Source organism: Chanodichthys erythropterus, chromosome 15 (genome assembly GCF_024489055.1).
Source record: "Chanodichthys erythropterus isolate Z2021 chromosome 15, ASM2448905v1, whole genome shotgun sequence".
In the NCBI taxonomy this organism is placed as follows: domain Eukaryota; kingdom Metazoa; phylum Chordata; class Actinopteri; order Cypriniformes; family Xenocyprididae; genus Chanodichthys; species Chanodichthys erythropterus.
In genome coordinates this window covers 28348902-28410990 of record NC_090235.1, presented here as the reverse complement: position 1 = coordinate 28410990, position 62089 = coordinate 28348902, and the positions used below count along the sequence as shown (strand labels likewise).

General features: G+C 36.7%; 1 protein-coding gene across 1 annotated transcript; it reads right to left on the bottom strand.

The window, feature by feature from the left end:
* Positions 1 to 14894: 14894 nt before the first annotated feature.
* fndc5b (fibronectin type III domain containing 5b) lies at positions 14895 to 37892 on the bottom strand. Its single transcript, XM_067412407.1, has 5 exons — positions 37814 to 37892; positions 26735 to 26850; positions 21894 to 22092; positions 16842 to 16931; positions 14895 to 15034 (listed from the first exon to the last, which is right to left on the bottom strand). The coding sequence occupies exons 1-5, from the start codon at positions 37890 to 37892 to the stop codon at positions 14895 to 14897; spliced, it is 624 nt and encodes a 207-aa protein (XP_067268508.1).
* Between the last annotated feature and the right edge of the window lie 24197 nt (positions 37893 to 62089).

Genomic DNA, 62089 nt, shown 5'->3' with positions numbered 1-62089 from the left:
GTACATCTTTCAAAATCATATTATTATATTATATTATATTATATTATATTATATTATATTATATTATATTATATTATATTATATTATATTATATTATATTATATTATATTATATTTTAATTCTTTTTTTTTTTTTTTTACCGTTTTTAGTCACCAGAAGAGGGCAGCATTGCCTTCTAAATTTCTCTTGTTTTTCATCTCCCTTTTAGTCCTTTGTGTGTTTTTTGTGCATTAGGTGGATTTCTTTCACATTTTCTATATTCATCCCAGATGGCACATAATTCGCTTGACACATGTGGAGCACCTGCAGCAGAGTCTGTTTGAAATGCCACAGGAGAGATGTGCCATCTTTAGTTTACTGAAACACAAAATCGGCATGAGAAATCCCTGTAATCCTAATGTATGACAGTTATTATGGCCGTAGATGGCAATATATTGGATAGAGGTTTTACAAAAACCTCAGACCTGTAAATCATATCCCAAGAAAATATTACTGAGAGCTCATTGTGTACCAATTCAATATATATTTTATATAATAATGCCATTTCCTCTAAATTCACATGCGATTTAGTTTGTCATCTTGGATAGTTTGACTAACATAACCTTTTTGCTCCTATATAATTGGAAAGATATTTATTTTCTTGTACCTTTTGCTTCAGCTTATAGAATCGAACCCAACCTGTTTACTTGCCTGTGGTTGTGTGTATATGATGCATACATGTGTGGAGTCAGGTGTACATGTGGGTTGAAGCGTGTGACGCAAAGTGCTCCAGAGAACCCTTGACGCACACGTACGCACACACTCCGACAAAAACGTGTCTAAAAAACGTGTGGGAGGCTCAGAGCTTCAGAAAGCCGGATCGCCTCTTGTTGTTCTCCCCTCACGCATGCTGTATTCTCTCCCCTGAGGACTTTCCCCTCAAACTTCATTTGCATTCGTACCCTCAAAATTGTGTGAAATGTTAATTTTGAGTCATATATAGTGCAATTCTCTCTCTCTCTCTCTCTCTTGTGTGTATGTGTGTGTATATATATAATATAATATAATGTGTGTGTGTGTGTGTGTGTGTGTGTGTGTGTGTGTGTGTGTGTGTGTGTGTGTGTGTGTGTGTGTGTATATATGTGTGAATTGTGGGTGAAATGCCATCGATTTTTACCAAGGTCTCTAGTTCAGAACGGATGAAGCTTACGCTTTACAGCCAGTAAAAATAGATTAAACCAAAAGGGCAAAAAGTCCAGACGCACAGGCATCTGTATTCACAGGGCCGCTGTCTGTGAATGGCTGATGGGATTTTGCTTACACTCTAAACACACCAAGGTTGAACAAGATGGATGGGTTTGATCACAGAGAGTCTGTTGAGAATGTGCGGCCCATTACTTTTTACTTTATTTTTTACCTATAGAAGCCATCTTCTATAATTCACTGCTCAGTTGCTCAGTAATTTCGATCTAACTGCCATCCTTTATGTACATTTGACCCAGATGAATTGCTCTGGTCTGAAAGGTTCGTCCTGAAAGTCTTTAATTTACACCGTATGGATATTTCTTTCCATTCAGCTGGTTTTCTGTACTGTAGCTGGGGTGCATAGCCAATTTATTTCAATTACCATAAAACATTTTTAAACTCTCAGTGAAGTGTTATTACTTCATTAGTCAGTGATGTCTTAAATAAAGCTTGTCAACTTTTTTTTTTTTTTTACTGAAGAAACAGTTTGGAGGAAGTCCATAATTAAACAATCAAGATTTGATTGTTAACTTGGGGATAATACAATGGATGCACCCTTCAAAATAAAGAGACGAAAAAGTCTTTGGGCACTTTGTGGTTGTGAAACGTTAATGTGTGCAGTATGTTCACAGTTAATGTGATAAACTACACCTGTGATTACTCTGACACCTGTGAGAACTTACTTTATACATTGGCTGTATCCGAAGTTGCATACTTCCCTACTATATAGTAGACAAAAAACAGTATGTGACAAAAGAAGTATTTCTGAATGCACGGTACTCGTGCTACGTCTCAATTCACCTACTTAAACTATGCCCTAAAAGTATGTACTGTTTTTGTGAAGAAAAAGTACATACTTTTGAGTGTGTAGCAAGAGAGAGTAAGCCAAAAACCTTTGAACCATAACCCACTCTCAATACTTTTACTTCAATGAAAGGTTAGATTTTTTTGCCAATAATTCTGACCATGACTGTATATACAAACCCGAAACATCATCAGATGATTGACTTTGAAAAGTAGACAAAGAGAACCCAATCAAACAAATGAGACAAAAACATCTACTTTGTCAATTATCTAATGAGAAAAATGATCCAGTGGTACATATCTGTGAGTGGCAAAAGTATGTGAACTCTTGCTTTCAGTGTCTAGTGTGGCAACTAAACGCTTCCAGTACAGAACAGCTTCAACTCTGGGATGTTGGGGGGTTTCCTCACATGAACTGCTTGCTTAAAATCTTTCCACAACATTTCAGTTGGATTAAGTTCTGGACTTTGATTGGCCTTTCCAAAACATTAACTTTTTATCTTCTTTAGCCATTCTTTGGTAGAATGACTTGTGTGCTTGGGCTCGTTGTCTTGCTGCCTGACCCACTTTCTCTTAAGCTTCAGTTCATGGAAAGAGGGGATAAGGTTCTTATGCTGGAATGCAATGCTTTTCTTTCTCCAAACATAACAATTCTCATTTAAACCAAAAAGTTCTATTTTTGCCTCATCCATCCACAAAACATTTTTTCCAGTAGCCATCTGGCTTGTCCACATGATCTTTAACAAAATGCAAAATGCTTTCTCCTTGCAACTCTGCCATGCATATGGTCGTTCAGTGTTCTTCTGATGGTGGGCTCATGAACATTTAACATCAGCCAACATGAGAGAGGATTTTAGTTGCTTAGAAGTTACCCTGGGGTCCTTTGTGACTATTACATGTCTTGCTATTGGAGTGATCTTTGTTGGTCGACCAGTCCTAGAGAGGTTAGCAATCGTCTTGAATTTCCTCCATTTGTACACAATCTGACTGTGGATTTGTGGAGTCCAAACTCTTTAGAGATGGTTTTATAACCTTTTCCAGTCTGACTCTTTTTCTGAGGTCCTCAGAAATCTCCTTTTTCCGTGCCATGATATACTTCCACAAACATGTGCTGTGAAGTTCAGACTTTGCTAGATCTTTTGCTAGAACAGGTGGAGCCTAATATTACCTTCAAATTAACAGCTAATTCTAGAGCTTCACATTCTTTTGCCACTCACAGATAATACTGGATAATTTTTCTACGATGGCGTCGATTTTACCATATCAATCCAACCACGTGCCCAATGATGAAACATTGGAAGAAATAGTTATTCAACCCAAGCCTCCGTTGCAAGGATGACTTTAGCAGGACTTTTCTCAGCGATACCAAAGACTATAGAATAACACAAGACGTGTCACTCGTATTGTTTTGAATGGGAGAAAGTGTAACGCGCAATATGGCGGAATAAGTCCCGCCTTCTAAAGCCAAGAGCCAATCGCCGACTGATAAAGTCATCGCGTCACTTCAGCGGCCGTTAGAATCCTCGGTTTCTATAGAAACAGTCAGACGCGCGCCTCCAAAGAGGCGCGCATTTAGGTCTGCGCATGCGCATTAGCTTGATCCAGCCTGAAAAAAATAGTTTTTTTGTCATGATTCGAGCGTTTAGAAACTAAATTTATGAGTCGGTTGTTGTTAGATTTCATTGGTGATTTCAAATATCAAATTTAATCGTAAGGTTGACGAACAGTTTTGGAGAATCTGATGTTTTCCCATTAAAAGAGATAGGAGCTGCATGATGCCCAGGATGCCCGAGAGGCGTTTCAAAGATGGCCGCCGAGTGAAATGACTTGTCTTAAAGGGACTTTGGCGATACTCATCATCAGAAGAAATAAGGAAAATTCTAAAGGGTTCTCAAACATTCAAGCAGCACTGTATGTATTCATTTAAAAAGATTTTGGAAAAGAAAATCATTGGTGCCGTAGTTACATTGTAATTACTCAAATAAGTACTGAGTACTATTAATTAACTACATGTACTTACTATGGAGTTACAGTTAGGGTTAGGGTTTGGTTTAGTGTTTAAAGTGTTACCAAATCATTTTGTCAAGAAAAAAAACTTTAATTAAAAATCTTTCTATGTAATAAAAAAACACTGCTAAAAATAAAACATTGATCTCAATTGATAATGGGGAAAAAAAAAATCCTTATTTTTCAGCACAGAATATATAAAATATTTACCGAACATATGACAAATAATAAATTATAAAGCATGGTGGGAGTTGACAGATGTACTGTAATGGGTCACTAGAGATGAAAAAAGAATCGGACACTTACTTGAAAATACATGATCCTTTATTTTTTGTGGTAGTACATAATTAGACATTTATCTATTTTATGCCCATATAAATTGTATAATTCTGTGTAGAATAGCAGAAACATGCTAGCCCTCATGAAGCATTGTTCAAGAACAACAGTTAACATAGACTCGATGGATTACATAAAACATTCCTTCTGTTTTGAAATCCATGCGTTATAGTAAATATGTGGAACGAATGTTATCGTCACGTTCGTTATGCACCACTTTAACTCAAGCTGTCGCGTCTACTGACTTCATCTTGCTCATTTTGGGTTCTTTAAGGCATGATCTCTCTGCTTTGCCTTCAGTAGACCTCCAGCATGCTTTACTGGAAACGCTAAGTTGCCACAACACAGAACTATGTACAAGAAATGGTCATTTGTAACACTCTTAATGTAGCATAGCTTAACCTCAACACTTTTTTTTTAACCTTACGTTATCGTATGTAACTGTATGCTGTGGACTGAGTGAAATGATGAAATCTGAGCGTGATTTCACACAAACTGTCAATACACATGTCCATACACAGGCCAATGCATTGATTCACAAAAGCTTAACATAAGCATAAACATACTGTATCACTTGTACCCAAGGCTATTTGTTCCTCATCGTGACAGCGCAAAATGACAGGCCGATAGAAATAGTAACTAATGTGGGGCCTATTTTTGTTTCTGATTTTAAACAGGGACTGAACTTTTTATGATGAACTATTTATTCTCAGTCTTCAAAGACGTTTGTGATGCTTCAAATGTAAATTAGAGATTGTTCACCCAAGAATGAAAATTAAGGCTTTCATTTTTATGCGAAACACACATTAAAATATTTTAATAAGCTAAATATTATACATGTCTTTATTTAGATTTTGAGGTAAAAGGTACAGTTCCCCTAATAAATATATATATATATATATATATATATATATATATATATATATATATATATATATATATATATATATATATATATATATATATATATATATATATAATATGTATTTGTGTGTGTTTTGCAGAAAAAAGGAAGCCATTTGAGAAAATTATGAGAGAAGTTTTATTTTTGGGGGGGAAATATCCCTTTAAGACATTTGCTACAACTTTTGCTCCCTTTGTACTCGGAATCTAATGGATGGTTTTAATAAACTTCCAAACTTCAAAAATATATTTATTTTATATTTGTCAGCTAGTAAATCCTGACCGGTATGATAATCTTAAACTTTCTATTCCACAATAAGAGAAAAATATGAAGCAATTTTTAGCATTTAGACCATACCAGCTACATGGTTGTTGAATATCTTTGGTTCTTAAAGGGATAGTTCACGCGAAAATGAAGATTCTTTCATTAATCAACTCTCTTATGCTGTTTCAAACCCATATGACTTTCTTTCTTGTGTTGAGAAAAAAAAGAAAAAAAAAAGTAGCAGAATATCCAAGCTTCTCTTTTCCATACAGTCTTTGGTCCCCATCCACTTTAATTGTATTGAAAGGGCAGTTTGGACATTCTGCTAAATATCTCTTTTTATATTCAATGTATATGGGTTTGGAACGAAGTGAGGATGAGTATTTGATGGCATAATTTGAACTATCCCTCTGAAAGTACAAGTCAAGCTTCTCAAATTAGTTGAGCTATTTGTGACACTGTTTGTGTGTTTTTAGTCATGAGACGGGCATCAGAAGCCGTCCAGCTTTTCTAACTGATGACACAAGCATGAGAGCACAAAATGTGATTACATTTCCTAAATCTCTCCAACTGTGCAGCCTGCAAAAGCTCTCCCGAGTGTCACTAACAGGAGAATTATTCTCTTCAATAAGTAGCAAATGAGCTGCCTCTCTTAAATCCAGACGTTTGCTCTCTTTCTATGGAGATTTCTCTTTGAAAGGACTTTGGAGGCAAAGAATAGGATAAGCTTGGATTGTGGGAGGGGAATACATTGCTCATTCTGAAATCATTTCAAACTGTTCATGTGAAATGTGGATCCTGATCATGTGACGCTCTATCATAAGAGTCGACTGCTGGCTTTCATATGTAAGCTGATTTGCACGATTATGGCTGTGTTCAGAAGAGCATACCATGCTGATTTTCTGTTTGCATGTGGAACCTATTGGGTGATTCTAATCAAAAGATGTACAGGTCATAATTCACCCCAAAATCATGTGAAATAGATATGAAATAAGAAATTTTTCATGACAATTAAGATTTTCTTCCCCCTTGAAACTCTGATTCTGATTCAGAATGCATCCAGATGTATTATGATACCCCCCCCCCCCCCCAAAAAAAAACTTTTAACGTAGTATTAATTAAATGTAGTGTAAAACATATACCATTACGCATGCTACCATTCACAAGTTCAGTTTGTAAGATGTTTTTAAATATTTTTGAAAGAAGTCTGTTAAAACTGTACAGACAAAATAAAGTTAAAGTTGTAATATTGTCAAATATTACAATTTACAATAACTTTTTTTATTTATTTTATTATATTTTAAAATGTAATATATTCCTGTGATGGCATAGCTGAATTTTCCAACCTGATCTCACGGCAATTACGTATTTTACGAGGAGGCTAAAAAAATGCTGGGTTGTTTCAACCCAAATTTGGGTCAAATATGGACAAACCCAACCGTTGGGTTAAAAAATGCATTTAAAAATGTAACCCAATGGTTGGGTTTGTCCATTTTTGACCCAAACTTGGGTTGAAACAACCCAGCATTTTTTAGTGTATGAATTCGTATGACCTCACTCGTACAAATTAGTTCATTTTTTGCTAAATCGTACGTATTTTACGAGTTGCCAAAATCCAATACCCTAACCCCACCCCTAAACCTACCCATCACTGGGGTTTAGATGAATAGTATGAATTCGTACGAATTAGCCACCACATAAACTACGTACGAATTGGTTGAGATAATGTTGGAATTTTCAGCATCAGTCTTCAGTGTCACATGATCCTTCAGAAATCATTCTAATATGCTGATTTGCAGTAAAAAAAAAAAATAAATAAAAAAAAAACTTTTATCAATGTTAAAAACAGTTGTGCTGCTTAATATTCTTGTAGAAACTGAAATTATTTGATGCATAGAAAGTTCAAAAGAAGAGATATAGATATCTTTTGTAACATTATAAATGTCATTTTTGATCAATTGAACGCATCCTTGCTGAATAAAAGTTGTATTTATTATTTTTTAATCTTACTGACTAAGACTTGCTGGTATTGAAAGGTAGCATACAATATTAATTAATTCATTAATTTTTGTGGTAAATGTGCTTCATAAGTTAAACATTACAATAAATATTATACATTTCTTATTTCTTTCTTTAGATTTCGGGGTAAAATACAACCTAGACATGTTCAACACCGTGTAAACACTGCCTGGAATACAGAATTGATCTTCCATTTCCAGTGTGATGAATGAACCAGCTGTGATTTTTAACATCTCATTCTTCACTATTTGAAAAAGACATTTTTCCATAAATTGGAAAGCAAGCAGTAAGTGCAGTAAGCAGTACACTAGAATTCCACTCTGAACACAGCCCATATCTGTTCATTGTGGCATTTCTGTCTATTCCACATGAAATTATCATTAAAATCTGAATAAAAGTGCTGCCAGTTAATACAAGACACAAGACACGTTGCCGGTCCTCTCTGGTTTAAGCCAGTCCTCACACCCAGCCTTCTGTTCATCTGCGTAAGCCGCTCAGACAGAATATTGATATGAGCCATTTTTCACCCAGCAGTCTGCCTGAGCTCTCTTCCCCATGGCCAAGGTTAATTAGCAGTCATTAAAGAAGAAATATAAGCCTTCCTCCTCTGGCGGGAATGAAAAACGAAGGTGCGGATGACTCGTAGATGGATGCGGAGTGAAAGGACAGTCCGTTAGCCTGTCGCCATGGTGACTGAGATGAGGAGGTAATGGTCACCAATGCGGGAATGTTTAATTGTTCTGAGATTTCTTCAGGTGGCTTTCAACACGCTTGATTAATTCTGCAATCCATCCCAACAATGAGAGCTTTTGTTTATGAATGGCGAGCCAAACTGACTTTAACTCTTTTGAGTTATAGAAGCATTAGCTTTGCTTTTACACTCTTCTATGCGTTTGAAAAATGAGATGGCTCGATTTCAATATCACTGCTCATTGTGCACTCATATAGGTTGGTTTTAAGATTAATGGGAGGTTTTGTTCTTCAGATCAAATACTAACAGTCAAATACACGTCCTTGGGAAATGCATACAGTCTGTAACCTCATTAAAGTCAAACTCTTGCTGTGTCATTGTATTGAACTAAGAACATGTAGAGTCCCAATGGCTGAGGGAATCAATGTTTTCTAGACCTCTAACCTGCATTCCCACAATTCTTCATTCCTGACATGTAAGGACTTATTCAGTTTGCCCGAGAGACTGGGCGATAAGGACAATACCCCACCAGACAAGACCATCAGACATATCTGGTCTTACATGGTTTGCTTAAACTATCAAAAAGAACATTTCTTCTACTTCTTAAAGAGAAGGAATTTAAAGTCAACATGAAATGTGACCCCTGTTGAGCTTGTCAACCAAATTACTGCAGAAAATGTTGGTTTACAAAGAGTTTATGATTTTGTCTCCAATAGCGAAGATGCAATGGAAAATGTGCATTGTGTTGATAATTAAATGATTTATTCTTAAAGGGTTAGTTCACCCAAAAATGCAATTGAAATCCGATAGCTCCGTGAGGCCTCCATAGGGAGCAATGGACACTTCCTCTCTCAAGATCCATAAAGGTACTAAAAACATATTTAAATCGGTTCATGTGAGTACAGTGGTTCAATATTAATATTATAAAGCGACGAGAATATTTTTGGAGCGCCAAAGAAACAAAATAACGACTTATTTAGTGATGGCCGATTTCAAAACACTGTTTCAGGAAGCATCAGAGCAGTGTGTCGAATCATGATTCAGATCGCGTGTCAAACTGCCAATGGCTGAAATCACACGACTTTGGCGCTCCGAACAGCAGATTCGACACACTGATTCATTTGTGCTCCGAATCTTCCTGAAGCATTGTTTTGAAATCGGCCATCACTAAATAAGTCGTTATTTAGTTTTTTTGGCACTCCAAAAATATTCTCGTCGCTTTATGATATTAATATTGAACCACTGTACTCGCATGAACCGATTTAAATATGTTTTTAGTACCTTTATGGATCTTGAGAGAGGAAGTGTCCATTGCTCCCTATGGAGGCCTCACGGAGCTATCGGATTTCAACTAAAATATCTTAATTTGTGTTCTGAAGATTAACGAAGGTCTTACGGGTGTGAAACGGCATGAGGGTGAGTAATAAATGAATTTTCATTTTTAGGTGAACTAACCCTTTAACTGGTGATAAATGATGAAAAAAATGCTGCAAAATATTACCAATGGACTCAATGATTTTGCAGAAGATAAATCAAATTTGGTAATGTTGGGGAGTGACCAATGTAAATGAATGAAAAAGGTTAGACTAAAAGTTGGTTAGCGAGGCAATCAGTTAAAAATATAAAAAATAAAAAGATAATTGCGACTTTTTTTATCTCACAATTCTGACTTTCTTCTCACAATTCTTACTTTATTTCTCAGAATTTCTAGTTTATATCTTGCAATTTTGACTTTATAACATGCAATTGCTACCTTATTACTCACAATTTCAAGTTTATATTGCACAATTCTGAGAAAAAAAGTCAAAATTGTGTTTATATCGCGATTCTGAGAAAAAGTTTATATCATGCAATTCTGAGAAAAAAGTCCGAATTGTGAGATATAAACTCGCAATTACCTCTTTTTTTTTTCTTTTTTTTTTATTCAGTGGCGGAAACAAGGTACCGTATTCATCATATATGAAATGTTTGAATGGAAAACATTTTGCATTCTAAAGCCCGCAAAACACCAAGCCGACGCTGACGAATTAGTGTCGACAAAAGCAGAATGTGGGGTTGGCTCACGTCGGCAGCGTCTGGGTCTAAAGTTGCCCTGACACACCAAACCGACATCCGACTGCCAAATAGCACGTCCGTTCTGCGCCTGCGTAAGAAGAAATTCCTTTCCGTACCAGCAGGTGGCATTTGCTGAACAGCCAATCAGAATGATCAGATGGGCCTACTGACCGACGAGCTCAGACGCCGATTCAACATGTCGAATCAGCCGCAAAAACTGACCAACGGCCGACCGTCAGCTTGGTGTGTTCCAGGCTTAAAATGTAGTTTATATGGAAAATCCAAGCCATTTTAAAATTAAAAAATAACTTAAAAAAATAAATGGTATTTTCATCAAAAGGCAAAATTCCTGACCAACCAAAAATATAAAAAAATAGTACCGCATATGACGTGGAAGAAAAAGATTGATATCGTAGTGATGTTTCTTTTCTTGTTGACTTTAAGTTTGAATGTTTTAAAGGGAAGGTAAACCAGAAAAGCCTGTGGAAAAAGGCACCCAACTCTACATCTTAGCGGCACATCAAAGTGGTAAAAAGCCATACTCATGACGAATATGCTAATGAATGTAATATGAGGACCAAAATAACCAGCACTGTACAGTAATGTGCTCATTAGAGACGACAAGCTGTTGATTTACTTGAGACAAACAAGCGATTAAATAGGTTTCCTAACACTATTATAATATGGAGCTCTTCATCAATCTGATGTGCAGTTCAGTCTGAGCAGTGTGATTGGGCCGCAAGTGGGTGAATCCAATGTGGTCCATCATCTTCCTGTGGATGTTTTCCTGAATGCCCTGAGAGCGAGAGTGCTGAGAAGAAAGATCCTACCGCACCAATTAAACCACATCAAATTATCTAGACTGTGCGTGATTGGCTGCTGGAGGGAGGATAATGGAGAAATGAAATGAAAATTGAACTAGAGGTGTGAAAAGAAGGAACCGAATACAAGAGATAGCGATAAGTATGGAGAGATAGTGAAGTGAAATATCGTAATCACCCCTGTCAGAGACCTGATCCTGGTTCAGAGCTGATAATGATGGTGAGCTTGGAAAAAACGCTCTTCCTTCTTTTTCACAACGCACCTTCCTGGTTTATTTAAGGTTTATGTGGGGTGGCAGGTTTCTCCTTATCTCTGTGAGTCTACATAGGAGCCAAAGACACTCCTGGTGGCACGAAGTCTCTGGTCTTCAAGCTCACAGCGGGGTTTGAGTCCTTCAGCTGAGGCAGCTGTGGATCGAAACTCAACAACTCGCTTCAAACGGCTGAAACTTCCAGCATTGCAGTTCTGGAACCATCTTGTCCATTTCATCCTCAAGTTTGTGTCAATGTCCCAAACAGACAAGCACCAAAGAGTTCATGTTGGTCGATGGGAATACTAAAAGGTCGTTTGATTGAGGATGAGAGGTGGGCTTCACAACTTTGTGATTTGATGGCTTACTTGTTTTGTCTCGGATCACTTTTGGGAAGACAAAACAAAATGAGAGTTAGAAGACCAAAAGATTTGCATTTCCTCATGGAAATACCACTAGTGCTTGCAAGGCAGCAAAAGAACAATGTTCAAGTTTTGGGTGAACTTATTGTTTTTTTTTGTTTTTTTTTTGTCAGTCTCCTGCACACAGGAATCAATACACACACTGTTCCAAAACCTATAGTAAACTGCCTGCAGAGGCAGCATTTAAAGGCATCAAAATAAAGGTTCCAAAAGGGCGAAAAAGTTTTCGCAGCGATGGACATTTGGTTCCCAATTTGGTGAGCAAAAACTAAAATAACGACTTTATTCAACAATCTCTTCCCTGTCATTATCCTTATGCAGTTGCCACAGTAAGCACAGTGAAGGCTTCCGTGTTTACGTCCGAATGCCGGCTCAGTATTGGCTAAAGCTGATCACGTGAGCAGCAATTAAGTTTGAACCACTGCAGTCATGTCAACTGTTTTAACGATTTCTTAAGTACCTTTCTGGACCTTGAAAGTGTTGATTATATTGCTGTCAATGGACAAGTCATATACATCTCGGATTTCATCAAAAATATGTCAATTTGTGTTCTGAAGATGATTGAAGGTCTTACGGTTGTGGAACGACATGAGGGTGAGTAATTAATGACAGAATTTTCCGTTTTGGGTGAACTAAGGTTCTTCATGGAATCATTGATGTTAGTCTGCTATTGACGCAAATGTATTTCCAAATGTAGTTCCAAAAGGTAGGCAGCATAATTTATATTAGCATTACATGTAACCTTTGTGAAAAAGGCAATTCCAGAATACATTGTGATGAGCAATCCTATAAATCCAAGATGGCAGACAAAGTAAGAGTATTGACGATCATCAACATACTTCTAATTTATTTAATATAGCTACAAATATTTTAATATGTTAAATTAACTATTTAATCCAATATTTTGTGTTATGTATATTTATGCTTCAAATTCTACTCAAATGTGATTCAGCATCCCAATTCGCCTATACTACGCCCTAAAAGAATGTAGACTTTTTGTAACAAACTTTACCGAGCTGCGGGTGAGCTGGATGATTACAGATTACATTGATAGCATTACTGAGTTCTTGGAACATTAGAATATCATTAGGGGAATGTTAGTATAACGTTAAAATAACGTTATAGGGATGTTAAAATAACATTAAGGGAACATTGAAATAACATTAGAATAACGTTAGAATTGCTTTAAAATAACGTTATAATAACATTAGGGGAACTTTATTCTAACATTATTTTAACATTCCTCTAATGTTATGCTAATGTAAGACAAATGTTATAAACATAAAAACAAGATGCTTTGTAATACTGCTTATAGTCCTCCATACTTCCATTTTTCATAGCACTTATAATATACTGGGTCGCGGGTGTGCTGGATGATTACTGATGTACAGCGGAGTAATGATATCAGAGTAAAGAGGTTAGGGGAATGTTCTAGGAATGTTAGAATAACATTCTACAAACCAAAACGTTCTATTTCCGTTAAGAACTTTCCTGGCTTACCAAAAACAAATTGTCAAAAAGAACATTCTGGGAATCAAAAACTAATGTTCTGGAAACCAAAAATTGTTAGCTGGACCCCAGCAAAAAAAGAAGAACATTCCCCTAACATTAGTATTTGGTTATTTTTTATTATTTAATTTTTTTGAGAATCAAATAATAAAGTTCTGGGAATGTTCTTTTTAGGTTTTCTTTTTGGAGCCCAAAAATAACGTTCTGCTGCAGTGTGGTCATCTTTCAATAAACTAAAAATAACTTTTATAGAATATTTATTATAACGTTGATGATAAACCTCCATAAATCTAATTTCCATACCGCTTATACTTTGCGGGTGAGCTGGATGATTACTGATGTACAGCATTAATGACATTGGAACATTAGAATATCGGTAGGGGAACGTTAGTATAACATTAGAATAACGTTATAGGAATGTTAGAATAACGGTAGGAGAATGTTAGAATAATGATAGGAGAATGTCAGAGGAATGTTAGAATACCGTTAGGGGAATGTTATAATAACATTAGGGGAAAGTTAGAATAACGTTAGAATAACTTTATAATAACGTTAGGGGAATGTTAGAATAATGTTAGCATTACACTATAGGAATGTTAGAATAACATTAGGGGAACGTTAAAATAACGTTAGTTTTTGGTTTGTAGAACTTTATTCTAACGTTCTATTTCCGTTTAGAAAACTTTCCTGGCTAACCAAAAACAAACTGTAAAAAAGAACATTCTGGTAACCAGAAACTAACACTGTGGCAACCAAAAATTGTTTAAAAAAAAAAAAAAAAAAAAAACAGCAAAAAAAAAAAAAAAGAACATTCCCCTAACTTTAGTATTTGATTCCTATTTTATTTGAGAATCAAATAATAACATTCTGGAAACATTGTTTTTAGGTTTTCTTTTTGCAACCAACATTCCCAGAATGTTGCAGGGTGGTTATCTTTAAATAAGCAAAAAATAACTTCTATAGAATGTTTATTATAACGTTGATTATAAGCCTCCATACATCCATTTTCCATATCGCTTAAACCTTATACCTGGCGTCACCAAGCTCACTGTAGTTTGAGGTTTAGTGAGTAGCAGTTACCAGTTTGACAAACCACGATGCCATTTCCGACGGTTAGTATTACAGTTTAATATAGGGGTTCGTTAAGGATTTTGAATATTAAAATAGGGGTCTCCTGGAAAAAAGGTTGGGAAGCACTGCTTTGGGATATAGGCTACTATCACATAATAAAAAGATAGCACACATTAGACTGAATGCACATTAAGCAGTCCAGAGTTTAATACTTTGGTTTAGTGTATTTGAACAAACCTGAACTATAGAATGAGGAATATCAATACAGTGCTGCCTTGCAAGTACTTTATATTTCCCCATGTTTTTAACCATAACATCTTATCAATAGTGAGTAGAATGGATTGTATTAGAAAAGCAAACAATGAAACATATCTTAAATACTACCAAACAACAAAAGATCAAACTTAATGTGATATTTTTGCACTTTTTTTCTTCAATCAAGCAAGCACACAAACAACCAACCAACATACCTGTCCTGAGGCTAAAGCCTATTATTGCCGACAGGGGAAGGAGGAATTAGACCTTGCTGCGTAGTAGTCCCCCCGTAGGGTGCTCTGGGGTACTGCACTCTGACGAGTTCTTGGCTTTGTCCTTGTTATTGTTGGGCTCGTTGTCTTTGATGATGTCATACTGCCGGCAGAACAGAGCTATCACACCTGTGCACAAATGAAATTCAGAGAGTTGCAGACAGGATGGGAGAGTTTTAGTGATGGATGGGACATTGTCAAAAGAAGGAAAGGAAAAAATGCAATGATGGATTGCACCATGATTCTGCCCCCAATAATAATAACATACCAATTATAGCTGGACTAGAACAGGATGATGAGCTGCGCTGCAGCCTTGAGTTAAGTTGTGCTAGTACTGTCCTGTCTGATGATTTATTCCCTAGTCTTCTCAAAGACTTGATGTGTGGATTATAAAAAGTTAAGGAAGGCCTCCAAGATCCAATTATAACATTAGAAACGCTCTCATCATTTCTCTACTCTGCAAGCAAAGAAAAAGCTTACGCTGTATGTCCTACACCTTCCCTACTCAGCTTACGGAAAAAATGGAACTGCCGCTGTGTTTGTTCCGTAAGTAGAATAGGGAAGGCGTAGGACATAAAGCATAAGCTTTTTGAAGAATTCAAAAGAGCGGTTTTGGCAGAACCACTTGGAAGTCGATCATTTGTTTATATAAAGCATATACATTTACATTTTTTTTTTTTTTTGAAAATGACCAATCGTTTCAATAGATAAGACCCTTATTCCTCGTCTGGTGCCGTTTAAAGCCCTTCGAAACCGTAATTTTGACCTTCAACCATCTGGAGACCATTGAAGTCCATTATTAGGAGAATAATCCTGGAAAGTTTTCAAAAACCTTAATTTCTTTTCGACCAAAGAAAGAAAGACATGAACATCTTGGATGACATGGGGGTGAGTAAATTATCAGGAAATTTTTATTTGAAAGTGGACTAATCCTTTAATGACTGGATATATATAAAATGTACACACATAATTTAAAGACGCAGTTTCCTCCTAAACTCCGCCATATCGCTTTAAAATATAGCATACTGTGCAGAATTTAAATCGGTCTGATTCATTTTCTAGTATGCACCGACTCACACATATGATCCGCTCTGTGCTATAGTGTCCCAGGACAGAAGCAGACTATGTGCGCGCTGCGACGGTTCACTTCACACTAATGTGAAACCAGACTTAATTTGCCCCCATAGAAAGCATACTTACACTGAATCGTTCCCTATCCCCTATATAGTGCACTATGTGCCCTTCACCAAGTGTGAACAAGTGACCGATTTTAGCCTCCGCTTCAGCGTCTATTTACAGTTTAGGGGGGTGGGACGCTTCAGATTCTAGAGAGCATTTGATTGGACAGAAAATCTGATGAGAAGCTGAAGTGCAGAGTGACAATCAAAATCATTGATCCACATTGGCGGAGATGAGAGACTGTAAGTTTTGAATGCTTATATCTTCTAAATGTGAATGTTGTCATTTCTTTGGGGCACACTAGCTTATAGATAACAGTAAGGCTATCATATTTAGATCAATTTTGATTTCATGGGGACATTAATGATTTTAAATGTTAATGACTTATTCATAGAAGTAATTATAAGTGTTATATAAAGATATAAATCAAATGGGAATCATAGAAACATTCCTCACTTTGAGCCAAAGAAAATCAGATAGAAAAAGTAAAAAAAGTGTGTGTGTGTGTGTGTGTGTGTATTATATATATATATATATATATATATATATATATATATATATATATATATATATATATATATATATATATATATATATATATATATATATATATATATATATATATATATATATATATATTATAATATAGACTCTTAAATGTGGAAATAGATTGCTCTGTGAATGTAGCCATTGTAGAATTTCTCTAGTCAACATGATTCTCACCTACAAACTGTTTGATCATTGATCACATTCTTACCTGCCCACATGACAAGAACCACCACAATGATAATGAGCTCTCCAGCCCTGAGCTGGGCAGCCTGGCCAACCTCCTCCATGGTCACTTCATCTGTGTGGATTCAAACAAACACAATTCTTTCACTCATGTATTTTCAAAGTCAAAAAACAAGCACAGTTCTGCAGTTATCGAAGCACAGTCACCATGACACAACACGCAAACCACAGTAGAATTATTTAAGGATTTTTTTTATCTAACAGATTATTTAATTAGTCTCAAGAGGATCTAAAGCAGAGCCTAAAGCCATCTTCTCTGGCTCAGATATATTCATTCTTTATATTTCATGTAAAAAATCACAATCAAAATCATAAAACTGGCTGCCTCCAGCCAAACCCAAGTCGAAGCTCATCAGGACCGATGACTGTGAGGATCACTTCAGGGTTGGGCTCTCCTCTCAATGGGAGAAGACCTCAGGGGTCACTTTCTTGGCTGAAAATTTAAAGCGTCTTCTAATTAAGGCCTTGTTAGTTAAAAGAAACTGTATGTAGCGCTCTGGTCTGTGTTCACTGATTAACCGCAGAGGGAAAAGCGAAGTTCTTCAATGTCCTGCTTATCTGAAGGAGCAGAAGCGTTGTGCTTCATAATGACTGGGAGAAGTTACTCTCTGTGCCTCTTCTTTCTTTGAAGAAAAAGTCGATACCCTTTAGGTGAAACTGAAATGTTATTGGATGTCTCAGGCGTTCGAGTGCAGGGGAAAGTTGAGGCATTTTTCAGCTCTCAATCGACATCAATACATGTCATGAGTCCAGTAAAAAAACAACATGAAGCCACCCTGAAGCGATGAAGAGGGGAGGCCTGCGGAGAGAAGGATTAACTGTCTGTTTTTATTAGCTGCTCTGGTATTTAGTGAAGTGTAATGGTGATCACTTGATTAATTAGAGTGTAACGTGAGCACTAATGCTTGATGATTAAACTTTAGTTTTTTGTAAACGCTCCTGCTATCTAACTGACACATGCGTCAGCTAAGAGTTAGCCATCTGAAAACTACTCTCTGCTGTGCCTAAGCACTTCTTTACCCCTGATCCATCACAAATGACATTAGTGCAGAGTTAACAGATTTGAAGATGGATCCTGAAAAAGAGAACTTTATACCTTAATGAATATGTCCTTTAAATACAATAATAGATTAATATACAGGTCAGTTTGTAATTTTTATATACAGTGAGTTCCAAAAGTTGGAGAACACTTGTGAAAATGCTGTGAAGAAAATACATTACCTATATTATCAGCATAACAATTTTGTTTAGTATTTTGCTAAAAAAAAAATGGAAGCAAGACAATCTGACTTAGAAGTAGTTAAATATTTAAAATTCATTTTATAACATAACCTTTCTTTGTTTTAAATTGTTTAAAATCCTAAAATGTTATTAGTCATTTTTGAATTTTTGACCCCACTATACATTACACTGTATATTATAATGCTTACATTATTTAATATTATTTAACATTATTTTAGTATTTCACTATTACGAGTGACATAAACCTATGAAATGTTGTTTAATAGTTGACTTTTTCTATCAAAAATACCAAAATCAATATCCAAAAATCAGGGCACATTCACTAATATATATATATATATATATATATATATATATATATATATATATATATATATATATATATATATATATATATATATATTTACACACACACATACACACACAGTGGGTACAGAAAGTATTCAGACCCCCTTAAATTTTTCACTCTTTGTTATATTGCAGCCATTTGCTAAAATCATTTAAGTTTTTTTTTTTTTTCCCTCATTAAAGTACACACAGCACCCCATATTGACAGAAAAACACAGAATTGTTGACATTTTTGCAGATTTATTAAAAAAGAAAAACTGAAATATCACATGGTCCTAAGTATTCAGACACTTTGCTGTGACACTCATATATTTAACTCAGGTGCTGTCCATTTCTTCTGATCATCCTTGAGATGGTTCTACACCTTCATTTGAGTCCAGCTGTGTTTGATTATACTGATTGGACTTGATTAGGAAAGCCACACACCTGTCTATATAAGACCTTACAGCTCACGGTGCATGTCAGAGCAAATGAGAATCATGAGGTCAAAGGAACTGCCTGAAGAGCTCGGAGACAGAATTGTGGCAAGGCACAGATGTGGCCAAGGTTACAAAAAAAATGTCTGCTGCACTTAAGGTTCCTAAGAGCACAGTGGCCTCCATAATCCTTAAATGGAAGACATTTGGGACGACCAGAACCCTTCCTAGAGCTGGCCGTATTGGGGGAGAAGAGCCTTGGTGAGAGAGGTAAAGAAGAACCCAAAGATCACTGTGGCTGAGCTCCAGAGATGCAGTCGTGAGATGTGAGATGGGAGAAAGTTGTAGAAAGTCAACCATCACTACAGCCCTCCACCAGTCGGGGCTTTATGGCAGAGTGGCCTGACAGAAGCCTCTCCTCAGTGCAAGACACATGAAAGCCCGCATGGAGTTTGCTAAAAGAACACCTGAAGGACTCCAAGATGGTGAGAAATAAGATTCTCTGGTCTGATGAGACCAAGATAGGACTTTTTGTGTGGAGAAAACCAGGCACTGCTCATAACCCGTCCAATACAGTCCCAACAGTGAAGCATGGTGGTGGCAGCATCATGCTGTGGGGGTGTTTTTCAGCTGCAGGGACAGGACGACTGGTTGCAATCAAGGGAAAGATGAATGCGGCCAAGTACAGGGATATCCTGGACGAAAACCTTCTCCAGAGTGCTCAGGACCTCAGACTGGGCCGAAGGATTACCTTCCAACAAGACAATGACCCTAAGCACAGCTAAAATAATGAAGGAGTGGCTTCACAACAACTCTGTGACTGTTCTTGAACGGCCCAGCCAGAGCCCTGACTTAAACCCAATTGAGCATCTCTGGAGAGACCTAAAAATGGCTGTCCACCAATGTTTACCATCCAACCTGACAGAAATGGAGAGGATCTGCATAGAGGAATGGCAGAGGATCCCCAAATCCAGGTGTAAAAAACTTATTATAGCATATTACAATAATTTCTGAAGGATCATGTGACACTGAAGACAGGAGTAATGATGCTGAAAATTCAGCTTTGCATCACAGAAATAAAGTATATTTTAAAGTTTATTAAAATAGAAAACCATAATTTTAAATTGTAATAATATTTCACAATATTATTGAGACTCACTGTATGTCATTTCCATGTACTGAACTTTTGTTATTTAACTATGCCGAGGTAAATTCAGTTTTTGAATCTAGGGCACCTTGAACAATATTACTGTTTTACTGTATTTTGCCTTAGTGAGAATAAGAGACAACTTTCGAAAACATTAAAGAAAATCTTACTGACCCCAAAAATTTGAACAGTAGTGTACATCATATAATGATAGCAAATGAGATAAATGTATCACTTTTTTCACACTATTTGTGAGAAACATTCTTTGAAACTAAATAATAGCTCCTTTTTCTTCAGAAACATAGATGTGAAAGATAAAGAGGTATCATTTGACATTTAACTAATGTCTAACCTGCACAACTGACGGTTTTGACACCAAATGTCATCGGTACGGTCCAGTGCCAAGGACTGACGCTCACCCATAAAATGGCAAGTGTTTCAGGAACACAAGCATCCCCAGCAGATGTTTGTAAGTAAGTAGGTCATCGAAATGGATTACACAACATAAAAATTGAGTGTTTTGTGCGTTGCTCTAGATAAGACAAGCTCCATAGTAACAGAAAATTCAATGGGGAAACGCACAAAAGTGAACACTTCATGCCCTGAATTATGACACAACACCATTTTTAGAGCGGTTGTATAACCACCTCCCTGCTGTGTTTTTTTTTTCCCTCTGCGGAAGTGATTTGACTATTTAGTCATCTTTCAAATTAATCTATTTTTTTAACTGTACAAATCTTGAACGATAAATGTGTTTTATCAGTATTGTATCACTGCATGTAATATTTTTTAACTAATAATATAATGACTGGTTCATCCTAAAATGACAATTCTGTCATCATTTACTCACACCAATGTTGTTCTGAATGTGCATGGCTTTCTTTCTTTCTTTCTTGAAACATTAAGGAGACTTCTTTTTTTTAAATTTAATATACTAGCCAGCTTTGCATATAATTGCAATAAATGGATACTTAAGATTTCAAACTTCAAAAAAATCACCAGAGAAGTGTTAAAAATATGGTTCATGCATTTATAAAGTTTGAATCATTTAGACCAGTTTTGTGAACTGGATCTATTCACTGAATGATCTCACCTAAAAACAATGATCTGTCCACAAATCAGATTTTGCAATTTCTCCACTTAACACACCACAAAGAACTACAGCCGAAGTCACAATGTTCAGTCAATAACGAAGTGAATTTCATCTCTATTCTAGTTTTCTCTAGAATTCTCAGTGCCTGTACTCCTCTGAACAATTTTAAACTTTGCATTTCAGCACTTCTTATGTTACTGCCTCCTTAGTGTGAATCGCTTTGTTTTATTCCTTATTTGTAACTCACTTTGGATAAAGGCATCTGAAAAATTAGTATCAGCGGCTTCAGAAGACTGTGGAATATAGTGCAGGAGGAATATAAACTACTTTTAGGATACTGTTATGGTGTTTTTTGCTATTTTGGAGCTTCACAGCCTCAGTCCTTATTCACTTTCATTATATTGAAATTAATCACTAGCATATTCTTACTAAAAAGAGAGAAAAAAAAAACTTGTATTTGTCACGAATGAAAGAAGTCATACAGATTTGGAATGACATGAGGGTGAGTTAATGATGACATAATTCATTTTTGGATGATCTATGCTTTCAAATTTTTTGCAAAGATTAATTATGGAAATGCAAGATATAATGTCAAAAGTACAAGAAAATACATGCTAAATATGCTACATAAAGTTGCAATTGCAAGATATAAACTCACAATGTTGCAATTCCCAAAATGATAAGAATACCATGGTACTATTATGGTATTATGGATTATTATGTCCAAAAAAGGTTGATTTTGGTAGTTTTTAGTTAGTGCTGCTGGCTTACCTGGGCTTTTGGAGGCCAGTTTCTCTGACTCTTTGGGAGTGCGGAACAGAACAGGTTCACTTAGGGGGCTGGTGCCGCTCATGCTAATGGACTGCACATGCACAATGTACTCTGTGTCTTCCTCCAAGTCCCATAATGCACATGAACGAGTGGTGGTGTTCACTTCCTGGATGAATCGCAGCATACGTACGTCCTTCTTCTATAAACATCAAATTGAAAAAATAATAATGAGATTGAAAGGCTTGTGCTAATAATCCAAGGATAAATGTGGTTGATGCCACATACATTCAAGTCAACATGAAATCAAAATTCTTCCTATTTACTTTTTAAATACATGTTCCTGATCTAATTGTGAATAATTAATCAGTGTATGTTATTCCAGAGATAATAAAAAAAATGTCATTGTAATATTTAATCAGTATGTAATATTTTGCTCTGTGTCTACAACAACTTTCCTCTTTGGTTGACGTCACCAAGTCCTCTTATTTTCACCTCTCCGTCCAGGTGTCATGGGGTGTGTGGCTTTAACAAAGCGCACGACGATGGAGAGTTCACAATAGTCCTTTTATTAAACAAAATCCAAGAGAAACACGCAGGAGAATAACTAGGAAATAACTTACAACCCCAACACATAAACGCAAATGAGACCGAAAACTGAACAGAAGTAACTCAGGGCTTAAATACATGGGGAAGGTAATCAGCTGAACAGAAACAGGTGAGTGGAACTTATTAACAACCAAGGAAACTAAATAAGAAAACAGAACACAGGCAAATGGGAACAGGCAGAATAACAATAAACCACAAGAAAGTAAACATAACCCTGACAGGACCGTATGCAGGGTTTCATAATTACCGAGGTCACAAAATCTAGTTTGCTAGGGGGGGTTCGGGGGCATGCTCCCCTGAGAAAATTTAGATTTCCCTGGTGTACATATGTGCATTTTAAGACGTTTGAATGCCAAAAATTGGATAACAATAGCTTTAAAACCATTTCACAACAAATGCAAAGTCGGAATGCGTGTATGAAAAGTGTCCCATTTGTTGTGGTTGTAAAGAGACGGTTTTGGATCTATATAAATGCAATTCTAGTCAAGAAACAAAAAAGAGACAGAAATAGCAGCCGAGCTTAGGCCAACAGTAGCCACGACCAACACCACCTAGTTCATCCCTGCATTGATGAGCGCTGTTTGTCCACTGACAGCTCAGATGAGAAGGTCAGTAATCTTGGCATTGTGCAATATGTCCGTGCAGCACCAAAGTAGAGTTAATATTAGGCAAATATTTCACAACCTCAGAAAAATACATTATATATATTATTACATTATATATTATTATACATTTTATATATTATATATTAATATATACACCTCAGAAAAATACAGAGGTCCGGACCTCAATGGTGGGTATGGCCCTGAACCCTGACATTGCACCCTCCTCTGGGAAGGAGTGTCCTTGTGCTGTAACTACAAATAATAGTCCAACTGAGGGGGGAGGGGTAGGTCTCAGAAGAAGGATGTGGATCAGGTAAATGGCAGGAATCTTGAGGAGATGATGGCGGGAGAGACCAAGGCGCCAATGATGGTGGTAGGAGCCAGGAGCTGGAGGAGCCAGGCAGGGACCCAGACCATAGCCAGTACGAAGGCCCACGGTAAAGTCGACGGAGGGAGGAGCCATGGTGGAAATTTGGCATGTTTAAGCAGAGGGATGACAGACGGAGTCGATGGAGGTGGAAACCCAGACGGAGCCGAAGAGCCAATGGGACCAAGCGAAACCGATGGCTTCGGAGAACTTGGTGGAGCCGCAGTGATGAGCATCCTAGGTGGAGCAAGGGTGCCAGAGGACTTGGGTGGTGGCGGAGCCGGAGGGAATGCGGAGTCCGACGGAGCCATGTGGGGGAGGGGCGAAGCACAGCTGGGGGCCTGGAGGTCCATGGAGCAGGCAGAGCGATGACTGACCATGGCGGAGCCGGAGGGACGAAGGAGGCCGGTAGAGCCGTAAGGACGACAGTACCAGGTGGAGCCAAGGGTGGGAGAAGCCAAAGCGGAGCCAACTGGTTGATGAGCCAAGGTGAAGCGATGGGCTCGGTGGCTAGAGGTGGAGCCAGGGGATCCTCTTGGCTAGGTGGAGCTGGTGATTGGAAGATCTGAGGCGCATCCACACAGCATAGTGGAGTAGACAAAGGAGGAGCCGAAGAGCTGAAGGGAACCAGTGGAGGCAGGGTCTGATGGCCTGGCTGGATTTGGAAGAGGAGGTGAGAAAGGGAGGCTGGGTGGGATCTCTTACCCCTTCTCCACCAAGGCAGTTTGAGTGCTGGTTCGGAGCAAGAGCCTAGATTCAAATCAGTTCTTTGTCTTTCGACACACAAAGCACCAGCTACGAACCAGAAAAAGTGGTTCGTAAGTAGCAACAAAACATTGCTGGGCTAGAAGTAAGAACCGCTTGCGTCAGGGGCTGGAGGCGGGGTTACCGTGACCAACAAGAAACTTGTGACCGCCATTTTTGAAATAGCAGCTAATCGAGCTTATAGCAGCTTGATCGTAATCTCCGTCTATATATAAATTATGGCGAGCCGTGTTTGGATGCCGATGTAGGTTTGCAAAGCCATGATCATCAACAGTAGTGAAACATCCGCGATTGTTGATAGAAAGCTTGTTCGAGATGCATCGGAGCAGCGTAGACCGATTCGGCAGATCCGCAGGATCGTTTGTAGAGCATACGACTACTTGTACTTTTGGATCGTTCTCGCTGAGCTTTGATGGCATGCGCCGATCGCTTTGTGAGAAGCCGATGCATCTCAAACGAGCCTGGTGTGTTTGTGTTTGGCGCTGCGGTGCTAGCTTTGCTGTGAAATATGAGACGTATACATTGACATAAGACCTGGCTCTGTGCTGGCTCTCTAGCCTGTGGAAAGGCTAACCGGTTCTTAGAAGGCTCGTCAATTTGAACCAGCTCCGAACTGGCACTAGCACTAGCTCTGAACTAGCACCTGGTTCGTGCTGGTGGAAAGGGGGTATCTGTAGACACAGGAGACTAGGAGCTGGGCTGGATCAGTGGAGACGCAGGAGACTAGGAGCTGGGCGGGACCAGTGGGAACGAGAGAGTCAGGTAAATATCTTCTTCCAATTCATAAATTTCTGCAGAGGCTGGTGACGTCCTCCTTGGGGCAGATGGTGCAGCCGATCCATTGTTCTCCAACACCCACTCCACAAACGTGGCAAAATCCTCTCTAGGACTAACACCAGTTAGCCGTGCTGTACACCGCTCATTTAGGCTTGCTCGAAAAAATACACAAAGGGTGTGGTAAGGGAAATTGGTAAGGCACAGCAAATCTAGAAAGTCACTGGTGTGGTTCTCGAGATTAGTATTCCCTTGCTCTAAACAGAGCAGGTGAACGGTAGGTAAATCCATAATCTGTTCTTGGTTCAGTCTTCTGTCATGGGGTTGGTGGCTTTAACATAGCGTAAGATGATGGAGAGTTAATAACAGTCCTTATTAAACAAAATCCAAGAGAAACACGCAGGTGAATAACTAGGAAATAAATTACAAGCACAACACATAAATGCAAATGAGACTGAGCACTGAACAGAAAGAGCTCAGGGCTCAAATACATGGGGAGAGTTAATCAACTGAACAGAAACAAGTGTGTGGAACTAATTAAAAACCAAGGAAACTAACTTGGAAAACAGAACACAGGCAAACGGGAAAATAACAACAAAACACAAAAAATTAAACATAACCCTGACACCAGGCTTGCTTGCTTTCTTTCTTTATTTTTTTGAAAGTTAAAATGGGTAATTATAGCCATATAACATTAAATCTGAAAGCCATTATTTGTAATATTTAATGAAAATGACCAGATTTCTATTTTTGCTTATTTTAATTATTCATTTATTATTAAAACCAATTCCAGAATATAATCTTTTTTGTGTGTTCTATGCTTTTAATAACTTTAAATTAAATAAGTAGCAAACTTCACCCCCAAGAAACCCAATACAACAAACATCTCATGAATCTCCAGATATTGTTTCTCTTTCATTCCTCTGTCCACTCTGTTTGTGCATGTCTTTCACCATTTCACTCAGAAAATGAGAGAAAGGAGAAATAGCTCCTATCCAGAATAACTATTTGGTAATACCATTCATTTTTTCCACTTCAAAGCAAAATAAATGGTAAAAAATGAACACTTAGGGCTGATAAATTTCATCACTATCAAATCATTATTAGTGCTTCAAGACTGATCCGTGCATTTCTCTCAAATGTGTCTAAGTAAAATACATATTAAATGCTGTTTAATGTTTACTTTAAAAATGTCTTATTCACAAAAGACCTGCATAAATGATGTCATTGTCAGAACAGATTTATAGTGTGCAGTAATAAACAGTGCTATCAGCGCAATTCTTAGTGAATTAATCCCATAGTTGTGATAAGTGGCATGAGAAATTCATGAGGAGATAAAATTAACAGACACACACACACGCGCACGCACACTGCAGAAATTCTGTCTCGCTCAGTTTGGTGACAAGCTGTAATGGCTTTGTACTCCAGCAGATGGTCACTGCAGTCCTTATTACCGAGGTCTCCACAGTGACTGCTTTCCTCAAATATGCACACACACACTTACGCATGCATGCATAAAACATTTACAGAAAGCTCAAGGCCACTTAAAGTATCAACAGCATGTGCCCTCGAAGAGAAAGCAGACCAGTCTACATCGACACATAACTAACATGCTTACACAAGCATTCCTCCATGATATTGCCTCATTAAACTTGAGTTATGAGGTAATTTCTCCTGTTTTGCACATGTAAAGACTCGAAATTGACCATAAACTGGTTCAATACCTGCTGGGTGATGGCAAACCCAATGACTGGGTCTCCCTCCAGAATGTCCCATGTCACTATCGCTGAGTTCCCCTCCAGTGCTTTGATGGTCACATTGAGTGGAGCAGATAAACTGTCTGAAGATGGGAAAAAAAGACAACGGGATAAAAGGTACTGATTTGACATACTGCAAGACCTCTCTTGTTTTATAGTCCCTCATTTATGCAGAAGAACAGTAAAACTGCAGAAAATTTGCAGAACTACACTATGATTGTGATGTTGTATGTAATTTACAACTTACAAGTTAATTCTTGCTCATTTTTCCCAATGAATCTTAAAAGCATATAAAACAAAATGATTGTCGAAAATATAATAATTCGTTTCACTTATTCACTGTGCATTATGTCAATAATAAATTAATTTTCATAGTACACTTCTGAAACAACATATAAGAAAGATGTCCCATTTTGTCTTGTTACTTTTTGCTGTACTAGAAGTAGAATGGCCCAGTCACAGTCATTCATGATAACTGATTCTAAAAAAAAAAAAAAAAAATTAATTTTAATAATTGAACATAAATGGCAGGGATATCATTTATTGCATGGCACAAGCTGAATGACCTCTGCTGGTTCTGCAGCCAATAAGATCGCTTGCACAACATTTAAATATTCTGGCTCAGTGTTTGCTGTAAGCTGGTCCTCTTTCTCTGAAACCCTCCACTTCCCCCAGCTCCACCTGCCTAGATCTGCTATGGGATTTACATATGACTATTCATACAGCGGCAGTGCATGTTCAATGCTCACTGCAGCGTGTCTGTAGTTCATATTTGATTCATACTCTGTAGCAACAGCAGCAGTGTGCATTGCAGATCTAGTCTGCCATGCATATAGTTATGCAGAATTAGCTCTTTTTATTTATTTTGTATACATACTAAAGCGAAACAACAACTCTTATGCAATATTATCCTTACAACTTATTTACATTTCATATGACGTCACAGAAAATGCATATCTGCAACCCATCTTGGCTGTCTTGGGTGGTTACCAGAGTGTTGCCATGTGGTTGCTATGGTATTCTGAGCAGCTGTTAGCATGTAGTGTTTCTAGGTGGTCACTTGAATACACAAGACCCTGGACACCCAAACACAACTACATAACCATTACGTTCTTATTAAGATATTCTCATTCAAGTATTAAATTATGAATTATGGGTCGCCGTGATTTTGTCAAGTAAGACATATTTTGTTGATCCTGGAACATTCCTGTCTGAAAATTTAGCCCTATCCCTACCCCTAAACCTAACCCTACCCATAACTTATCCCTAAAATCATATATGATAGATGAATAACACTGATGTAGAAGCACCTAACCCTGGTTGTAAGCGTAAACTTGACATAAAATGTAAACTTGTCCCTCACATCTGACAAAGATGTTGATCCAGGAAGATGTTGCACTTGGTGAAATCATGAATTATAACGTAAGTACAAAATAATTTTCAACCCAAAATGTTTCATTCTGTCAACTTCTTTGTTATTCCATTCTCTAGCTATTTTTTCTAATACCGAAATAAACAGTGCGGTTTGGCTGATGGAATTGCACTGATGCTCAGCTCGATGTTTGCTCTAGATCAATATTTCCACTGCTCTTTACTTTTATTTACTGTGTGGGAGCTCTTAGATTGTTATCTGAACCAGCCTCTTTGTCTTTGATGGTCATCAAACAAAGAAAATGGCCTGGCACAGCCTAGAATATACAAAGCCAGCCACTGCTTCGCCATTGGGCAGTTTGTTCATAAATTAAATGGAAATGTTTTGCAGGGAAGATGTCAGAAGTTGTGTTGTGTGTCATCTCTTGTCAGAATGATAATATGCCGTTGCTTAAATCGGTGCATGAAGATCTAATCATCAGTAATGTTTGTTGACTACAGAGTGAAATAGTTGTCTGCTTAACGTCATCCATCACAATGTAACAAATTCACACCCTGCAGATGGGAAATAATGTATTTAAAGGGGATGGCAGACAGAGAAAGCCAGTCATCCCTGAGGACATAATGTGTTTCCCATTGGGCAGGATGTGTTCGGAACAGTCATATATAACACCTTAAATAGGGGAGTAATGGAACATGCATTCAGAAACATAGTAGTTTACTGATGCCTGTTCAAGAAATCTTGTTGTGAAAAAGGTTAGTTCAGTCCAAAATGTAAATTTAAAAATGAAAATATAAAAACATTAATAAATAATATAGTAGTATAGAAATAATACTAAAATAGCATTGGTCGTTTGAGGGGAACTGACCAACATCACTTACAACAACGATTGCAAAGTGTAAAAAGATTAGTTCACCCAAAAATAAAAGTTGTGTCACCCTCATGTCGTCCCAAACCTGTAAGACCTTTGTTTGTCTTTGGAACAAAAATTAAGATTTTTTGATGAAATCTGAGGGTATCTGATCCACACATAGGCAGCAACAACATTGCACCTTTTGAGGTCCAGACAGGTACTAAAGACATCATTAAAACCATTGACGTGACTACAGTGGTTCAACCTTAATATTATGAAGAGACAAGAATAATTTTTGTGCGCAAAAACAACAACAACAAAAAAATGACTTTATTCAACAAATTCGTCTGATCCCTGGACCTCAAAAGGTGCAATGTCATTACTGTCTATGTGTGGATCAGATACCCTCAGATTTTATCAAAAATATCTTAATTTGTGTTCCGAAGACAAACAAAGGTCTTGCGGGTTTGGGATGACATGAGGGTGAGTACTTAATGACAGAAATTTTACTTTTGTGTGAACTAACCCTTTAAGTTTGAATATGTTGAAGTTTGACAATTTTAATTGAATAATAACTTGTATTTCTTTTTCTCACATAAAGCTATCATATCACTTCAGAAGACTCTTAAATAGTGCGCAAGTTGTATGAACCACTTTTATTTACTCAATTGGGGTCTTATTTTCAGCTCCTGGTGACTGTATGTTTTTTGGAAAAGAGCAGCATGAACATTCTGCTAAACTTTTCGTTTTTGTTTCCATGGAAGAAAGTCATTCCAAGGGTTTGGAATGACATGGTTTTATTTGGGGGTAACTATTCCTTTAAATGTGTTCGCTTGAATCTTTCCAGTTTGAAGTTCTGAGAAAATATAATCTGTGAGAGTATTTGTGAAACAAATTTGGTAAAAAAACATTATTATTCTATATAGTTTCGCATAAGTTAAACACTTCACCATTTATGATGGGTTGTGTTTTATAATTTGCCTTTTATTTGGATATTTTCCAAAAGGCTTCAACAACAGGGCTTCAACTATAATCACTGGCAATGCCTTTCAACTTAAATCACCCTCTTAAAAATGAAGAAGGTCAAGCTGCCTTGAATATATTTGTTACCACCACTGAAGAGTTGAGGTGTCAGACATAATGTTAACAAATACAGTGCATTAATGTTACCTCAGGACAGGCAGAAGTTTTAGTCTTTCTGGATCTCATAGGTTGGTAATGGGATGGGATCATGTGAATGTTCTATGGGTCCTTGGCTTGCAGCCAGACACCAAACCTAAAGTGTATTAGCCTGTCTGCAGAGACAAACGTGTTTTGAATGTATAGACTTTCAGGGTATTTGCTCAACCGGCAATCTCGCAATGAGCACTGCTTAGGAATACTGGCCCTTTGGAAAAGTTAATTTGATTCATTTTTCAACATGTCACATTGACCATGTTTGCTAGTTGCCCTTGTAGGAAGCAAGAGCATTCTGAGGAGTGTGCAGTCAGGTGGGCAGCAGTGGTCCGGTGACACCCATTACCTAGACCTGTAGCCGTGATTTAGGGAGCCAAGGCTATGAGGTGAATCTCCTGGCTTAGCTTGACTGCCCCCTCAGTCCCTGGACATGGCAGTCCTTGTAAATATCTTAGCACTGCTGTCCCACAGGAAACCTTAGAGGGATATTTATTAGGGTCAATTTTGGTCAGGAGCTTTTTAAAATCAGATCATGAGTCTGAATTTGAGAAAGGAAACTAGCAGCTTAAGCCAAATATTTCATTATTTCCTTGACTTGTGAAATTATTTCCTACTGTACAGTAATTTAGCAAAGCTCCCTCATGGAGAGTAAAAACTGAGCCTCTGATAAACAATTCAGTGATGACAGGAGGCAGTTTTGCCTGAAGTCTGTAAGTGGTTTCACAGCTCAGGATGACCTCTAGACTGAGAATATTACACCCTTGAGATTCAAATCCCAGTCTCTGATCCACAGACCCATGGCCTGTCTTGAACTCAAAGGAAGTGATGCAAACTGCTCCCCTCCAGCATTTAATAACATCTTAGCTTAGAATCTGTGCCCCACCTGACCTCCTCTTATTTTTGACAGTATTTTGTGTGAGAGTATTATCATGCAGTGTGTATCTGCCATGCTAATTTTATGTGATTAATTAAAAAGTGACAAATATTAACACATTTAAAGGCAGTATATTTAAGATTTTTTGTTTAAAATATCCAAAAACCACTAGAACAATGTTATATATTTTGTTGACTTGTGTTATAAAAAATGTCTCCAACAATGTTTAAATCCAGAGAAATCAGCAATTTTAACCAGTGTAATGGACCGTGTCACTGCATCGTCTGTCAATGAAGTCATATCCTCGTTACCCTCGATTTTCGGTTTTACTTGCATAGGAACCATGGAAACACCAAAGACGCTTTAATATATTATGTTTTATTAGACAGGTGAGCAACTGTTTGAATACCTTTATCAACAGAAAACTAGTCATTGTTATATAGCTCAACACGGTTTGTCTTATTGTTTGAATCTCTTGTTTTCTTGATTTACAGCGAGTACCATGTTTGTACCATGCCTCAGAGAAAAAACTATTTTTTCAAGTGGCTAACATAGCATAATCAGAATGAGCTTCATTTTTAGTAGCAGTAATACAGCATTTTATCCACCGTATTTTATTAATTAATTAATTGCTTGCCACAACACAAGTCATCCAGCTTTTAATAATGATATTCTAATATCGATCTAGCAAAGTGCAACAAGTGTCTCATACTAGCCACAAAGCGAACGCATAGAGTAACGTTACAACATAACTTTCAACGCACTCAAACGTATTTTTAATATGATTGTTTTGTAACAAGAAAAACAGCGCTGCATTACACCACAATTTTAATTCGTCAAATAAAGTGACCTGTATGAGTAGTAATTCAGTACTTGCGCTATTTCATTAGATTGAAATAATGTGAATTTAAGTGATCAAACACTTGTAACAAAGTTCATGTTCAGGGTAGAAGGAGGTGGACGTTAAACATAACTTTAATCATAAAATAAACATGAAATGAAAGGACGACTGCATCGCAAATTGTCCCATGTCTCTATGCCCTGCCATGCTTCATACCACAGTAACATTAATAAAACTTTGGTCCCACTTTATATTAAGTGGCCTTAACTACTATGTACTTACATTTAAATTAATAATTTGATACAATGCACTTATTGTGTACATACATGTTATTACATTGTACTTATATTTTAAAAACACCTGCATGTAATTACATCTATAATTAATCTATAATTACACCGTTGACCCATCCCTTACACCTTACCCCTACCCTTAAACCTACCCATACCACCAAAGCTTTCCCTAACCTTAAACGTATCCACCTCAATAGCAGCAAAAGTGTTTTGCAATTCAGTATGAACCCAATAAGTACATTGTACTTATTTTCTGATGTAAGTAAATAGTAGTTAAGGCCACTTAATATAAAGTGGGACCAAAACTTTTAATACATTTATTCATGCATGACCATGATTTTCGTCTGAATCTCATTGGATTGCTTTCAATCAGCTGTGGAGGGGAAGACAACAACTTCCATGATTCCACACTCATTCACGGCATCATCAAACTACACCTTTGTTATTGTTTTGAATAACCGACCTCTAGTGGCAAAACTTACATACTGTGCCTTTAATCAAGCCTTCTGCCTGCACAAAAAAATCCTTAAGATATTTTCCTACCATCCTATATATCTTATTGATAATAAGGACCATTATTAATAATTGAGCACCAATAATAACTGATAATATAATTGAGCACCAAATCAGCATACTAGAATGATTTCTGAAGGATCATGCAACACTGAAGACTAGAGTAATGATGCTGAAAATTCAGCTTTGCCATCACAGGCATAGATTACATTTTAAAAGATATTTAAAGAAAATCTATATTTTAAAAGCAATTTTCTATTTTCAATTATAATAATATTTTGCAATATTACTGTTTACAGTATCATTGATCAAACAAATGCAGCCTTGGTGAGCATGAGAGACAAAAACATTAAGAAGTCTTTTTTACGTTTTACGGTTGCATGTAGTGCAGATTGATGTAAAAAAAAAAAAAAAAAAGTAATTTAAAGCAGTTTAGAATAAGGCTGCAACATAACAAAATGTAAAAAAATAAAAAATAAAAAAAATAAAAAAATTAAGGTATATAAATACTTTCACAATAAAAATAAAACATCATAAGCAGCTAAAGTCGGCTTGTGTCTGACCTGAGCACTAATAGCCAAGCGTGTTAATATACTCTATGCATTAACCACTGCATCACAGCTCCAAACCTCTGCGCAATTCATGCTTTGTGTGTCTCACCAAACTACACTTAGCAAGACAAATAACAACCAATATATTGAGTTCTATTGCCTGCCTTTTATCAGTTAAATATTAATTTATGTGATTGTGATTAATTCATCAATTTTATGCTATTAAAATTTTCATTGACTGACATCCTCTTTAAGGGTTAGTTCACCCAAAAATGGAAAGTGTGTCATTAATTACTCAGCCCCATGTTGCTCCACCCGTTTATCTTCGAAAACAAATTAGGATATATTTGATGAAATCCTCCATATAGATTATTGGCAATTATCGACTCATTATTGGCTGGCTATGCATCGTGCTGCTCACATGAACAGCATTGGCCAATTCTGAGTCATTCTGAATGTAAACTGCATAGGAGAATGACACAGAAGAGAAGATATTGTTGAATAAAGTCATTATTTTTGTTTTGTTTTGCCACACAAAAAGTATTCTCATTGCTTCATAACATTAAGGTTGAACCACTGTAGTCACATGGACTGTTTTAACAAAGTCTTACCCCTTACTCTGGACCTTGAAAGTGGTGGTTAAATTGCTGTCTATGGAGGATAAAAAAAAAACCTCTTGGATTTCATCAAAAATATCTTAATTTGTGTTCCAAAGATGAACGAAGATCTTACGGGTGTGGAACAACATGAGGGTGAGTAATAAATGACAGAATTTTCTTTTTTGGGTGAACTAACCCTTTAATGCTTCAAAAACATAATCTCAGAGTGATTAACTGATAGATTAGCTCTAATATGCAATGCACAGGGGCGATCGGACCCACTAAACAACCTCAGACTCATAAAATATTCACAATGTCCTCCTGTAGCTTTGATGAGATGCCTGACACTATCAGATGAAACAAACATGTGAGAGCTTGGAGCGAGGAACTCCGCGTTGCACATTGCGGGGGCACCTCTGCCTTTCATCACAAGCGTCATAACAAAACACAGTAATAAGACTAACCATCATGCAGCCTCTAAAGTTGATCAGTTATTCTCTGGCATGTTTGTTTCACCTGCTTCCTTTGTTGCTTCTCTGTATTAGACAGGGTGTTTGAAACTGTGTTCTTTTCATAATGGTGTGGAAATGTCACTTGCTCTCTTCATTAATATTCCTCCGTCCTGCATCACTGCCAGTGCCTCAGTATAAAGACGTATGGACAGAGGCTTTGTTGCTTTTCTAGACAACATAAAAGAGAAAAGCAGAGTGAAAATGGTTCGGTGTGCTTTATTAGTGTCTGTTTGTGTGTGTTCTCTATTACAGTTAATCTGGACATAATGTTACACATTAGCAGCTCAGAACAGCACTATAATCATGCAGCACACGCTGCGCTCTTATTTCAACAAACAGATATAAGAAATGGCCAAATCACTTCACAGCAACTTTTATGATAAAAGAGCCTTCGTTGTGTATTTCTACACTATTATAGTAGTATATATTTTATTATAATAATCTACTGATATGAAATAATGGGCCCTCCTTCACCAAACAACTGTTATAGAATGAAATTACAAGTGACTTCCTCCAGAAAACATACATTTACATACATGAAATCCCACCCTACATTTTTACTTGTTTGAAAAGCCGCTTCCCTTGGATATACGTCACAATAGGGAAGAAACTTCCTTTTTGACTGGAACGCGACTCGGGGGAAACTCGGGGGAAGCACAACAAACTTCAGAATCCAATATGGCTGCTAAGCGCATCAACCAGGGCTTGACAATAACATCCGCCAACCCGCCAAATGCAGGTAGATTTCAGCTGTTTTGTTGTTAAGACATCCACTCCCACTAACCATTATGACGGGGTGAATATAATTTCAGCCTACAGCCAAATGAAAGGTAACCAAGCTCGTCGTATCACAAAATTACAATTCAATCACAATTCTTTATTGATTAACTTGCTGTTAGTGAAGGCGGGATAAGCGGAATCGCGCTGAATGACGCATGACAGAAGCACTCTCTCGCGTGCGCTCTCTCTTTCTCTCTGTGTCGCGCGCACGATCGTTTTCTTTGCGCCTGAATAGTCAAATACACACACAGAGAGATGTCAAAATGTCCATCGTGTGGAGTATCCCGCATGAATACAATCGGTTATGGCTTAAGTGGACGTAAACAGGTGGGTAAAAACTGGATATGTGTCAGTATATTATGTCCATGCAATCAGCAGCCCCCAAACCTGTCTGTCACTGATGTTAATCAAACAAAAAAAGATGTTAAATAAATGTATACATGTTAAATAAACCTATGTATCTGAAAAACAAAAAAAAAAGATTTACTATTTGTAATTTGCTTCTTTGTTCTTTTTATATAGCCTAACAAAAATAACTGTACATACCAGCTAGTACACAATGTAGTCTTGATTTGGGTGGTCAGTCTGCATTTGTAAGTTTGAAAGGGTTTTAAATCATGTAAATCAAGTAAAATGACTAATTTAAGAATGCCAAAGTCATCTTTAATCATATAAAATGTAATTTCCCAACAGCAAAATTGTGGCCAGTGAAAATGCTGAGTGGCTAGTAACTTTGGAAAACCACTAGCCACAGTGGCTGGTGAGCTAAAAAGTTAATGTCAAACCCTGGCATCAACCATAGTGAAAATGTAGTAATACATTGTTTATTACTACTTCTGTTTGTCTGGGCCTGAATAAATTCAGTGGTGCACACTCTATTTGTGGACATGATACATGATACATGAACATTATCTGTGCAAAATACCACTTTTTTATGTGTTTTTATTCTGAAAGAGCAAGCAACTAAGGTTTGCCTGGACGACTCCATCTTAGATTTCTGACCTGTTTACTGAAATGTGACCAACTCGGCTACGACATCCCTCCTCAGAGGTAGGGAACACAGCATAAGTCTTATAGGTTTTTCACAGATTTATCAACAGATTAAAGTAATTTTCTTTTGATTGTTTAAAATGAGCTGTTGATCAGAGACGATTATGTCTTGGTAAGCAAAACGGGGATATGGGGTAAGTGTTTGGCAAACACTTCCAAACTTGGACAGTGTATAAATGTCTCTGGCTTGGGTGAAAATGACATTTGCTGCATAAAAAACAAAGCTGATTAAAGTTTTTAATCTAATATTACACATACAATGCAAGCAACACAACATTCAATGCTACGATCCGTTATATAATCAATACATCTGTCTACATTGTACAATAATTACAATAATAGTGGTGTATATTTGGTGTTACATGCACATCCACATATAGCAAGCAAGCAGCATGACATCTAGCGAATTCAAAGTCATTTCAAATTGCTGATACTTTTCACTATTATCATTTTTATGTCAGGTGACGCACTCATTTTCATGCCACCGCGAACAGAAGAAAAACTTAAAACACACATACTGTATGTAGACCAAACTGCTGAAAACTTACTCATTAGGACCAGTTTTGAATATTTTCATTTACATTTGCCATTGCATTCGTGCACCCTAAAATGCTTTTATACTTTAGTGTTTTCTGTAAACTGACACATATTTGAATTTAAAAAGATGAATGTGCATTAATTGTGGTAGTCATTGGTTTGCACTTGTCATTCAACGTACTGGCACTTTATTTCCTATATCTCAGCCACTTTTAAAAAGGTAAATTATTATTCTAAATCCTTTCCAAGTTCCCAAAAAACCTGAACCATCCAACAAATGATATCACCAACAATCTGATATTGTTATCTGCACATTATTTTTTATATAAGTGAAACCAGCTGTTGTTTTATAGGTTTTCAAAATTGTTAAAATAAAATTAAAATGCCATGATGATTGCTATATTATATATAGGCCAGAGGGATATTTCAACACACTGATAGGCTATTAAATGATATATCGCTTTGAAAGGTTAAATTAATGGAGAAAGATAAACGCAAATACGATTGAAGGGGATGGATTTGTGACCTTGACAAAGTAATCATTATTCTGCTGTAGTTATTTAGCTGTACTAGTTATCCGATCATTTGCCATTTAACAAATGAATTCAGTAGCCTACTATAATGTGTCTGCATCCATCCAGACAAATTCCCTCAACCCCAGAGCTCTCAAATGTGATCTAGTGTGCATTCAAATTGCCTAATTTCTGTCTACCGACCAGGTTTCTACTGATTCTGTGAACAGAATCAATTACGATCACATGAATTGTTCACAGCATTTACATGCAGTCTGAATGAACAGTGGAAACCCACGAGCGCCTTGTGCTCCCCAATGGAGGGCTGAACAGGTAGTAGCGCATCATTTATTCATCTCATACCCGCAACCTGTCTGTTCTCTGCCAATGTGAACATATCAGAATGCATTTTACCATGCATATTGTTTGTAGTTAAAAGATAAACTGTTGCCATTCTGTTCATGCGTGCAAAAATAGAGTAACAGGGTCTCGTGTCTTTTTCTCTGTCTTGCGCAAAAGCCAAATAATGCCCATATATGATAATGACATTCCTGTCTAAATGAAGACAATCAGGGGAACTTACCGGCGTAAACCGAGGACACGGAGATATAAGCCAAAAACAACAATAACAGCGCAGCACACGAGCCTTTAATTCCCCACATCCTTCAAGGAATTCTTTACATTCTGTTCGGAAGACGTTGAATCCCATTTACTCGCAAGATTTTTAAACTTATAAGTCGGCGTCTATGTGTTTAACATTCACGACTGGTTGCCGTCTTTATTCCTGCATCAGTCCAGAACAGCACTGGATCTAAACTCCGTACTTGCCGCAGAAAGTCGACATGAGAAGACTGTGCGAGCCCATTGGACGGCATATGTCACTATTATCAATGGGACATAATGTATACTTCCTCCAGGGGGCGCTTGGTGGCTCACAAAGCTGAAATTCTCCATTGAACCGCATTCAAATTTTAGTGCATTAAGAACATTTCTAAGCTGAAAATGTGTAGTGTTTTAAATCTATAAAATCCAACAATTCTATGTCTGTCATATAAACAGAAGTCAGTTACAGCAATCTCTATGCAGAGGCTAAATAAAATACCTTATTCTGTAATCACAAACGATTGTGATTGGTCCTCACTACCAGCGCTGATAAAAGTAACCGGCACCACGTGACATCGTTGTCCAAGTTCCAGCGGTGATCTGGATGATAATTCACGCCCGAATAAAGACACTGACGATCTTCAGAGTAGAAAAAGAATTGAAATTCAAGAATAAGACAGGAGTACTTAGACCTTTAGGGGGTTTAAATAATAACTCTCAAACTGCTTGACCCATATCCTAAAAGTTGAGGGAGTCTTTTAAGTCACCATGAAATCAAAATTAATATAGCAGTAGCCATAGACTATTATAAATAATTTTTCCGTACATTCTTTATTCTTTAATCAAAATAACTTCCCCTCCATCTTGCACCAGCTGCATATTTTCTCTTCTCTGATGACGTGTTTGCTGGCGCGAGGGCGGGACTGGACAACCTGTCACTCACATGAGATCACTGCAAGAGCAAGAGCAAACCTCAACCAGAGCCGTTGATAGAGATTTTTTTGATGGATGCCGAGGCTTTTTAGGTTTTTTAGGTCCAACAATCCAGTCAATTCCCGCCCTACTTTTTTATTTATTTTTAAATTTTCAGTTTTGCTAAATGTCACATTAGGAAATATCACAACTTCCTTTCATGCTGACTTTAATATTAGCTGTACAGGCCTACTAAACATGTTTCAACAGCCTTTTTAAATAATATTTCATTAAGAACGTTACATTACAAGTTACTCAGAAACATATTTATACTTAGGTTAGCACAAAATGAATGCTTAGTGTTTTCTGTTAGGATCAGTATTGACTGACAAAAAAAAAGTAAATATTTACTACTTTAATATAGATTATTATGTGATAACTTTAGTTTTATATTTTAAAGGTATTAAAGGTATGTACTAGGGGTACCAACTGATAATTTATGTTTACGGCAAGACAAACCTCAACAGATTGCTAATTTTTCCATAGAAGTTTCTTTATACAATATATTATTGTGTAAGTTGCACACACTGATTGTAGACAGTGAGAGAAACGCCTGGGCTGTTAAGCCCCACCTATTTTAGGACTCCATTTGTCATGGTAATTTCCATTCTACTCGTGTGTTCCATTTCTATGGTGTAACCAGTACCTGGGACAGCGCATTGAGCACTGCATGAGTGTTTTAGCTTTAATACGCATTGATGGTTTTCGGTGTACAACATGAGGTACACAACTACATAGCAGCTCATAATGCGATGACTGAAGCTAAACGGACGGTTCAGTGACTGCTGATCTGTAGTCATCTGCTGTAGCCCATTCAGTCTCTGAAATGAAATTCAGAGTGAAAAGTGCTGGCAGTGTCTTCATCGCTCCCTCCCGCTTGTTCCTGCCAGAATGCTTACTGAGGGAAACCACTCTTCCTAAATTTGTGGCGGTCTTTCCAGCACTCTCCTTTATGACTTGTGCCAAGTGCTGAGAAATACCCTCTGCGTGTCAAAAGGAATTGCCACAGGATGACACCACTTTAAATTCACACAACGCACTTTCTGTTCACACCGTCTGACACATTTTCTTTGTTCTATTGTAAAGCAATAGGCCTAATATTGTCAGCACGCCAAATACAAATATCTTCATCTATATAAACATCTACATTCAAGATATGCTGACTTTTACAGTTGCAATGGACATTTTTTTCGAGTGTAACAATTGGCCAATTTACACATAGTCACTTCTTGACTCATATACTGATGTGGATTACATTTAGGATGAGTAAAGTTTACATATGTGGGCTAAACAACCGTCTTACATGCGTCCAAACCACCTCTTTCGTGATGAATGCTATTCATCTTAAATGCATCTTGGAAGGCACTTAAACTTGGCCTTTTGCAACCGGATTTCTGTTCGCTCAGTAAAAACACTTGAAGTGACCAAAAGTATTGTTGTTAATGTTAACTAAAACTATTAAAAATAGTTTTCAGTAATTAAAGGGGACCTATTATGCAAAATTCACTTTTACACTTTTACATGGTGTCTATACAACCACTCTATAATGATAAAAATCCACCTACCCCTTTTTTAATCCCCATAATGCCTCACCAGTCTCATAAAACAAGCCATTTTCATTTTCTGCGCCACAGATCTAATATACACACGCAATTTCTGTCTGTGCTGTTTATGTTCACAGACATAACCGACTGTATTTAAGATTTAGTTAATAACTTTGTGTGTTTTTTGACACACCTTGTGTGATAGTTTAAACACAATAAAACATGAAAGAGAAGTTTGTTTAATACTCACATAATACTGTGTGTGTGTGTGCTTTAGATGTGTGCGCTCAGAAAACGATAAATTAGAAGTTTAAACTGATATAAATCTAAAATGCATGCAGATAATAAACTTTCATGATACAGATGATAATTAAAACCAAGCAGATTTTTTGTTAGTATTTGGCTGATGCAGAAAGGAGCTGTTGAAAGAAGTGCCTTCCTGGAAAGGGGGCAGGGAGCAGCAGCACATTTGTATTTAAAGGTACAGTATGTAGGATTGCGAGCTAGTGGTCGAAATAGGCACTGCAGTCCAAATTCATAATATTGGAAATTGTTGTTTCGAATATCTGAAAATATTTTATGGTATTTTTACGCTTTAGTAAAGTGAAAAACTTTTGCTTGCACTCAAAAAATTTACAACATGGTATAATAAATGATCTGTGAGGTATTTCTGGGAACACCAGACTTAATTTACATCTTGAAAAGGGGGGAATAATAGGTCCCCTTTAAAATAAATCTTAAATATAACGTAAATATAAAGCATCTGCCATCTTTTTGGCAGATGCTGAGTTTTTATTATTTTTCCTCAGTGTACTGAAAAAAAAAAATCTGATGTTTAGCATTATCCTCTACCCTTCTATCTCTTTCACTGTTTGAATGTATTTATAAGGCATTTTAAAAATTTATAAATTGAATTTATCTTGGCATAAAAAACATTAAATAACAAGAGTTCAGTACATGGAAATGACATACAGTCTCAAACTCTATTGTTTCCTCCTTCTTATATAAATCTCATTTGTTTAAAAGACCTCCGAAGAACAGGCGAATCTCAACATAACACACACTGTTACGTAACAGTCGGGATCATTAACATGTACTCCCCCAATATTTGCATATGCCAGCTCATGTTCAAAGCATTAGACAAGGGCAGCCAGTATTAACATCTGGATCTGTGCACAGCTGAATCATCAGACTAGGTAAGCAAGCAAGAACAATAGTGAAAAATGGCAGATGGAGCAATAATAACTGACATGATCCATGATAACATGATAATTTTAGTGATATTTGTAAACTGTCTTTCTAAATATTTTGTTAGCATGTTGCTAATGTACTGTTAAATGTGGTTAAAGTTACCATCGTTCTTACTGTATTCACGGAGACAAGAGCAATCGTTATTTTCATTTTTAAACACTTGCAGTCTGTATAATTCATAAACACAACTTCATTCTTTGTAAATCTCTCCAACAGTTTAGCATTAGCCACGGAACATAGCCTCAAACTCATTCAGAATCAAATGTAAACATCCAAATAAATAATCAGATGTATGCATGCAGCATGCATGATGAACACTTTGTAAAGATCCCTTTTGAGGGTTGTATTAGCTATGTTAACTTTGTTTATGCTATGTTAGAGTTGAGAGCTTGGGAGGGGGTGGAGAGCGCGAGCAATTAAAGGGCCAGCAGCCTGAATCGGCGCATTTCTAATTATGCCCCAAAATACGCAGTTAAAAAAATTAATTAAAAAAAATCTATTGGGTATTTTGAGCTGAAACTTCACAGACACATTCAGGGGACACCTTAGACTTATATTACATCTTGTAAAAAACGTTCAATGGCACCTTTAAGGCATCACTGGCAACTGGAGTGAGTTTCTGATTAAATGAGATTTTACTATGTTGTGGCTGGTTTAAAAAAACTCATATTTACATGGATAGCATTTGTTGCTTATCACTTCATTGTGTCGCACCATTGTGAGCTGATCCAGGTTTTATTATTCAGTCTCTATAGCTTGGGTCACTGTGGATCCCAGTGAAATTAAATATAGTTGGATTATGTGCTAATTCACTTTTAAACCCATAACACTCTACAGTACTTCTTCTGATAATGATTATTGAGTACTAGATCAAGAGGGAAATAGCTCTTTTTAGATCGATACATAATTAGCATTTTGATCAAACAGTTGTTAAAATCTCTATTTACAATGTTTTACTAAAAATAAGTAAATTAGAAATATTGAATAGCACCTGAAGGAGAACTCATACTTGCTTAGTTGTCTGTGAGAGAAACACGCTTTTTAGTAATAGACTGTCCCCTCAGGCTAGAGACTCTTGTCACGGGAACTATCAGTACAAGAGCTGTGCGCAGGGGATGTTGGCTGTTTTCTGCGCCGTCTCATCCAGAAAATACAGAGAATATATGCCGAATCTAGCCTTCGAGGGACTTGAAGTGAGACTGCCACATTTATGTAATGGCCATATGGCTTCTGTTACACTTGGATGCCCAGTCGGATACTCTATTTTCTTTCTTAAAGGGATAGTTCACCTAAAAAAGAAAAGTCTGTTATTATTTATCCACCCTCATGCTGTTCCAAACTTTTTTTTTTTTTTCTCTGTAGAACACAAAAGGAGAATTATTAGTTGTTTTTTGTCATGCAACTACTCCCAATGGGAACTGAGGCTTTCCATGTTCAAAAAGGACATAAGCACAATTATCCATATAACTTGTGTGCTATATTCCAAGATTTCTGAAATCATTCAGTAGCATTCAGAAACTTTAAGAACTGGATCAACTAATTCACTGAAGACATCTGATTCAAAATTTGATTGTAAATCAGACATTGCTGATACACACACACACACACACACACACACACACACACACACACACACACACACACACACACAAACACTAGAATAACACTAGTTTAAAGGTGCCATCAAATGTTTTTTTACAAGATGTAATATAAGTGTTTTAAGGTGTCCCCTGAATGTGTCTGTGAAGTTTTAGCTCATAATACCCCATAGATTTTTTTTTTATTAATTTTTTTTAACTGCCTATTTTGGGGCATAATTAGAAATGCACCGATTCAGGCTGCGGCCCCTTTAATTGTTCACGCTCTCCACCCTCTCCCGAGCTCTCGACTGCATAAATACAGTTCACACTGCTAATATAACCCTCAAAATGGATCTTTACAAAGTGTTTGTCATGCATGCTGCATGCATACATCGAATTATGTGAGTATTGTATTTATTTGGATGTTTACATTTGATTCTGAATGAGTTTTTGGGCTATGTTCCGTGGCTAACGGCTAATGCTACACTGTTGGAGAGATTTATAAAGAATGAAGTTGTGTTTATGAATTATACAGACTGCAAGTGTTTAAAAATGAAAATAGCGACGGCTCTCTTGTCTCCGTGAAAACAGTAAGAATGATGGTAACTTTAACCACATTTAACAGTACATTAGCAACATGCTAACAAAACATTTAGAAAGACAGTTTACAAATATCACTAAAAATATCATGTTATCATGGATCATGTCAGTTATTATTGCTCCATCTGCCATTTTTCGCTATTGTCCTTGCTTATGCATATGCAAATATTGGGGTCATACATATTAATGATCCCGACTGTTACGTAACAGTCGGTGTTATGTTGAGATTCGCCTGTTCTTCGGAGGTCTTTTAAACAAATGAGATTTATATAAGAAGGAGGAAACAATGGAGTTTGAGACTCACTGTATGTCTTTTCCATGCACTGAACTCTTGTTAAATAACTATGCCAATGTAAATTCAATTTTTAATTCTAGGGCACCTTTAAACATGTTTGAAAATTCATAGTAAATTTAGAATTTAATTTTTTCACTGCGCTAATTATTTCATCTCGGCCCTTCAGTTCTTTCCTCTCCCGGGTTCTCATCTTGTAGTATTCATCTATCTCTGGATGTAGGTTTTTATATCACTCCCTTCCTATTTTTTGCAGATAGAAAGAGAAATGAGGGCACAGTGGTTCTGCACACAGTGTAGTTCAGGGCAGCGATTTTAGAGAGTCTATAAATTGGCATGAAGGTGAATCTGTGTCTCGCGTTACTGGGGCTGATCCTGTGGGATAACCCCACATCATTGTTTCTCCAAGCATGAGGTCATTGTCTACCGCTTCATGATCCATCTCACGTTCCCCCAGTAAAGCAGTCACTCCTGCAGGGCTGAGGCTTTTGGAGATATTATTGCCACAGTACATAAATAAGTGTTTATGTTTTACATGTTTGAGAATGCATGACTGTGTTCTCAGCCTTGAGACTTATCATAATCTAACAAATATTACACCGTGTCCTAACCAGATGCGATGCGATAAGATTCCAGTGACAAGCAATTTGCCTATACGCAAGATGTGATGAAACAACGAGATGCAACCAAATCAATCAAAAATCACAGCCAATCAGAAGAGTGTGTGGGTGGAGTCTTTCTGCAAGTCCACAGCATTTGCAACAATAAAGTACAAAATCAAATTGTATTAATCAACCATTTTAACATGATTAAAAATAAATACTGAGTGAGTGAAATGGTCTTGTTTGTTCACAATGCTGACACATTGTTGTTTCCTTTAATTTATTTTCAATTTCTGAAGTGAATTATCCATTGTCGCTGTGACGAGCAGGGCGGGCGAGAGCCGTGAGGGAACGGCGCGAGGCCGGTGACGCGAGTGATAACGAGCATCACCTGCGAGGCGTGCCGGCCTCGAGTCTCTCACGGAGGAGCTCCGGAGGCATAAAAGGAGGAGCGACTAGGACCAGGCCTGGACTTTATTTTATGTTTTATTATGTTTATATTATATATGTGTGGCCGGCAGACGTCCGCGAGGGTCTGCCGGAATTACTTTCGTTTTGTTCTTTGTTTATTTTGAATTAAAGTTAAGTTGAATGTTCGCCGGTTCCCGCCTCCTTCTTCCCATTTACGAACTGTGTTACATTGTTTTTTTTTTTTTTTGTTTTTGTTTTTTTTAACATTCAACGTAACTTTAATTCAAAAATAAACAAACAACAAAACGAAAGTAATGCCGGCAGACCCTCGCGGACGTCTGCCGGCCACACAAACATAATAAAACATAAAATAAAGTCCTGTGCCCGGTTGCATAAAGCACCTTAAGTGTAATTTTCCCTTAAGATCGCCCTTATGTTTCCCTTAAACTTAAGGGTGTTGCAGAAAATAACCGTTAAGTGTTACTTAAGGGTTTCTTTAGGGAAACGTCATAAACCCTTAAGAATTTCCCTTAAGTATATATTTTTCACTTAAGTAATGCGTAAGTGTTGCATAAAGCCCCTTAACCTTCATTTCCCTAAGTATATCGTAAGGTTCGTAAAACTTCACCTTAAGTGTTACACAGAGTGAGCAGGTTCAATCCAAGTCGTATAACGTGCCACGATCGGCCGCTTAATGATAGACAAATTGTACTTTAGCGGTTTATTCACATAAACATTGATGAAATATAACATCTTATAACATATCTTATATGGTAAACGGAAGCGCAAACGTGCGTGCATCACACGCAAAAACAACCCTCATTGGTTCTTGCGCGCACATTTGAGCTTCCGACACAGCCGTAATCATATGGATGTCTTTCAATAAATGGACATAAATGATGAGAGAATATTAAAAATATCTTTATTTGTTGTCCAAAGATGAAAAGTCTTATGGGTTTGGAACGACATGAGGGTGTCAGGGTGAGTGAATGACGGCAGAAATCTCAATTTTGAGTAAACAATCAATTTGAGTTTCTCGTCTCTTTCATATTTGGTTTTCTTTTTTGTTTTCCTTATCCATATTATGTTGTTTTCTGTGAAAACTTACCACGATACGTATTAACAAATAACGTGTCCATGGCAACAGTAGAATTTTTTAACGGCAAAACCTGGGATGCTGTCGTTAAACACTTAACGGTTTCCCTTACCTAAGAGAACAGTTTAAGAGATTATATGCAACACCCTTAAGTCATTCCCTTAGTTAAGGGGAAATCACGCCTTAAGTGTCATACTTAAGGGAAAAACTTAAGGTGCTTTATGCAACCGGGCACAGGCCTGGTCCTCTCTCGTCCTCCACGGTAGTCGCTCCTCCTTTTATGCTCCCGGAGCTCCTCCGTGAGGGACTCAAGGCCGGTGCGCCTCCCAGGTGAAGCTCATTAACACTCGCGCCGTTCCCTCACGGCTCTCGCCCGCCCTGGTCGCCACAGTCGCTTTCAGTATAGCTGTAAAGATCAAACAAAATGATATTCAAACTCACATTAGACACTTTCAACATTGAATAAAGCACACAGACAGTACCTGAGATACTTATATTATTGTTCCAGCTGCAGTGCTGCAGAAAATTGTGTCCCAAATGATGTGCTATACACTATGCACTTATACACTATATACTTATGCACTATGTACTCAACTGTGAAGTGTATGAATTTTATAAGGTTATTTTGTCATTCAACTAAATGTTTCGTTTTGTCAATTATTTTGTCTGATAGCCCCGCCCCCTCCACTACGTAATTAAAGCAGCGATAGTTTAGTTAGTGCATGAAATGTCTAACATTTTACACACTTAGTGCATCATCAGGGTATTTTAAATGCACCTTTTCTGTTTGGAATTTTCAGTGTGAACATACTTGCACTATTTATACTACAAAATGGCATAGAATAGTGCATAAGTACTCGAATTGGGACTAAAATAGAATTGTGGTGTCGTTTCGTGTCTGTTTAGGATACAGTTACAAACAAACTATCACTGGTTTGTCAAATCATATCAATCAGGCAGTCTAAGGGGCTGTTTAGTGTTTACACAGCACCATTTTCAACTAAAAATGGAAAACGTTTTATGCGTTTTGGCTATTCATTTACACGACAGCACATTTTGGAGGCCTGAAAATGCAAACTTTTGAAAATGAGATTCAAAGTGCAAATTTTTGATACTACTGTTGTCTCTGTTTAAACTACAAAAACACAAATTTGTGAAAATGGTGACGTCATGCGCATGCAGGTTACATGTTCAGTCTATATAGGCATGTAGTGTTTCATTAAAAAGTGACATTGCCAATTATTGGCCTGGCAGCATAATATAGCATTTTTAGTTATTTTCGTAGATCCATGTGAACGAGGATCGTTTTGACAACATTGTCGTTTGTACGCGAAAAATGCAAAGGAAAGACCTTTCCGTTTTTATTTTTTCCAAAGTGCTTCACAGTGCCAAGAAAAAAACAAAGGTAAAAAAATAAAACAATACAAAACACACACATTAAACATCACTCTCCATCATTAGAACTTGCATTCAGAGTTTTTAGTACATCTTTGTTGTGTAAATGTAAATGTACCCTAAGTGGGTGGTTCTTGGACAGAATAAGTTACACTACCAAGCTAACAAAAATATGTTGAACGTTTTGTTGACATTCCCATTAAGTTATGTTCTCTGAACATTCAAAATGTCCAGGGCTGCGTTTCTAAAAAACAATGTAAGCATAAGTAGATCATTGGCACCAATGGTCTCTATACACAATCAACTATAAGTTTTTGAGAAATGCAGCCCAGTTTTTTTTAAAAAACGTTCTTTTTTTTCCTCTTCGTTATATGAATGTTAAGGGAACATTCCATGTTATCATTTTGCAAACATGGGAACATTGAATGGTCTTTGAAACAAGTTAGTAACATTTAAAAAACATTAGACATGTCAAACTAAAACGTTTACAAAAAAAAAAAAAGTTATATGAATGATGTATAGATAATATTTTTGTGCTAACATTTTGAGAACATTCTTAAAGATCAGATTACTCAGAACAAACTTTCTATTAACGTTACTGGAAGTAAGGTTTTTAACTTTGAGAGACAATCAATTCAATATAGCACATCCAAACATAACTTCAGCAGGTGCTTGATCAAAAAAGAGAAGAAAAAAGTCATACAGCTATTTTTGCTCCCATAAAAGTTTCATATATTGCTTGCAGTATATATTAAACTTTAATGGGAGTGATCATATATCGCAAGCCAAAGTCTGGTTGTGTGGAACTGTGTTGGTGTGTTTTTTCGTTTTATTGTTTCTACTCCTACAATAAAGCCAAAGTAGGTGACAACAACTAAAGTGAAGTATTTGATTTTAATGTCTGGGCTCCTAGACCTCACATACTGATCTCAGTGGGCATTATCTTAGTGAACAAATCACTGAACAGGTTTACAAGATGCCATTTGCTTTATGTTGCAGGCGGTCCTGCTGACTCACTGATGGGCCACAGTGGTTCTGTTGACAGGATGAGAATCTCTGAGCATGAACAGTGATTGATAGGCAGAGGTGGCGCTTTTCTCTGCATGCAAATGAATAATTCTCTCTTCCATTTTTTCCTCTTTGGCCTCATATATCTTTCTTCTGTTCCTTCTGGAGGTGCTTCAAATGATTCATGCACTTTAGAGAAACTCACACGTTTTAGAGGATTTAATTGACTGCTCTAAAGAGTATCATAAATATTGAATGGTGGTCTGGTGGTCGCTATATTTCATAATTAAGCTTTATGTCAAAAAGTTCACAGTCATCCATGGTCATTGCGACATAATTTTATTGACACTGATCATGGTATTCTCCTTTGTTAGAATGTTTTCCCCTCACAGCAATTCAAAGAATGTATAGATCCCATCAGAACAACCATCATATAGTATAACTCTCTTTAACAAGTCACATGATTTGAGGGATCATTCATGTCTAGCACAAATAGTGCAAGATGAGTTACATGCTTAAGTTTAATAAACTTAAGGTTGTTGAAGGATGTTACTCAAATGCCTGACCCTCATTATAACCATTGTGAAAAGGAAGTGTGCATATAACTGTATTAAATGTGCACTTAGTGTACTTCTAATCTTAAAAGTATATTTAAAAAACAAAAACTGTACTTGCAGATAATATATTATTTATGAAATAAAAGGCCACTTAAGTGTACTTTTAGAGAGTACACTTTCATGATGTTTCTTAACACTGTTTCTTAACTTTTTTTTTTAAGTTTAAAGTTTTTACTTTAAAGTACATTTTAAATTGTTTTGTTTTAATCTTTTGTCATGCTTTAATGAAGTACACTTATTTTGATAACATATGCACGTGAAGTGCTTTATTATCATTTTGTAGTGTGTTATTCAATATTACATTTAAAGATAATATATTTTAAACTTATTAAATTGCAACTTCATCATTATAATGTGCAATTACAAGTATATTTAAAGGAACACTCCACTTTTTTTGAAAATAGGCTCATTTTCCAACTCCCCTAGAGTTAAACAGTTGAGTTTTACCGTTTTCGAATCCATTCAGCCGATCTCCAGTTCTGGCGGTACCACTTTTAGCATAGCTTAGCATAGTTCATTGAATCTGATTAGACCGTTAGCATCGCGTTTAAAAATGACCAAAGAGTTTTGATATTTTTCCTATTTAAAACTTGACTCTTCTGTAGTTACATCGTGTACTAAAACCGACAGAAAATGAAAAGTTGTGATTTTCTAGGCTGATATGGCTAGGAACTATACTCTCATTCCGGCGTAATAATCAAGGAACTTTGCTGCCGTATCATGGCTGCAGCAGGCGCAATGATATTACGCAGCGTCTCTCACAAACGTCTCCATGGTTGCAAGGCACGTTCCCTGTGCAAGCAGGGGCTCACGGGTGCTGCGTAATATCATTGCACTGCTGCAGCCATGGAACGGCAGCAAAGTTCCTTGATTATTACGCCTGAATGAGAGTATAGTTCCTAGCCATATCAGCCTAGAAAATCACAACTTTTTATTTTCCGTCGGTCTTAGTACATGATTTAACTACAGAAGAGTCAAGTATTAAATAGGAAAAATATCAAAACTCTTTGGTCATTTTTAAGCGCGATGCTAACGGTCTAATCAGATTCAATGAACTATGCTAAGCTATGCTAAAAGTGGTACCGCCAGAACCGGAGATTGGCTGAATGGATTCGAAAACGGTAAAACTCAACTGTTTAACTCTAGGGGAGTTGGAAAATGAGCGTATTTTCAAAAAAAGTGGAGTGTTCCTTTAAATACATGATATAAAAGTTTCAGTAGAACTGCCATTAAACTATGTTTACCATAAATGCTTGCCCGTACATTTTTAATCACATTTCAAAAACATGAAATTAAAAATAAATATGCACTTAAGTCCTGCTTAAGTGGGTCAAAAAGCACTGTAAAGTTCAGCTAATTGCATTTAATATAAATTTAAACTATAATCCATTTAATTTAGCTGCAATTTAGTGTCAGAAAACATTACATTCAGGTTGCAATTAAGTATATTCTTACATTATATTTAAGTATTTCTGTAATGAGTAAAAAACTTTTTTAAGTAGTGACGTACAATAATGATGGATTATGATTGGAATTACAGTACCTGGAATGATTCACAAATATCTGATGAATATAACATGCTGCAAAATCATTAAAAAGAGATATTTTTTTCGATAAAGCATTGGGGGGAAAAAAGAAAAATGTTGTTTGGGAGAAGAGTGGGAGAAATATGTGCTGTGAGCAAAAAGACGAATGAATGGATAGATTTTCATCAGACATAAGAGACCTGACATTCAGAAATCGAGAAATAGAGAGAGAGAGAGAGAGAGAGAGAGAAAGTCTTGTTTAAGTTCAGCACTTCTGCAAAGTCATTGCAAGGCCCTGTTTACACCTGCTATTAACATCTGTTTCGAGTGATAAGTGGTCAGCCAGTACACATGCTGCTTACAGCTGGTCTCTAAAGCACCTCCTGTGAATATGTGTAATCAGATTTTAAGAGGAGGATCTCAGATTATACATCACTTGCTATATTAATGTTTATGGAAAAGCTGCTCTTAACCAGGTTTAAAACCCTTGTTTTAGTGCAGTGGTTGATGAACAGGTGAGTATGCATTCCTAAGGTGCTTGCATCACAATGGATAAGCAATAAAGGGTTAGTTTATCCAAAAATAAAATTTATGTTATTAATTACTCACCCTCATGTCATTCTACACCCGTAAAAAGAAAAAAAAAAAGAAATAGAAGCAACAATTAACATTAACATTAACATTAACATTCAAGGTCCAGAAAAGTGGTAAAAACAGTTGTTAAAATAGTCAATGCGACTACAGAGGTTCAACCTTAATGTTATGACACAACGAGAATGCTTTTTGTGCGCAAAAACAAAACAAAAATAACAGCTTTGTTCGACAACTTCTTCTCTACCCTGTCAGACTCATACGCAGTTGATACAGTTCAGTGCTTCCGTGTTTATGTCCAAATGCCAGCTCAGTATTGGCCGGCTCCTGCGTCAGCATCACACGCATGCATTGTGCTGCTCACATGAACAGGCCAATACTGAGTCAGCATTCGGATGTATAACCTGGAAACGCAACCAAAATAGCGTAGGAGAATGACAGGGGAGACACGAATTTGTTGAATAAAGTTGTTTTTTTTGTTTTCGCACACAAAAAGCATTCTCGACACTTTATATAATATAAGGTTGAACCACTATTTTCAAGGTGCCATCGAATGTTTTTTTTACAAGATGTAAGTCAAGGTGTCCCCTTAATGTGTCTGTGAAGTTGCTGCTCAAAATACCCCATATAGATTTTTTTTAATAATTTTTTTTAACTGCCTATTTTGAGGCATTATTAGAAATGCGCCGATTCAGGCTGCGGCCCCTTTAATTGCTTGTGCTCTCCACCCCCTTCCAAGCTCTCGACTCTTATCATTGCATAAACAAAGTTCACACAGCTAATATAACCCTCAAGATGGATCTTTACAAAGTGTTCGTCATGCAGCATGTCTAATCGCGTAAGTACAGTGTTTATTTGGATGTTTACATTTGATTCTGAATGAGTTTGATGGTGCTCCGTGGCTAACGGCTAATGCTACACTGTTGGAGAGATTTATAAAGAATGAAGTTGTGTTTATGAATTATACAGACTGCAAGTGTTTAAGAATGAAAATAGCGACGGCTCTTGTCTCCGAGAATACAGTAATAAACGATGGTAACTTTAACCACATTTAACAGTACATTAGCAACATGCTAACAAAACATTTAGAAAGACAATTTACAAATATCACTAAAAATATCATATCATGGATCATGTCAATTATTATCGCTCCATTCTGCCATTTTTCACTATTGTTCTTGCTTGCTTACCTAGTCTGAAGATTCAACTGTGCACAGATCCAGACATTAATACTGGCTGCCCTTGTGTAATGCCTCGATCATGGGCTGGCATATGCAAATATTGGGGCATACACCCTGACTGTTACGTAACAGTCAGTGTTATGTTGAGATTTGCCTGTTCTTCTGAGGTCTTTTAAACAAATGAGATTAATATAAGAAGGAGGAAACAATAGAGTTTGAGACTCACTGTATGTCCTTTCCATGTACTGAACTCTTGTTATTTAACTATGCCGAGGTAAATTCAATTTTCAATTTGATGGCACCTAATTTTGTTGCTTTCTATTTCATCAAAAATATCTTAATTTGTGTTCTGGGTAGGGTTGCACCAGCCGTTCTAAAGTTCTTTCTTAAATTGGAATGTAAAGTCCACACTAGTGGCTTAGTAACTACTAGCTAGTTTGTAACTAACTCTGTACTTTATTCGGTTGCACCATTTGTTCTTAAGGCAGAACGTAGCTAGTAGCTCGTAAGGTCTCCGTAAAGTAATGCGTAGTCGCATAATATGACGTTTACCTTCAGTGATCCTTCAAATACAGGAGCAGAAGTTGTTTAAATTCCGTGAATTTCAGTTTGTCCTTCATTCTGACTTATTTTGCCTCACGTAGCTAACAGTAAAAATAAGTTCCCATTAAATATAATAGCCTACTACTTAATCATAAATGTTTTTATATGTAAATAACATTCAGAAACTGTATTTGAAACGAAATTAATAAGGATCAATAAATAAATACTGAAACAACAACAAAAACATAAGAAATTACATTTATTGATTATGACTGATTTTATTTGACATGCACAACATGGAGTGATAGGACCGATGCACACAACGGCGCGCTGTTTAACAGGTTCGTGTTGAAGAGTGACTAACAAAGTAATCTTTTCACATGATGTTCTCTCTCTTAAAATGTAAGAGAGTGTAAATGTCAGCAGCATCATATATGTGTAAAGAATGAAGTCTGTCAGGTAAAACAAGAGCTTATTGATGCAGTTCAGTCAGTCTGCTATTTTATTCCAACCGTTACTCCTGATAGGAGGCTTCCGTAAATATTTAGTGTATACGTAGAGTTATGCTTCAACTAAGTTTAATGGTGCAACACAAAAATATTTAGTAGTGTGTAAGTTGTAACTTAGTGCCCATTTACGTCAAAACTAGTCTACGTTGTAACTTGCGCACAGCTGGTGCAACTGGCCCCTGAAGATGAACGAATGTCATAAAGGTTTGAAACAACATGAGGGTTAGTAATTAATGACAAAAATTTCATTTTTGGGTGAACTAACCCTTTAAACTACAAAAGCAATGTGGTCAACTACCTCAGAATTTAATTTAAATTCTCAGATCAAAAAAAAAAATTTGACCTAAACATGTATTTTGTCCATTGTCGGATAACCTGAAACAGATGTTAAAGGGATAGTTCACCCAAAACATTTTCCATCAATTACTCACTGTCATGTCATTCCAAACCCATTTAGTTAATCTTTAAAACACAAATAAAGATATTTTTTAATGAAATCTGAGAGGTTTCTGTCACTCCGTCTAAAGTCTATTCACCCAAAACTAACCTGTCAACACTTTTTAATAAAGAGATTGTAAAATACATCCATATGAATCAAGCTTCAAACAAGCACGCTTGAGCTTCCGTTTACCAAAAATGTGAGTGCTCTCTGTTTGCTGATCAATGTTTATATGTGAATAAAAATCTGTTCATCAGATTAAATTTACCCAAATTAAATCTGTTCATCATGTCTTTTCAGAAGCCTTGTGTGCTAAAGTGCTCGATTCATATGGATTTCTTTTACGATCTCTTTATGAATGTTTTAAAGAGTCAAAGTTTTGGGTGAACAAACTTTCAGTGGAGGGATTTCATTAAAAATATCTTCATTTGTGTTCCGAAGATGAAAAAAAGTCTTATGGCTTTGGAATGACATGAGAGTAATTGATTACAAAATTTACATTTTTGCGTGACTAACCGTTAATACCTGGTGTAGATAGGGGTCTAAAGACAAATGAAAGGACATCATGCCTAAAACCCTACTACTTCTACAGTGTCTCTATTTCACTCTCACTGGCCTTGTTTTTCTTCCCAGCGCCCTCCTTGTCTCCCCTGCTTCTAGGCGATTCTGGCAGAGAGATGTTCCTCAGCGAATTTACTTAAGTGATGTTGGAATGCAGAGTTAGCATGAAGCAGAAGGAGAGGCTGTCCTCCTGATAAGGAGACTGGAGCAAATAGCTGGAAGAAGTTTGTAAATGACCCTACATTTCATGTCAGCACTTTCCTCCAGCCTTCAGAAAGGGCATTGCATAAAATGCAGTGATGAGGGTGCAATCGCCATGATTAGACATCAATGAGGGCAGCCCTGGCCCTGCTCCATCGTCAGTGCATCTTAACCACACTGGATCTCCTAATTAACCTCCCTGATTTTAATCTGAAATATGCACAGACACACTTACACAGTTCACGGTGAAGGACAACACTCATCAATAAGCTCTCATGATAACACACACACACACACACAAAAAAAAAAAATCCTCACTTCTGTATTCCATTCATTTACATGTATTAGTTTTATCCAATGTTAGAACCTTGGATTTACAACCTAGTCTTCCTTTACAAAGTGACATCGGCAGCTACTGGCCTGGCATGAGTATACAGCGGTTTTAATCGTTTTCGCAGATCCGTTTTGACAACGTTGTCATCTGTATGTAAAAAATGCAAAGGAAAACATTTGTGTTTTTAGTACATCACTGTCGTATAAACGTACCCTAAAGTCCAAAGTGTAGTTCATTTTTTACACGTACGCAGGGGTCAGCGTACAGTGCGTGTGACGTAAATTTCGTCATCGGAAGAGTATGCGCATATTGTATGTGCACAGCCGGATGTTTGTAATGCATACGTGTACGCGCAGGTCGCACATGCACATTTTTTCAGTAACTAGTTCATCCACAAGGTGGCAACCGTGCCCTGGGGGTGTCGATTGGTAGTCAAAGAGAAACTGCATAAACAGAAAAGACCGGAACGCATGCAAGCTACAGCGACAATGGAGGCCTACATAGACGAGAGATTGTGTGAAGAGGTTAGAAAGTACCCTTTGTACAACTCTAGCATGAAAAAATACAAAGATGTTTACATGGGTTGTAACTCATAGCGAGAGATTGCTCAAAACTGGGCATGCGTCAAATGAAGTATAGGCTACTTTCCAAGGCTGTGTGTCCATAAAGAAAATGTATACCCAGAAGGTTTAGAGGTTTGGTTTAGTTTATCGTTTATGTAAAGCTTGCTATTTCTGATGATTACTGTTTTGTGTTTGAGAGTGTATGTTGCTTATTTGTAATAGTTGTACTGTATATACTTGTAAATATTGGTTAATTTGGTCCATAGTGTTCAGATGGCATTGTTTTCTTTATTTTCTTTGTCCCTGTTTAAAGTTCTAGGTAGGTATAGGGAAGATAATTTTGTATTTTCTTTCTTTCTTTCTTTCTTTCTTTCTTTCTTTCTTTCTTTCTTTCTTTCTTTCTTTCTTTCTTTCTTTCTTTCTTTCTTTCTTTCTTTCTTTCTTTCTTTCTTTCTTTCTTTCTTTTTGTTGTTGAGAGTTTAAGGGAGGGCTGAGTTAAGGGTTTTGTTTATTGTTTTGGCCTCATCTGAACCTTATGATTTTCCCAAGATAATTTTTCTATCCTTCAGTGCAATAAATCACTGCCAACTAAGCCTATTTGTCTAAGACTCTTTTCTGCTGCAGCATGGCATTAAAGGCCATAACACCAACTAGACATTCAATATTGAATGAGGGATATTTGAATATAAGGATTATTTACACTCATCATTTACATAATTTACAGCTGTCTCTTTAAATGGTATTCATCTTCATGTAGCCACTCATGATTGACTCATAGATTCATTTTATTTGGTTAAAAGTGAATATTTATCAGTAAACTGTTATTACCTGGGTGCTGCCTTGTTTTCACAAAAGTTCCCAAGTTGGATGTCCATCATCAGGTGATTTGATCCATCAACTTTGACTGTGTGTGTAACAGCTTTAATGACGGAATGAATTCAAATCAAATTTTCAAAAAAAAAAAAAAAAAAAAAAAACTGAAAACTTTACATAAAGTTATTGTATGTACATAAAGTTATGATATTTACAGTGTATTGTACAATATTTTTATTGCAAAATATTGATATATGTAAGTGTCTTGAGAGTGTAGAGAGGCAAAACTGATTGAAAGAGAAGACGTTTGGTACTGCTGCGATTCTCTGATTGTATATTGTGTAGTTCTTTCTAATATATTAAAGTTGCAATGAAATGGAACTAGAAGCAGATCTTCTCTTCCATCAGGGTGTCTTCACACTTGTTTGGTTTCATTAAAACAAACTCTGGTGCGATTGCTTTGTTGGTTCATTTTGTGAATGATGCCCTCTGAACCCTGGTGCGCACCCTTTTCAGGGGTCTCTGTTTTTTCCCCCCCGTCATAATAGCCATGTTGCCCATTACAGTTCAGTCTCCTTGCAGCAGATCTTCGTTTTGTGTGCAACGGAGGAATTCCTGCTGCTGTTTTAACTTCTTTAGACATTGTAAAAAAAATTTATTTTCTTTTTTTTGTATCTTTAAGTTCGGTCTTAAAATGCGTGTGAACGCTATGTGAACCAAGATTAATTATTTTCTTATTTTGGTCAGGAGCAAAAGAGGAGAAACTTATAGAAGCTTGTTTTCACCCCTAAATAAAACATAAAAAAGGTTTTTGTTAATTATAATCTAACAATTGCATGTTATAAACTCACAATTGCGAGATACAAACTCACAAATCTGACTTCTTTTCTAGATATAAACTCACAATGGCGAGTTATAAAGTCCAATTCTGAGAAAAAAAGTAATAAAGTCAGAAATTTAATAAAAAGTGATGAAAACGTTTTTTAATTGTGAGTTTTTATCACTTTTTTATTACATTTCTGACTTTATTACTTGCAATTCTGACTATATAACTCGCAATTGCAACTGTATCATGCAATTCTTACTTTATTACTCGCAATTGCGAGTTTATATTACACAATCCTGACTTTATAACATGCAATTGTGACTTTATTTCACGCAATTGTGACTTTATAACTCGCAATTGCGACTTTATATCTTGCAATTCTTAAAAAAAAGTCAGAATTGCGAGATGTAAACTCACAATTGCGAGGAAAAAAGTCAGAATTGTGAGATTAAAAAGTCACAGTTACCTTTTTTTATTTTTTGGTGGGTGTCATCTTGCCCCAGAGGGTGTCTTAACCCATGTTACCCTTTACAGAAAAACAATTAAAGTCAACATGAAAATTTTTAGTAAAGATTATGAGTGCACATGATTTTTTTTTAATTTTTTTTTTTAAGAATAATTAAATAATGAATGGAAAAACCATTTATAATAAAGTGGAGAGTAATATTCAAGTATCGTCAATTTTGATTTCATGGTGACTTTAAAGGCAGCGGAGCTTACTGTCAACAGCTCATGACGTCTTTGACGCAAAATCCTTTAATCTTGCATCACTGTGTGACCTCTTATGGTGTTTCTTCATTAATAAATACAAATGAATATAATCACATGATTAGTTTTGCTCATAATACTGTGTCATATATGTTCCGAAAGCTTATTTCGTGATTTGACGAAAAAAAAAAAAAAAATAGGCAGGCAGAGTTTTCACACAGATGGAGCCAGATCTGTGTTTGATCTGTAAATATTTACCCAGCCTGTGAGTGGGTGCTACAGCATGCAGAGGACAGTCAGCTTCGCTCACTGGACAGTGTGTGCTGAGCTTTGCCACCTGGGTTCACGTGTGTGTATGTGTGCATGTGCTTGTGTACACAGCTCAGCAACCCTGTGGAGAGATTTAAAGAATTGACTCTCCACTCACGCCCATGCTGCACTGTAAATCTGATTTTCCCCAAGACTCATTTGAAACACACACACTCTGACATTTATATTTGAAGAATTAAATATTGTATCTGCCAATCGGGGGCCGCAGTTCAATACATCAAAGCATGCCGGCATAGACAAGAGGTTCAATTGTTGTTCAAACCAAACTCCAGAACAGGGAAGAAATGTGATCTAAGTGACTTTGACTGTTGAACGATTGTTGGTGCCAGACGGCAGTTTAAGTATCTCAGCAACTGCTGATCTCCTGGGAGAACACAGTCCCTGGAGTTTATGCCCAGAATTTTGTTTTAAGAACGTTCTCCAAATATTCATTGTTGGTTCTGGGAACGTAAAAAATGTCCAGTTTTCTTGAAGTTACATTTTTATTAGGTATAATATTCCTTTCAACTTACTTTTGATTTAAAATTCAACATTCCAAGGACATAAAATGTCCAGTTTCCTTAATGTTAGTAGAATTTTATTAAACGTTAGAGTGATGTTCCTGAAACATTCTGTCAAACATTTAAACACCTGCTGTGTTTCAGACACTGAATGTTGATGTCTGTGACTCGAGTGTATAATTAACATTAATATTGTTAGCTTTTTGTTTAAAACATGTGTGTCATTTATACACTTACAGACATCAAATAAATAAGTGAAGCTTTTTTGGAGTTGTTTAATCATCCTCTGCTGAAATCTTGAGAGATTGAATTTAATTGTTTGCAGTTGATGTTTCAGTGGCTGACATCAGATCAACTATTAGTTGCAATATGAATTTGAATGAAGAATATCTTAAGGAAACATGGCTGAAACATTTGAAATGAAAGAATTATTTGCACTTAACATAAGAACAATTAACATAAGAACAATTTAACAAAAATAAAATAAATAAAAAATTATAAAGGGATGGATTTTGTGTGTGTGTGTGTGTGTGTGTGTGTGAGAGAGAGAGTCTGGTGGTCACTCCGATACTACAAAGATATAAATAATTTAATGAATAATGCTATTATTATACTATTCTTTAAACCAATAAATAAAAATGTTTAAAGGGATAGTTCACCCAAAAATGAAAATTTGATGTTTATCTGCTTACCCCCAGCGCATCCAAGATGTAGGTGACTTTGTTTCTTCAGTAGAACACAAATGATGATTTTTAACTCCAACCGTTGCCGTCTGTCAATCAAATAATGCTAGTGGATGGGAACTTCTACTATAAGAGTAAATAAAACTTACATAGACAAGTCCAAATTAAACCCTGCAGCTCGTGACGACACATTGATGTCCTAAGACACAAAACAATCAGTTTGTGCGAGAAACCGAACAGTATTTATATAATTTTTTACCTCTAATACACCACTATGTCCAACTGCATTCATCACTCGATTCATTTGGTCTGATCACACTCTGAAAGCGGCAGTGATGTCTCGCTCTCATTGAAGTATATGCGCGAGACATCACTGCCGCTGTCAGAGCGCGATCAGACCAAACGAATCGAGTGATGAATGCAGTTGGAAATAGTGGTGTTTTAGAGGTACAAAAAATTATATAAATACTGTTTGGTTTCTCGCACAAACCGATCGTTTTGTGTCAGGAACAAGTGCATGGTTTATTTTTAATGGCTTCCCAGATCACATCAGACTTGGAGGATAATATGTTTGTTTGGAGCATTTGACAGCTGATTGTTTTGTACATGAGGCAGAGTGTAGTGCGTAATTCACAAATAAACCTTTGTTGAAAGATGAAGCAGATCTGACAGCAGCCACATCACAAACCGTAAGTAATAAATATGCAATTTCATAATGCTTTGACATGAATGGCTTTATATGGATAATGTTTTCAGAATTTTTTTCTATGTCATGACATTAGCCAATCATAACAGTGGCTGTTTACTGATAAGCCTTAAAGGAGCGGATCCTTAAAAACAGATGATTTTAGGCAGAATGAGGGTTGAAAATAAGTTTTTCAGAATATATTTGTTTTTGTTTGTGTAAAAAAAACTTTATTACCATAATTGAACCTTAAGGAACAAATGAAAATAATAATAATAAAACAATCCATGTCATGGCCCCTTTAAATGCTACAGCCTATCTGATTAATTTATTGCTGCCTGCCAACCATGTCATTTATGGTCACTGTTTGGTCATATTCTGGTTACTTCTAGCAAGGTAACACACTTTCGCACAGCACACATCAGGCTGGTACAATTGTGGTCCAATCAAATGGGCAGGTTACATGACCCCATTATTTTTGCATGCTACTGTATTGATAAATGTTACCAGTGCACAGTTTTGTTTTGGAGGCTCTTAAAAAGCATAAACAGACTTGTTTTCCTGTCTACTGGCTTTGGCGTGATATCACTAGTGAAGAGTTTTGGACTGTGCACATTGTTTGCGTTTTTGTGTTGCCATCAGTTGGTATCATTTTCCTGCAGCTCCAGAGCAATTATTCACTTGGCTTTTATGGCTCAGAATATAAATAGAAATGAGAATTTATCCCTTATACTGTTGTAGCCTTAAAGTTATTGAAAGGATGTCTGAGCTCAAACTCTTAAGAGGCTTCTTTACAGTACAGACCCTCAACTCTGAACCTCATTTTGGTCCCCTGTATTGCATATCTGCTGTGTTGGTATTAAAGAAGATATATGAAAGTCCCACTCCAGCAGCATGAGGAAGGGCTGGCTGCTTCACTGGATGTGGATGGGGTTTAATTAGCTCATAGGCCCTGAGGACGCAGTGAAGACTTACTGGGATTAGTAAATTGCATTCCTATGCTGCCAGCATTCTCCCATGTCGGGTCTCATTTGTATTCATGGGTATTTGGGAGGGGAAAAAAATCATATTCCCCCAGAATGCTTTCTGTGAGAGGAATTAAACTTATTGTTTCTCCTCTAGCCACAGTGCAAGATATGTAAAATAATACAAATATAGACATATATTGAGTAATGTATCAAAAATAGAGGCATTTAAAATATTTTAAGTAAATATTCAGCAAACTTTTATTTTAAGTAAACTTACATTATATTGTCAGTTACTTTTGTGTATTTTTGCTCTGCAAATGAAACAACAGCAGAATAAACCATTATGTGCCTCAGAGCAACACACCTCAGCAAACATTTCAGACCGTTGAAGAGACGTCCCTCCGACATGTCCCTTCGTGGTTGAAAAATAGTTCCAAAATGAAAGTATGAAAAGTATCTAAATGCATTTTTAGGAAATGTTCTGTGTTACCTATTTTTACTGATTTATGCCGTCCTACCACGACTATATTTGGCCAGGGACACACATTGTTGCCATCGGACCAATGTTTGCTGGGACATCAGTGTTTCGTTTCTGAATAAATCAGTGTTTTTGAGCAGATCAGTTTAATTCAATTCAATTCAATTCAATGACTCCTTTATAGACACATAGGCATCTGAAATCATACTTTCCTACTATATAGTAGGCAAAAACAGTATGTGACAAAAGTAGTATGTCTCAATTCACAGTACTCATAAAAGATACCTAGACATTATGTATGTAGTATGTCCGGATTACATTCATATTACATATATTTATACTATATGGAAAATACTATGCAAAGTAAGTATTAATTCAAAAATTTTACAAAACTTGTTTTGTTCCTTGAAGAATCAGTAGCTTTGAGTGAATTGGTTGAGTGAATGATT

Excerpts from the sequence above, each read along its gene's own strand:
- fndc5b (XM_067412407.1), bottom strand. The coding sequence starts at position 37,892 with ATGTGGGGAATTAAAGGCTCGTGTGCTGCGCTGTTATTGTTGTTTTTG. Across the intron at positions 26,851-37,813 it reads CGTGTCCTCGGTTTACGCCG|ACAGTTTATCTGCTCCACTC; the intron begins GTAAGTTCCCCT and ends TCCCATCTTCAG. Across the intron at positions 15,035-16,841 it reads GGTTCTTGTCATGTGGGCAG|GTGTGATAGCTCTGTTCTGC; the intron begins GTAAGAATGTGA and ends ATTTGTGCACAG.